We start from the raw sequence: 72,089 nt of genomic DNA, 5'->3' as shown, positions 1-72,089 counted from the left end.
TACAATGGTTTCTACCACAAGTAGAGATGCACGTCTCCCCAGAATACAGGCATGTGAGCTTTGCCAAGACTTTGAGATTTGTGGACAGCAGGAATTTTGAGGGTGTTATCTTAATATGTTTGTATGTGATAGGGGAGGAGATAGCATGAAAACACCTGATGTAGCACTAGTAGCATGTCCTTGAAGAAAACCAAAATCTTTCTCTCTCTCAGCTTTAGTGTTAGAAGAAACTTGGAACTGTGGGCAAAGAATCTGTTTCCTGTTGTCTAATTCCATTTGTGTCAAAGAAAACAAGATTTTGTATAGTCTTTGTAAATAAATAAAATTTTATCAAGGAATAACAAACATAAAAAGTTTTTCTTCTAAAAAGAACAACACTGAGGACCCGAAATTTTAGTGATAAACTCTGTCTAAAACAGTGAACAGGTGAATATCTAGACGAAAGAGTCCTCCTCCTCCTTTTTGGTCTCTGGTTTAATGACTAGTTTAAATATTTCTTGCAAAGCAGAACAGCTCCAATGGGATGGACTGTGGGAGACTCATGTCAGCATATACTGTAGCCTGGCAGTTAGATGTTCTCCTGAGGTGTGAAAAACCTATGTTCAAATCCATTGTGACTTAGAGTAGGAATTTGGACCAAGGATACACAATACATTTGGAAGCACCCCATAGGCCATGGATAAACATTATATTTTTCTAAGTTTAATCTGGACTACAGCCATTGCTATATGCATGTGGATATCTGTAGTCCGAATTAAAATTGGCTCCAGTCTGAATTAACTAACCCTTACTGAATAAGGTCCAAACTAGGCAATTTAAGCTGTATTAATTAACATGTATATATGACAGGTATCAAGGGCTTGCTGTTGCTTGTGCCCACCACCAGGTGTCCAGTGCCCCTCTGGCATCTCTACCGCAGACAAACAGAAATGCACGAAAACTTGCCTGATGGTCTATTACCATCTATTATCCCTTAATTTGAATTAAAATTTGATTATTTGATTCAAGCTCTGTAATGTGAATCAGTTAACACAGTTTAGAAAATAGTGAGCACATCTACAAACCATGGTACTTAGAGCACTCATTCTTGAAAGGCAGGAAATTCAGGTTCCATATCCTTAGGCAAAAACTAATGGATAAAAGTGGGCATTGTTGCCATCATTTCCTCTTTAAATGGTTTTGTGAATTTAGCCCTTAAAAATATTTGTGAAATTCTTCCTGGGTTGCATTATTTAGCAAATACATTATGCATATTTATAGATACCTGTATAGATATCTATATCTATATCTGTCTCTCTACATGTAAAGATATATAGACACACACACAAAGACATAATCACTCACCCCTAAGTCTGATATTATTTCCATGTGTGTACATGTGTGTGGGAGAGAGAGAAGAAATTGTTATCCATCTTCTGTTGCACCTAGTCTCATTAAAATATGTCTACTGTATTGATAACTTTGATTCCTGTGTTTCATAAGAGCTATCATAGGAAGAAATGGTGCACAAAGAATACCCTCCACTCCTTGACATACTGGTAACAGGCTTCTGCAGACATGTTGAGATATATATTTTGAGGTGGGGGGAGGGGGTAGAAAATCACACAACTGCTGTCCAGTGTTTTTTAATCCCAGTCGTGCCACAAAGTCTATAGGCATGACTGGATGCACAGGTAATTAAAAGAACAACACAAAAATCACTTTGTCAGTGCTTGAAAACATTGCAACTAGCTTCACCTGTGAAGTCAATGGATTTGAAAGGAATTTGACATAATTGTGAGAGAGTCCTTTCCCCAGGCACGGGGCCCTCCCGAAGTATGTATTGCCAGCAGTTTGCTGTGGCTGGTTCCTGTGATCAGAGAGCTGACGAAATCTTGTCTAACTTTATCCAAACCACAGAGTTCGTCCAATAAAAGACACCGCCTTAAGAAATACTTTCCTTCCTGCAAGGAATACTTGAATGCTTACCTTTGCTAGCTCAGCGTAAAGCAATATTGCATGGGAAAAGTTGGTCTCTCAGATAGGAAGGTCTCAGACCATTTAGAAAAGATAATGGTACTTTTGAGGGGTGAGGATTTTATAGGTTTGAAAAAGATAGGCATTTTTCAGTGCAAAGAGGGCTTAGATTGGCATGCTATTATATACCTTTATTCCTAGCCGCTTGTATTTTAGAAATGATTAAAACAATGGATTTTTTATTGTTTTCTATAAAATTCATCATACATTGTTAAAAAAAAGTAGGAAAAAACATTGAGGATATATCTGCTTGTGCATTTAATTATTTGACAACTTTTCTTTATTACTTTTTATGTACCGATGTCTATGTTGTACATATATATATAATATTCTATATAATATTATATGTTGTTGTTTGACCTTTGAATTCGAAAGGATAACCATGACATCACTGGTTGGTTTCCCTTCTGTGAGCATGTGAATGGCTTATCAGGCCAATTTTTGTTTTGAATTGTCTGCACGCTGAGTAAGAGATGCTGATTTGGGTTGCTTGATCAACATTGGCTGTGCTGCTGTTGTGAGATTTGTGCAGTAGTTCTCCTCTGCTCATAGATTGTAGCTCCACTATGGATAAGGTTTTGCCAGGTAGAACGATCATGAGCGAGATCTTCCCAAGACTTTTGGGTCAATGTTAAAGCATTTGAAGGATGACTTGATGGAGTCCTTGAAACATTTCTTTTGGCCTCCCTGAGAGTGCTTTCCCTTCTTTAGCTCACCAAAGATCTTCTTTGGCAGTTGCTCATCTGACACCCTGGTGATATGACCTATTCATCTCATCTGTGATTTTATCAGCAGAGTGTGGATGCTTGTGTGAGAACTTCAGTGCCTGGGACCTGGTCATGCCATTTTATCCTCATCGGTTTCCTCAGACAGCCCATGTGAAAGTGGTTCAGCTTCCTAGCATGGCGTCTGTACATTGTCTAGGTGTTGCATGCAGATATCAGGATTGGCAATACAATGTCTTTGTAGACCTTCAGTTTTGTTTGTTGGCTGACATTGCTGCACTCCTATGCATTGTGTGTAGTCTGCCGAAGGCCACACTTGCTTTGGCAAGTCTGGCATTGGTTTCATCATCATTGTGAACTGCACATGGCAGTGTACTGCCAAGATAGGTGAACTTGTCCACTGCCCGGAGGGTTTGGCCATACACTGAAATGGTAGGCTTTATGTAAGGCTTTCCTGGTGCAGTCTGGTGCACCACTTCTGTCATCTTAATGTTTATTGTAAGACCAAAGTTGTCACAAGTTGAAGAGAAATGGTCTGTACTCAGCTGCATGTCAGACTCAGATTTGGCATTCAGGGAACAATCATCAGCAAAGAGAAGATCATGAACAGTCATTATCTATAACTTCATCTTTGCCTGTAGTCTCCTCCAATTGAAGAGCTTGCTATCCAGCCAATATCTGATGTCAATCCCAGTGTCACGGTCATGAAAGGCATCTGTAAGCATGGCAGAGAACATCACATTAAAGTGGGTTGGGGCCAACACACAGCCCTGCTTGACTCCACTGGTGACTGGGAATGGTTCAGATGACTATCATCCACAACGTGAGCGAGCATACCATCATAGAATTTTTGAACCATTGAGATTAATTTCTTCGGGCAGCCAAATTTTTCAAAGATCTTCCAAAGGCACTTGTGACTGACTGTATCAAATGCTTTGGTCAGGTCAATGACAGTCACGCACATGTTGGAGTTCTGTTCCTGGCATTTGTTCTGAAGTTGATGAGCTGCAAACACCATGTCTATAATCTTGTGTTCTTTCCTGAAGCCACCCTGACTCTCAGGCAAGAGCTCTTGTTCAATGTGTTGCACAAGGTGATTCAGCAAATTTCTGGTGAGGATTTTGCTGGGTATTGACAGCAAGGAGATAAGCCAATTGTTGTTGCAAAATTGTCTTTTTCCTTTCCATTTGTACTCCAAGTGGATGAAAAATGCATCCTTGTACTCCTGGTATATAGTTTCTTGAGTATACATTGACTGAAAGAGGTCATTCAGTTTCAGAGCCATGTATGAACCTCCAGCCTTTTAGATGCTATACCAGCAGAGGTCTCCTCCAGGTGCTTTACCATTTGACAGCAGTTTACCATTTGCTTTCACAGTTTCAGTTAACATTGGGGGATCAGCAAGCAATGTGTTAATGTCTACCTGAGGCAGCTGATCACTTGCTTCCTCACTACTAGATGATTGTTTATTGAGGATGCTGATAAAATGTTCTGCCCCATCTTTGCAGTATCTTTCCTTTGTCAGTGAGCAGTATGGTGCCATCAGCACGCAGTATTGGAGATGTTCCTGATGACTGTAGCCTGTAGTTTGTCTTCAGAGAATGATAGAAGTTCTTCATATCATTTCTGTCTGTGTAGAACTGAATCTCATCTGCCTTGTTGCTCAGCCATGAGTTTTGCATCTCTTGGTTTGTGTTGGACGATCCTCTTCAGGCTGTTGAAGACTGTCATCTTAGACGGTGAAGTGCTGTCTTCTAAGCAGGACTTATGGGCCGCTGTTTCTCATTCAGTAGTCTCCATATGTCAGTGTCATTTTCATTAAACCAATCTGGATGTTTGTGTGGTGGGACTGAGGGTACTGGATGCAGCCAAATACACAGTCTCTGAGGGTGCCCAATTTTCCTTGATGTTATTGGAATTTACATAAATTGTTACTAGTTGGCTGTGCAGTGTTTCAACAAATGCCTGTTTCTTATTTTCCTGTTTCAATTTGGAGACATTGAGCTTTTTGGGTGGTGTTGGGTGTTTTTGCCTTGTCATCAACTAAGATCTATCCAAATATTCACCTTGGTGACTATAAGCCTGTAGTCAGTCCAGCCTTCTGCACTTCCCATGGCCTTTGTCACTTCGGCATCCTGTCTCTTCTCCTGATGAGAATGTAATCAATGAAATGCCAGCACTTGGAGTGTGGGTGCATGCAAAACATCTTGTGATTTGGCAGGCAAAAGACTGTTGGTGATAAGGAGGTCATGTCTGGTGCATTTTATTGGAGGAGGAGGAGCGCATTGTTGCTGCATTTCAATTGGCTATTTTTTCTGATGATGCCTGGCCATGCCTGGTGATCTGCACCAGTTCCTAGCATTAAAGTCACCAAGGGTAATGAGCTTGTCTGCGTTCTGCACTTTTGTGATAAGAGACTCCAGATCTTCATAAAATGTGTCCTTAATCATATCTGGGTTGGTCATGGTGCGTGGATAGGCACTGATGATAGTTGCACGTCTTTGCCCAGAGAGTGGGAGTCTCATTAGCATGAGTCTCATTCACTCCCTTTGGGAGATTTATAAGCTCACTGACTAGCTGTTTTTTGATGGCAAACCCAACACTTGCTTCACTTCACTCTTCTTTACAGTGGCCACTCCAGAAGGTATAGTCAGCTCCTTTTTCAGTATTTTGTACTTCTTCAGCTAGGTGAGTTTCACTCGGGACCACTATCTGAATGTTGAATTTGGCCAGTTCTCTACCAACTAGAGCTGTTCTCTCTGATCTACTTGCTATTGTACGGTCCATTAGCGTGCACACATTCAAGCGCCGATGGTAAGTGGTGTCGCCTTTGTCTTTTCATGTTTTTTTTGACCACTATAGTGGGATCCCTGTCAGCTGTGGTTTGCTGATTGGGATTAAGGTGAAGCAGACAATGTTTAGGACACGTTTTCTAGCCCCTTCCTCATGCCATGGACATGTGCAGTGTGATCCTAAATAGAGCTGTTCAGTCACCCAGCCAGCTGCTGAATTCCACTTATACTTTGGTCCAGTGAAAAGTGACCCTGTGTCTTGAACTGCCTGTGTGCAGGTCTGAAGCTACAGCTCCCAGTGTATCCTCACCTGGTGCTTTGCTGCTTAACCATCACCACAGGACCTGAATGTGTCTATGATATGATATAGTGATGCCATGACTTGCACATGAATTGGATTTAAGTGAGGGAAAATTGTGGAGTCACCCTCCCTCTCTCATCCAGGCCTGTATGAATCCAGTGGCTTGACAGAGTCGAGACATCTGGAGAAAAATCTGAATGCCGTAGATGGCCATCAGCTCCTGCAGCACCTGAACTTATGCCCTGACCTCTCCACACAGCTCTTGCAATTTGCCTTTGCAGTCAGGGAAATGAGCATATTTGCTCAGCTGCTTAATCCACCAGAGAGGACTTTTGAGAGAGAGCCAGGTGTAGCTGCCCACCCTGGTCAGCAGTCTGGCTCTGCCCTTACTTTTATTTGGGGTCATCACCTGTAGCTTTTCTCTGTCAAGGATTAACCCACAAGGCAGTGGGGGCTGGAGTTTTGGGGCACCCCGGACTCACCCTTTCCTGGGGTTTGGCCCTGGTGGCACTTTCTAGGGGCTATACTGGCATCAGCAGTCCCACCACAGTGACCTCAAGCTCCAGTAGGGTGGAGTTTTCACTCATACCCATATATAGATGACTTTGTATTATACTTATACATAGGCATTGCACTCTTTGTCTCTCTCTCTGTGTTATATATATGGAATTGTTATCACATAAGTATAGATAGATATGTGCGTGTGCATATACTATGCCAATTCCATCCATATATAGCCATCAATACATAAAATAAACTACAGTATATTGCAAGAAAGCATTCTAAAAACATTTGTGTCTGGAGTAGAAATTGAAGATCCATCATTACCAGCATAGGCACATCTGGAGCCAGTTCATTTCTACAACATCTTTTCACTGGGAGGAAGAAAGGCCTGCGTGTCACATTATCTGAAAGCATGCTAAAAGTAATAAATCAATTTTTGATGGCAAAGCTACAGGATTTCTTATATGCAGGATATTGGCCTGGGAATCTGAAAAATTGAGTCTGATTCCCACCTATGACTTCTCTTGATGTAATTTAGGAGTTGGCCTGTTTCCATGTATCAGGAAGTTTATATTATTTTCCAGTTTAGTACATATATCATTCTAGTGTAATCTGAATGCATTACTAGCCTCTCCACATACCAGCCTTTACTTAGAACTTTAAAGTTAAAAATCCTTCATAATTAATGCTCACAGAATCTGGTGTTTTTGATAAGTGATTTTGTTTTCCACACTTAGCTGTAAAGATAATAGCTTTTCAAGGTTTCCACACATCAAGGACTCCTCAGAACGTCATAACTTTTGGTGCAAAATGGCACCTGCTTCAAAAATAAAGAAAACAAAAGAAGGGAGGGAGAGGGAGACTATAGTAAAATAAGGGGTACCTGAGGGAATACTTTAAATGGCAAAGGGCTCTTTCCTTATTACACCTGAGTAAACAGATTTACAAGTTCAGTTGGAATTAGCACCAAGCTTGAACCACAGGAGAATGTTTTGGCAAGAAATGAGGCTTGTCGTCTGATTTCCAGTAAAGATTTGAGATGAAACAGTGTGTGATCACTTAATCTTGTTAAATGTAGCACAAAACAGTAAGTGTATTAGAGCGTGTATTTAAATGATAACAAACCCTGCTGTTAGAGCTAATAGAAAACAGCTCTTTTCCCATTCAGCTGCCACTTCCAGAAAGGATTCCTTTCTATATCAGAGCTATTTGCTCAGACTTCACATGGTTGACCGTGGTGTGTTTTTGATGTTGTCTTTTCATTGTTTGTTTGTTTTTTTCTTCATTGCTAGGTACCTGGCTCCATATATGGTAACATAAATATGACATGAGGAACATACTGTATTACAGTAACATTCAGATGCTATGATGCTATATGTATGCTTAAATGATAACATCAAGAATGAAGTGTTTAAAAGAGCACATTTCTATTATAATATGAATTTACTTCCCATGGTGCTTATTTTCTCTTTATTGCTTTTAAGTGGCAATTTTCTTACAATTTTTAAAGGCAATAAAATGTATTGGTGTTTGCTGATGAAGAGTGAAAGCCAGCACTACTGCATAGGCAATAAGGCAATTTAGAAATCCTATAAGATTCTTTTTTTTTTTTTTTTTTTTTTACTTATAGTTAATATCCATCCTGGGGATTCTATTAATCCTCGTTCTGAAAGTTTTAGTCTTAAAAACATAACTATACAGCACATCTACATGTCACTATACAGTGACATCACTACAATGCCATGCTTTAGTACTTTGTTTTGGAAGTACTAATGCACAATGCAATACGGGTGGTTACTGTGCCGTGCATGCAGTACACAGTTAGATTTCATTGGTATGTCACAGTAGTGGCACGCTATAACCAGGGAACGTGTTGCTACAGTAATGTAGGTGGTGATCATGTGTAGACTTGCGCGATCACTATGTTGCCATAGTACACCGTACAGTGACGTAGCACACAGCTACATCATCACAGGGTGACGTGTAGATCCGTCCACAGTTGCCAAAACGTATAAACTGTGGCTTTTCCACAAACTGTGTACAGAAGACAGAGGTTATAGCAGCCCATTTTGTCCCTTGGTTTCTCTTGGAGATAGAATTTGGGGCATTGTATCTATACATGACATTGGAGCTATGTGAGAGGTGGAAGAGTGGCCCAGTAGACTCTAGAGGCTATATATGCTCTTGCTTGTTTTCACTACTACTTGTGACATAGGCAGATACAATCCAGTTTATATTTGTTAGTGGCCACAGGTTTCCACAAAACTCCACTAACATCTTTGATAGATATTAGGGCTGAGCAAGGCTTTGGTTGCTGATTCAGTTTGGAGAAGATTCAATGACTGACTCTCTGAATCGAGTTGGGAGACGAGTAAAAAGGTCTGAATTTATTCAAAGCTCCCTGAATGTATCTGGAAAAGATTCAGAGAGCTTCGGAGATTTGGGCAGTCCCCCTCGCTGCCACAGGGAGCTGGATCCAGAATCCGTGCTGGTAAGTAGGGGCCAGGGGGTGGCAGAGGGGACTATGAGGGAACCCCTGCCAGGACCCATCCCCTGCCCACTCTTCCAGCCATGTCACTGCCCTTCACTGCCCTGTGCTGCATGGGGATATCTGTCATGAGCCCCCATCCCCCGCCTGCTCTCCAAGCCCTGTCAATAGCTGCCACAGCTCCTGATTTATTTATTTTTATTTTTTTTAAAGAAAGGCCCCCACTCTCCAGCTACTCATCGGGGCTTCTGGGGGCTCATGGCAGAGACCCCCATGCAGCATGGGGCAGTGGGGGGAAGCAGGGATCACCCTGCTGCCTGGCAGGAGCCGATGATTGCAAGGGCCTTTTTTTTTAAAGAGCCGGGATGCTGGGGCTGGGTGAGGCAGCCATTGACAGGGCTGGGAGAGTGGGTTGGGAATGGGGCCTGTTTGATTTGGAGATTCGGCTGATTCAGCAGCGGCCAGATCTCTGAATAGGATTCAGCCGAATCGGTTTAGGACAGTGATTCAAGTCACCAGGTCTAATCACTGTCCCCTGAATCAGCTGAATCCAAAGCGAATAGTAGCCACTTTGCACAGGCCTAATAGTTATACATATGCATTTCTGGAATATGCTCAACAACCTTGTTTCCTGTGAATTGAATATGAGTTGGGACTATTAAGCATGTAATAGATGCCAACCACTGCATAGGACTGGACTTAAAGTTCCTTCATCATACAGGAATTACTTCTCAGCTTAGAGCAGCATCAGTGGTAATGCAGTACATTTCTCTGCTTCATTCTCGCAGTTTCTGTGGCTAAGACCTGGACTTGGGTTTTCCTTGATTTTTCTCAGATATTCAAAATTTAACATTTCCTACAACTGACTTATTCATTAAAAATATTCTGTCGCTGTAGCTATTCTTATTATTAAGTCAGTGGGCTGGACTAGATGATTCATGAAGTCCCTACTTACCTATGATTCTATGAATTAAGACTAACAGTTTCAAACTTGGTGAATTAAACTAAGTCTATACACAAGAACCTGAAATAACTTCTTGATAATCATGCCACTTCTGTTATACTGTCTAAGTTTGACTTCTGGAGGTCAGTTTTAGGTATTAGTTTATTTTTGTAATAAATGTTTTTCATCTTGGGATGTTTTGCTTATAATGGTCCCATGTATTCTAGTGGAAACTGGAATATTTTTTATGGTGATTCACCAGATTATGGCCTTGTAGCTATATTTACTGCAGTTTCTTGATTATAGGGTTATCCTTATTCTATATCAAATATCCCTCCATGTCAGAAACTTTACTATAATATGTCATAGTACATATTATGATGCTTTTATTGTTTAGAAGAGTAGTTTTTCAGAAGCCGCATATCTGTGGCATGTTAAGACTGGCTGCTTGTTCACATGGGAAAGCAGCACGTGGTAAACTTGGGTGTGAATTTATAGTGTGGTAGATGCCCTGTATTAACTGCTTGTATAGGGATGTTGTGATTATATGTGAAAGTTACCGCACACTTGGTGCAAATTCAAGGCATGTCTACACCATTAAATAATAATGCAAGGAGCACTGCACTGAATCATGTCATCCTGCTCAATGTCCACTACACCTTGATATAATGTGGCTGTTTTAGTGTAGTACTTGTTGCATACCAATAAGCTTTTGGTCTCAGGAAATGTTAAGATACTTGTTCACAAAGAATAATCCAAATATAGATATATGAACACAGATTACTTGCCCTGTATTGAGGGCAGATGGGGGAAATAAAAGAAAATAAATAGGTTGCATGTTTTTGCAATTAGTTACCAAAGCTGCTTTAAATTAGATTGCTATCAGGAATTCTCATAAGAGGAAATCTCTCATCTCAAAGAGTGAGGTTTTCTATACCAGCTTTGCAAACTGTCATAGAAAGACATGTGCATTTCAAGTATCCTTTGTTTCTCCCATTAGACTCATGGCGTGTAATGGCAGGAGAGATTCAGATTGCAGTGTTTCTTTCCCTAGAATACAATGCATTTTCCACTTAGAGCTCAAAGGTAATTTTGTTGCCTCTTGATAGAAAGAGGCTCCATAAAACAAGGGAGAAATTCAGATTTTAATCAAGGAACTGTTCTCTATTTATTTCTATCCTGAAACAAACAGTCTTCTAAGGTTCTGACCTGGTAAAACAGCAATGTTCTTTAAAAACGATCAGTATGTTTGTTCTGCCTTCAAAAAAGTAAATAATGTGGAACCAAAGGAAGTATAGATACTCTGCAACTTAATTTTATGTTTGTTTTTTATTAAGCTTAATTTGGCTTTAACAGAGCAGTGCTGAAAATATTTTGTGGGAAAGAGATGGGTTTTTTCTTCTTTTCTTTTTCTGTTTGCAACCTCATTTCTAGGCTAAGTACAGAGAGTGAAAAAGCCTGAGGCTGAATCAGTACAATCTTCGCAGGTTAGTCTAATCTGCATAAATTGAACCAATAAGAAATGAATGGATATTGACTTTTGATTCTGGAAATGCAGCCACATGACTGTACCTGGGGGGTGCTAGGGCACACCTCCCTGGTCAGTTGGAGTAGATAGCTTGGGCCAAGGCTAGCCCACCCACCCTGCACAAGGGACTTTCTGGGGGAAGTGCAAAGCATCCTGGGATGCTGGGGAAGTGTGAGAGAACTTCAATCTAGAAAGCATCTAGGACAGAAGTTCAATAAATCAATTTAGCATAAATCAGTTAACTCTGAAGCTATCTCCATCCAGGTTTATATTAAATTGTTTTTGGCCATTTTGAAAGCAGTTTATGTGCCGTGAACTTCTGTTGTGTTACAGATTTGAAATGATTTCTGATCACTTATAATAGTTTATGTGTAATTTTTGACCCTAGCCCTATGTCTCATGAGTGATTTGTTTGTTCTGCAAAATGAAATAATTTCATGAATATTGTAAAACCTCATAACTTTTAGTAGATCCCATAAACAGTAATAACTTGTTGAGTCTGACTCTTTTAGGCCCCCAGCAGATGTTACAATAATTACATAATTCGGAGCAGAGGAATTTTATGCCTCATCTCAAGCACTGTGCATCCTACCATGCTAGATGTGCATGGCAGGATGTGTGAAGTTTGGGATAGGACATAAATTCTCCAATCCCAATAGAACTGTCCACAATCTGATCCTTATAATTGGGCAGGAGGTGGCTCTGTCCTGGACTTTGGGGCTGCTTCATGCTATCCCAATCCCAATGCTCAACTGACCTCGAGTTGCCAGCTGATTCAGATGATGGGGCATGCCACATGTTCAATGTATGGTGCCATACAAACCAGCCACAGAGATGTTCCATATATATTTGTGGAACATCTTTTTAGCTGATAGGGCTGTGCGAAGCTTTGGTTGCTAATTCGATTCGAAGAAGATTTGGCCTGATTCAGCGGTCAAATCTCTGAGTCCAAATTGAATCAGAAGACCCATTAATCTCTCTGAATCAAATCGGAAGCCTTTGAGATTGGGGGGCGGATGGAGCATCCCCGTCAGACAAGTTTGTCTCCCTTTTTAATGTTATCATAGTCATTAGGGATAACGAAATACAGATGTGAATTGAAGATCCACACATACATACATTCCAGTGAAGAAAGCATTACAAACGCTATAAATTATTATCCAGTGTTAATGTTGCCAAGCTGTAAGGAAGGGATATAAAGAAGTGAAAAAGGCAAAGCAGCCTACTAAACACAGCAGCAATGTTATTATATTGGGGTAAATCATGTGAGTTAGCTACACGCATGGCATGACTGTCATTGAAGAAATGGAAATCCCTTTGGCAAAATGAATGTCCATACTTGACAATAGATTTTGAAGCTAAAATGAAGTAATAAAATAAGAAATATAATTGGGCATGAAGAGAAATCAATCATCTTCTGATCACTCATTTGTATCTAAACAGAAATACAACACATAGTGACAGTTGTTGCCGTTTAGTGGTACAAGCCCTGAAGAAAACTCTGTAGAAAAACAATGTTACATTTGGTTATAACAATAAGAAGATAAGAAATCAGGAAGCTCTCATATTTTGAGTCTTGATTTCACTCACCCTCCCATCCTGACTTGATTTACATGCTCCCAAAAGCTATTGCCCCTTGAGTAGTGTGGTTTCCCAAGCTTTTTAATGAAAGTAGAAGTTATTTAGTTCCATACTCCTATTCTGACTTTATAGATTCAAGCATTTGTTGAATGAGTCCAGAGTAGTGCTTGCACCACTTCTGGAGGGAGTCTGTTCCAGGTGTTGGGGGCTCAGACAGTAAAGAAACGTTTTCTCATGTCCAGCCTAAAATGGTAGTGTAGGAGTTTATGACCACTGGTCCTTGTTTTAACTTGTGGTGCTCTGGTGAACAGACGTTCTCCAAGATCCTGATGAACACGCCTTGTGTACTTATAGGTAGCCACCAAGTTCCCCCCTGAGCCTGTGCTTTTTCCAGACTGGAGTCCTATGGTTCTCAGCTTCTCTTCATAGGGCCTATTCTCTTGCCCTCTGATCATGCATGTGGCTCTCCTCTGGACTCTCTCAAACTTCTTGACATCCTTCTTGAATTGTGGAGCCCAGAATTGGATGCAACACTCCTGAAATGTGTCACTCTTTTTCCTAGCCCTGGATGGAATCTAGTATTTAAGTGGAGATATTAGACTAGTAGGGGGCTTGGTAGTAATATATGTTTTGTTTTTCTTGGGTTTTTTCCTGCAATAAGGCAGCTGTTGCTGCTTTTTTTGTTCAATCCAAATTGGTCAAGAACATACAGAAATAACTGCCATTTGATGCCTTTTGTTTGGCCTCATCTTTATTCTTGGTAGTTAAAAATAAAAATGAAAAAATGTACTTGAAGAACATGATTCATATTGGTTATTGTAGTAAATCAGCTCATGTTCCACCATCACAAATCACTACTATCACCACTGTAAGCAACAAGTGGCTCCCTTGTTGATGGCCCAAATAGAGAAGTAAAAAACCAGCTGAGCTTGCAGGCTGAGCTTTTTCTTATCCTAAGACAAGATTTTAGGGAAAGATGCAATACTCACCATATTCTGTAGCATGATAGGCTTCAGGTTCTAGGACTAACCAGCCAGCACCTATCAAGAACAGTATAAATACTTAGAAAAAAAACACTTCAAAATTGTCTCAGTGTTCAATAGTAAATAAAAAGATTCCACACATGTTAAGTGTTTTCACTTTTAAATCAACATATCATAATATAAAATACATTTTTAATGTGCCTGAAACACTATAATGGGTTATGTGTTAGATTCTTAGGCTAATGCAACAGGGTAGCCCTACAGTGAAACATTCTGAACATTTCACATTCTGTAGGTAATTAGCTATTGCACTTTAGCTCATTACTTTATATGTGATAAATTACGGTAGAGAAAATGCTTTTAAATAGTTTGACAAGTTTAATTCATCTATTAAAACTTTGACTTTTGGGTGAATTTGAAGGAAACACTCTCTTCTTTCAAGGGCAGCTCAGGAACTGGAATCCCCAAAAAGTCACTGAATAAGTTGTATAAACAAGAGCAGTGATTTAAATAAAATATATAACTTTTTTTTTTAACTTAAAAATAAAATATCTGGGCAACAAACTACAGTGCAAAAGAGCTACTCTGTATTCATCCAGTATCCCAGGAACGCCAAAGCAAGTTAAAAAATGCTGAATCAAATTCCCAGGCTTTTCTATCTGGCAGTGTTTTATTCAATTATTAAAAGCTATGTTAAGAGACATTGTTAATGTTGCAAATCTGAAGCACTTAACAGATAGGAAAGGCCAACATTAATGTCAGCACGTAATATTTTTAAATTACACCATGATATGCTATTTTTTCCACAGGTCCCTGCCTCGTTCAGTGTAGAAATCTCAGTTGTTCAATATTGTTTTCTCAGTTCAGTGGGTAGCCCCATGACTTACATTGTGCTCGATACAAGCCCTGATCTGTAGACAGGATTGTTCATTTCTTTTTTTTCCTTAAGGTTTTTTTTTTTATAGTGCTTATAACTATAGTAGTTGGCTGCTTTAGAAACATTAACTTATTTTCAAAATAACCTTCTTATGCCAAAAACAGGTGAAAGGATGGTAGCATCTCTCCATTGTATTACTAAGAAACTTAGGTTCAGAGAGAATGAGGACAGAACTTTTTAATTATTGTTAGTATCTAATATGAGATATTTGACTTCTCAAAGTGCTTGGCATTACATAGCAACTTATATTTTGAAAGCTTATCTCCCACTGTTAGTACTGTAACAGGAGGCTTTCTTGGGGCCCGCCCACCTGTTTCTGAGCCAACTGCTCGCCTCCTTACCTGCCATGCCTTGTTGATATATAATTATGATCTTAATTAGTCAGGAGGCTGCCCATTTTTGCTGCAATGACAGGGGGCGCTATCTGCGGCTCCATTTCTTCCCTATACCACAGCCCAAGCCTTGCAGATGGCATCCACAGTTCTTAACATCACCAGTCCCACACTGGGCCCCAGAATCCTTCGAATCAGACCCCAACTGGATCCCTCCAGTCAGGCAGCCTACTCCACCCTCATTCCAGGCTGCCTAGCTCCCTAAACTGTTCCCCCTCTCGGGTGTGGTCCCCCCCGGGACTTTGGCTACACAGGCCCTGGCCTCACCTCCAAGGCCAGTCAGAAACTCCAGGCCCTCAGCTCTGGGCATCCCTTGCGGTGGGCCCCTGGCCCTTTTGACTGTTCTAGTCCTGGCCCCAGCATTGACCAGGGTGTTTCAAGTTGGGCTTCTGAGTCTATAGCCCACTATCTAACCTGAGTCCACTTTCTTGGCCTACCATTGGGTAACCCACCCAGTTGTGAGGGCTGGGGTTATTAAGGTGGCCTGACCTGCCTTTCACCGTGGTGGTAACTGGCCTGGTATTTTTTGGGCACTCCTGCACCACTGGGAGCCCCACCATGCTACCCACTCCCAGCAGAGTGCAGTTTTAGGTCATGGCCAGGACCAGGAGCCTCCAAACCATCTCCTTAAGCTCCTGCCCCTACCTCCAGGGTGCTGCATTCAGTCTTGCAGCCAGGCAGTGCTTCTCAATTTATATTTATTTATATAGGCGGCCAAAGATCTAAAATGGCTGGTACAATCAAGCACCTGCTGACTGCTTGGCTCAGCCCTTAAAGTGGCAGGCACCAGCAGTGCCTGCCACAATACTTAAAAGGCATGTCTACATGTGCCGATTTAAGGTGCATTGGCCATTTTTAAGGCACATTAAGGGCATGGGTCTACACGTGTGTGCCCTCACTGCACCTTAAAAATGGTGATTGTTAGGCTGTTGACACCCAAATTTGATACCTGCAAATATGACTTAATGCACATGTAAGTGCACTAAGGCACATTAATGCAGTGTATGTTGACTAAGATGGGACTAGCTTTAGTCCCAAGTCAGTCTGCACACCACATTAAAATGCCTTAGCATGTGCATGTGCAAACGCATGCTGAAATAGCCTTAATGCGCATTAGGCAAATGTGCATTAATTTTAGGTGCATGGAAAAGCATGTGTAGACATGCCCAGAGAGTCAGAACCTAAGTACCAAGATAGGTACTGAAATATGTGGAACTTGGTATTAGGGAACATCTCTACCCCTAGGTGGCTCACTTAGCAAAACACTAGAAATCTGTGGCAAAGTGAATCCAGCCTTCCAAGGCAGCATTTTCTTTATCATCTTTAATTCCTACTTTCATTCAGTATAGGAATATTACCTTCTTGCAGTAAGAGAGGTACAGAATTGACGCACACTAGTCTTATTCACTAGGGGCATGTCTATATGAGATGCTTAATGACTAGTAGAGTAATTCTACTGCACATTAGTGCGTCGTGGTAAAAACTGTGGTAATGCACAGTATAATTAGTCTACTGCACACTAAGTGTCACAAAAAGACCATGTGCTGGTAGTGCTCTGCGGTAGTACTGGTTACTGTGCATTTAGTTAGTACCTCATATTAGAGGAACTAAACTTCATGCACTGTCACAATGACACATTAATATACATGTAGACGCACCCTATGCAACCCTAATTTATTCCCAAAACATATTCATCCTGTGAAGTAAAAAAAGCAGGAGTTCTCCGGATATAATCATCAGGTGATTATGTTGCAAATTCAGGCTTGATTCTGGCACTTCCTACGGATTTAAAATATATTTTATATGGTTGTATATTGACACCCACACGGTCATCAGTAGCGGTGGAACATGAGCTGATTTACTAGAATAACCAGTATGAATCATGTCCTTCAAGTACATTTCTTCATTTTTAGTGATCTGAGGCACATTTAAAGTACTCCAGTGCCAAAAAGTTCTATGTACTCAGTTGTAACTGTAATTATTCAAAATATGTATCAAGACAATTATGCATTTCCATTATGCTGAGATTCTGAATAAACTATATACACAAGGAAAGTGTAACCCAGGCAACCCACCACCAGTCTGGCCCTAGGGGCATCCTGGAGGCAGTCAGCTTTCAAAATAACTGTAAAAAAAATGTCAGCCACAAAACAAATGGTAAATTTAATGGAGCTTTCAAAAGGGGATGTTGCAGATGTGAACACACTTTTCTTTTAGAAAAAAAGCAAAAAGAAGAAAACTAGTGTGCCTCAGTTATTCACAGTACATCTCATATGAGGCTTTTAAGTTTAGAAGAGGGGAGAAATAATTTTACAAAACCTCTAACAATGCCACGATGAAATGAAAGGGGCAGAGACACAAATGTGAAAAAATAAAGTATATTGCATATGTCTCACATAAACTCCATATTAAACTCTGCGCCTTTGGTAAAATTCTGTTTTACTGTTTGGAAATCAAGTAAACACCAGAACTGTGGAATTGCAAGTAGTTATACACTTTCCAAATAGCTAACAGATATTTCCACTTTAAGAGTCCATTATTGTTAGGGATATAAATACCTTTATTCATTGCACCTAGTATTCTACACTAAAGCCCTAGAGGTTTCAGATGGTATGTGGGGGTTACCTGCTTTGAAATTTAGTGCAAAGTGTATTAAAGTTTACATCCTACCAAAACAAAAGAAAGAGTTGTATCTTCATTTATATAATATATCCCCTTCATATCTTGGATGAGAGAAATGACCCTGTGGAAATGCTCAGCCCATGCTGAGCGACTGCCAGGATCAGGGTTTGGTGAAGTTTATATGTACTTGAACAGGTCCTCAAGAACTTTTAATGCAGGGGTGGGCAAAATACGGCCTGTGGGCCAGATCCGGCCCACCCGGCCATTTTATCTAGCCTGCAGGGCACCTAAAAAGTTTAGAAAATTAATACTGGTGCACTCCTGGCTGCCTTTCAAAGATGACAGGAGCCAGGGGCAGTAGGATCCAGGGGCAGCTGAAGGACTCGGGAGAAAAGCTGGCTTAGCCCCGCCCCCACAACCCCATCCTGACCCCGCCCCACCAGAAGCCTCTGCTTTCCCCCACTTTCACTGCTTTCCTGCATGCCTCCTCCAGCACAATGTGGACCCGGGCTGCATCATCGGACTGTGGGAACATGGGACTGTGCCAGTATCCCGGGACCAGGAGTGGTGCTATGTATGTACATGTTCATGTGTGTGTATAGTGAGCGAGGCATAGTGTGCATGTGTGTATAGTGAGGGGGGCACAGTATATGTGTGTGTGTGTGCATAGGGCGAGTATCATAAGCACACCACACCATACATGTGCATCCATACCCCCCCTTGCACTGCCATACAGACAGCCCCCCACCCCTTCACACACCTCAGCTACTCTTCCCCCTACACAGCCCCTCATAAAACCCATACCCACCCACTTAATCACATGCACACCCACATGCTCCCTCACCCCACACCCACAACCCCCACACCTATCCACCCCCTCACAAACCCCCACGTACACCCACACCCCCTACACCCCACATATCCATATACCTGCAGCACCCCACAAACCTATACCCACCCCTTTATGCCCACCAGTCCCCCACAGTATACAAGAGTAATATTTCATTTAAAGTTATTGTGTGATCATCATTGTATACACTACACAAATGCATGTAAATCAGGATGAAATTTGTTTTTAAAATCAAGTTAATGAATGTTGTAGATGTTTGATTTTTAGAGTATAATTTGGTATTTTTCTGGTTCTGAGACAGCAAAACCTCTTGCTTCTGGGAGCAAAGGTCGCAGTTAGGAGGTGGGACTTCTGATCCCAAGATGGTGAGGTGGGGGTAGGGCACCTGTCAAGAGGCGGGGCTACCCATGTGGCTCTCAACAGCTTGCCAAAACTCAATAAGGGACCCTCTGCCTGAAATAATTGCCTGCCCCTGTCTTAATATCATAGTTTAAATGGAGTAGGAAGACAATAAAGAGATCCTATAGGCATTTTAAAAATATATTCTCTTAATAAATATTTTACATTTCAATTTACTATTTTTGACAATTTCCTTTGTTGAGTTAAAGAGGGGAGTCCTTGTTGGGAGATCAGTATAGTCCCTTGTGCAGTTTAGACAACTAAATGAGAAAAAGTGAAATACAGTGGCTACAATTATAGGGTTTGATTCTCCTATCCTTTACAATAGTCCCCTACTCCTGTATCAGTAGTAATTTGATAGCAAATAAGGTGACAAACCAGACTCATAGTATTTTTACAGTACATTTCCCCTGTAGCGCAGTCCTCATCAGGTATACATCTGCCTAGACCTGATGGAGGTGAGCTCATCTACATCAGATGACTATCTGTCCTTATAATTTTACTAGATACTTATTTGTATGCAGCTCTCCTGAATAGCTGAAATATGCTTTGAAATGACAGGGTTTTTTTTCTTTGGCATTCATTATAATGTATGTGCTTTCTTTTTTTCTTTTAAAGCTGATGTTTTGAAGTAACTTCACATTCATGAGTCAAAGAAAAGACCAAATAAAGCAGTAAAACAACTATTAAAACAGGGACAAAAAAGTTGATTGATGTGGATTTAACTTCCTCCCTATGTAATTGATCCATTAATCACAATCTGAACAAACCTAAAGTATTACAAATATATATGTGTATATGTATAAAAATGTTGCAAGTTATGGCACATCATAAAAATAACAAATCTGCATAAGAACAGATATTGCCACTATTCATTTTTTTCCCCATCTGAGAAGTGACTTGGTAAAAGTAGGCTTTTTAAATGGTTATTTTAATATAGTGTGATATACAGCTCTATTTAGGCCACAGACAAAGGGCATATTGATTTTACTAGTAAAGCTGAACTAGGGTATTTTGTTTCTACCAGAAGTTTGGGCCCTTAAATTTCATACCTGTCAGTCTTACTGGGCAGTAGATCACATGGGTTTTTTTTCTTTTTTCCTAGCTAAATAAGTCCTTTAGGATTACTTTTTCTAAAGGTGAACGTAATAGAACAAAATTAAATATTGTAATAAGTGAAGTTCTACTACTACCATATAGCAAAAGGGTACCCAAGTCCATGTAATAGAAACATATAAACTTGGGTAATAGCATTCAGAGTACTTACTATAAAATGAAAATCGTAAGACACTGTAACAGGATTGTGAAATGTGGTAGTCAATCAAGGATTTTGTGGAGTTTTAAATGATATGAAGCAAAGGGTTTATAATGCCATTTATTTAAAGAGTGTTCTATCCCAGTGGCAGACAAGACAGTTTAATACTAATCCTTAATAAAAATACTTTGGACAGTTTTGCCTGGTCTGTTAGTTAAACTGGTGTTCCAGGCCAAGAACCAGAAAGAAAAGAACTATAATAGCAGTCACCGTAGGAAAAGTAGTAATATATCATGTGAGTTCTTCATCTACTCCACTAAATTGTTAAAGTGACTATATATTTATTCTTAAGTTATCACTTCTGATAAATCAGTGTGTCTGAAGCAGAGGGTAATCAGTAACCAGAGATCATGGGTCACAGCCAAAAGAAGCTGTTACGCCTTTAATATATGACTTGGGTCAATTTTAGGTGTATAAATCTAAGGCTTCAGGCTAGAATCCCCCTACTCTGTGGCTGTCTAAATCCAAGTGCACCTAAAAATCTATTGACAGTTGTCTGATTGACTTTATGTCCTGCTCCTGAGTGTGCCCAGAACAGCTTGCCTTCAGCCTCTAGGCAACTAACTCCTTCTGAAACCTGACTGGAATTCAGAAACAAAGCAGAAAGCACAAAGTCTTGTGAGAGATTGTGCAAATGTAAGACATGCTGGCTGCCTATAGACAGGCTTGTTTGTATCTGAGATTAGGAGAAAGTTCTGACTGTGAGGGTGGTCAAGCATTGAAACAGGCTACCCAGAACAGTTGTGAAATTTCCATACCTGGAAATTTTCAAGAGCAAGTTAGACAGGTACTGTACTTGGCTTGGGTGGTTTAATTAGGGATGTTCCTTCCTTGTGTGGTCCCTAATAGACTTACTTTTCTATGATCCTATGTTTTTTTTCCCTATTTCTTTGCTTAATTTAATGTAGAATTAAACCACTGGTATCAAGCCATATGCAAAATGGGGTGTGGGGTGTGAGTGCATTGCTGTCAATGTTTCTAGAACTTATGCTGTTAAGAAAATCCAAACTAGGAGGAAAGTGGTATTGTGTTGGGCAATTGATAATCATTTTCAAAGGTCATACCACCCACAGGCATAACTGCCAATCCAAAATTGTCTTTTTATCTTTTTATTGATTAGGCATAGGTAGAAGATTCTGCCACATTGTTTCTTTTGTATATAGCATTGATTTTATATTTGCCAAGAATTTATCTACAAGTGATAGAAAATAAACCTTTTAAAAATTTTTTGGCTGTGGCAGTGAAGGCAATCACATGCAGAACTGGGCATACCTCTTCCATGTAGTCTTTTATGGGTATAAAATACGGAGAGAGAAAGAATAGCAATGTATTTCTGTAAATGAAAGTGTGTTCCAGTCCATTTCTTGTGTTTACTTGACTGCCACTGGATAGGTTGCTAAGTATCCTCATGTATCCCGCACCCCAGATTACCTTACTGAGAATTCTGGGTGGTGGAGAACAATAGTCTTTTGAATATGGTGAGAAAGAAACAAACTGCAATGTAATTAAATAAAGTCTTGAAATATAGTTTGTGTGCAGTGAGAGCAAGAGCTGAAGAAATGATCTAGTATATATTTCCAGTTTCATTAAATTTTAATAAACCAAGTTTGAATGATGAGTTCAGGTCCCACAAGCAGACATGCTGTCATGGATGTCCTTGAGAAAACAAGCCAGTTAAATCCCCAAGCCCTGAAAATCCCAAGAAAGAAATGAAAAAAAATTGTCATAGGGGAGGAAAGCAAGAAAAATGTTTCTTCCATTGAAGTCAATGGCATTGCTCTTGACCTAACAATATAAGAAAATATGAACGTGATGAACTCGAACCCAACTTCTCTCTGCATTTACAGATTCTGTAGATCTATGTTTCCTCTTTGTTGAGATTAACATTAGAACACAGATATGAACATGGACATGTCCATGGTGCTGTCTGCCAATCTAATAATAATGACATATTCCCTGATTAATATCATTCCAGTAAAGTAACAGGCATGGCAGTGGCTGTACAGTGCATACTGCAAGGGTTTGTCTTTCATATCCTGTGGTATCGGGTGTGAAATCCTTCTACTGTCTCAGATCACCAATCAGATTTGAATTCTGGTTTGACTGGATCAAGATTTCCTCTCACTATTCTTAATTTCTTTGGACTTTGCTTATGTTTTTAAGTTAGGTAGGTTGATTTTATTGGTACATGTAGGTCTTTCAGATAAGAATTTAAAATGTATTACTTTTTACATGTAGCTATTTAACATCCAACAACATTTTTCACAAAAGTATGGACTTCATAGGTGTTTTATATAAACTTTGTGAAACACTTCAAAACCCTTCATCTTGATAACCTTTATCTACCTAATGCAAAATCTAAAATATATACTTAGCATTACAATGAACAGCTACATAATTTTCTAGTATGATTCTTCTGTTGTAAATGTGCAAGTGCACAGACATTTATAGAGTTGCATAGCTTTCTACTGTAGATGATATCATCTGCTTTCCATATTCTCATTTTTTGAGAGAAACAGAGGTTATATCTCTTATGCTTGGGGCAAGTTTTGTTCTTCAAAGTCAGAATGTCACTGAGGTTAAAAGCTAGCCAGAATGAGAAGAACACTAATAAAAAATGAAAAATCAGTCTTTAACCTTTTCTAAATACATCAGTCTGATCTTAAATAACTTTCTGAACGAACTCATTGAAATTCAGGTTATCTGAGAGATGGAAAGTGTCTGTACCATAATTAACAAAAAACATAAATCTAATATGCCAAAAAAGTCAATTGTTGTAAATATATTTAAATATTGCTCTTTAAAAAGGCGTTCACATTTGAAGATTATGAAAGTAATATGAAATACTCAAATAAACATCAGTCTTGACATGCACACGTGATGGTGCTACAATAATCTCCAAACTTTTCCTTTACAATGCTGCCTTCCACGAACTTGACATCTCTCAGGACTGTGCTGAGATTACCACCAGTCCTGTTGCCCAGTATTGATCACCAATTGTTCACCAACTGTTTCTTGTCTTACGTTTTTGGATTTTATAAAAATTAATTTTATACAGCACCTAATATAGCAGGATTGTGGCGTGCAACAAGGTGTCTAAGCACTACAGCAGGGGCGGGCAATTATTTCAGATGGGAGGCTGCTTACTGAGTTTTTTGGCAAGCCATTGAGGGCTACATGACAGGCAGTCGGGGCAGATAAATATTAATTTTCTAAATTTTTTAGGGGCCCTGTGGGCTCGATAGACTGGCCTGGTGGGCGGCCCACAGGCCACATTTTGCCCACCTCTGCTCTACAGTAATACAAACAATAATAATAATAGTCTATCCAGATAATTATATGACTTTTCCATAATGAAAAACTGCAAAGCTTTCTTATTAAACATTTGTAGTCTGCTCCTATCAGAATTTGAATTTAATTCTATTTGCACAAGAGAATAACAAGTTTTAATGTCACCATTCAGTTCCATTGCACAGGCTACCATACCTTGGATGAAGGCTTAGAGAATCATAGAAAAGTATGGCTGGAAGGGATCTCAGGCAATCCCTTCTAGAGCCTTAACTCCAGAGAGGACTGTCCTTGACAAAATCATCCAGGGCAAGTGTTCATATAAGCTGTCTTAAAAAAAAAAAAAAAAAAAAATTCTAAGGATATAGTTTCTACAACCTTTCTGGGTAGCTTGGTCCAATGTTTCCAGTCTCATAGTGGAAAAAAATATTCCTAATATTTAACTTAAATTTCTTTCTTCAGTTTGAGACAATTTGTCTTAGTCCTGTCTCCTATGACCACAGAAAATAGTATCTCTATCCTCCATGTAATCCCCACTTCAGTTATGTGAAGACTGCTGTCAAATCTCCCTCAGTCTTCTCTTCTTCAGACTAAATAATCCTAGTTCTTTCAGCCTTTTCCATGTCATGTTTCCCGGACCTAATCATTTTCACTAGATTCCTTCTAATTTATCCACAAGTGTGTTGAAGTGTGGGTACCAAACCTGGACACAGGTATTTGAGGTGAGGTGCCATGAGTGCCAAATAGAATGGAAGGATGCAGGGGCAAGATCTGGAGGGGTTGTAGTGGTGGGAGCACAGCTGGGGACTTTTCAAAGTCTGCAAAGAAGGTAAGAAGTCCCCCATGCCCTCTGTGCTCAAAGGCACATTCTCTCTTCTCCCCTCCCATTCCACCTTCTCCCATTTGTTGCTGCCAGTGTTTCAGTGATGTGGGGAGCTCCGGTTCCACTCCAGCTGAGCTGAGCAGAGGTCCAGCCTGGGCAGTGGCAGGTAAGTAGATTCTTTCTCCCTAAGCCTGCTCCTGAGAAGGAGGATCTGGGGAACTACACTAATTTGTAAGATTGAAGACTGAGCTGCCCCTACTTATGAAGGCTGAAAGAAAACAACATTAAATACTTCAGCTTTCTGTGCACCATCCTTTATGAGATTGCCTTCCACATTCAGACAGGGACCGGTGCTTTTCCTGGTCATCAACTTTTTTCTGGCATACTTGTAGAATCCTTTTTTATTGGTTTTTATATCCTTTGTTGGTTGCATGTCAAATTGTGCCCATCATATCGTAATACTTTGGCTTTCCAGATTTTTATCTGTCCGTACCCATGAGATACTCTTATGCTTTTCCCTAGTAATATTATCTAGCTTCCAATTTTTGTAGGATTCCATTTTTAGTTTCATAGTGGCAAGTTAAAGTTAATTGTTTGCTTGCATCCTCAGTGAAGAGGGGGAAGGATGGAATAGTGGGTAGAGTCTGACTTTTCATCTTTATCCACTCACCAATGCAGCTGGGAGGCAGCACAGGAGAAGAGAAGTTGGTGAAATGGAATAATTTATTGCGGGTATGGTTGTTATTACTCTGAATTCTTTCAGAGAAAAAGACTGTTAAATTTTAAGGCATATTTAGATGGAGGTTTTTAGAAAATATTCTGATTCTCTATAGAAAATTCAAAAAATCATATTTGCCCCCAAACCAGATTTACTATAAAGAAAATCAAATTCTAGTACTTTGGCTTGTTAAACTTGTTTCATTTCAGGACATTTTGACAATAAATTTTGTTGGCCTAAGCTGTTATGGTCATAGTGACTTTAAACTGGGAGATTTCATGTTCCTAGTTTTCCTGACATAATAGGCTGCCTAGACAAATTATTTTCCATCAGAACATAGTCTCCCCACCTTCTGTACACCTCTCCCCATTGCAGTACATTGTAAGAGTCACACAGCAGGACATAGTTTGGCAGGGGAGCCTAGCCCACAAAAGGGAATAGAGGAAAAATGTTGTTCTGTTATGAACACCATTTTCTGTTGAAAAACAGTTTTAATGGAAATTTTTGATCATAGAACCATAGGGCTGGAAGGGACCCTGAAGGATCACCAGGTCCAACCCCCTGCATGAGCAGGAAAGGTATCTGAGGTCAGGTGACCACCCAGTCTTCTCTTGAAGACCTCTAGGGTAGATGATTGCACCACCTCTGCAGGGAGCCTGTTTCATAGTCTGGACACCCTAGATGTGAAGACGTTTTTCCTAATGTTCAGCCTGAAACTACCTTCCAGGTGTTTGTGGCCATTGTTTCTAGTATCCCCCCAGGGCACCCTGGTGAACCCATGAGCCCCTGATGTATGCCTCTAATATAGCGGTAAGCTGCAAACAGGTCCCCTCTCAGCCTTCTTTTCTTTAGGCTGAAGAGTCTGAGATCCCACAGCCTCTCCTCGTATGGCTTGCCATGCAAGTCCCTGATCATATGCATGACTTCTCTGGACCCTTTCAAGCTTTAGCACACCCTTTACCCAATATTGAGTAAAGTGGGAGAATCACTTCTTTGGTTTTACTGGAGATGCATCGATTGATGCATGCCAGAGTTTTATTGGCTCTAGTGGCTACTGTGTTGCATTGCCAGTTCATATTCATGCTGGGGTCTATTGTTACCCCTAGATCCCTTTCATTTGTAGTGCTGGTCAGGTTAGCGATGCCCAGCCTGTAGGTGTACTGGGGGTTCTTCCTTCCCAGATGCAGCACTTTCCATTTCTCTACATTGAACATCATTTGGTTCCATTCTGCCCAACATGCCAACCTGTCTAGGCCTGCTTGTATCTGCAGCCTATCTGCAGGTGTGTCCGCAAAACCCCGTATCTTTGTGTCATCCATGACCTTGGCCAATGGGGTTTTCACCCCCTTATCCAGGTCATTGATGAAGATATTGAACAGTACTGGGCCAAGTACTGACCCCTGGGGTACGCCACCGCCCACATCACACCAGGACAACACCACTTCATTCATTTGGACTCTCTGTGTCCTACTCCACAACCAGTTTTTCACCCACTTGACAGTCCCACATTTAAGCCCGATATCTTCCAGCTTTCTGATCAGTACCTCATGGGATACCAGGTCAAAAGCTTTCTGGAAGTCAAGGTATATGATGTCAACCACTTTCCTCTTGCCCACGTGAGCCAGACCTTTAAACTATTTCATTTTTGGCATATGTAAGTTGGTCATCATCATTGGAAATCCCTTGCATTTAAGGACAATTGTCTTCCATGATTACTTTATCGGTGGGTCCAAAAATGGCTGATGAGGCTGATCCAGGATCAACAGAATGTGTTGCAATTTGGCCATATGTTTCTCTGTGGGGTAGGTGGCTTTGGATTTTTGATTCAGTCTACAACATGTTGTTTCTGCCTTTCTCACTTTTCCATCTCCTCTTTGTGTTGTGAGGTTTCAAAGCACTGGGATCCTTGCAACAGACTCTTGCTCCATTTGAGGCAGTCCTGGGCAATAGTCTCCCATGAGTTGATGTCAATATTGAGTTTTTTCAAGCTGGCCTTCAGGGTGTCCTTGAAGTAATTTCTCTGCCCTCCTCCTGAGCATACATCTTGACTGAGCCAGGAGCATAACATTTACTTTGGAAGTTTGGAGTTAGACATCTGGATGATTTGGCCAGCCCAGGAAAGTTGATCTTGGATGATTGTCGCCTCAGTGCTTGTGGCATTTGCCTACGAGAGGACACAAATGCTGGTACGTCTATCTTCCCCCTGGATTTGAAGGATTTTCTGCAGGCAGTGTTGATGGTACTTTTCCAGTGACTTGAGGTATCTCCTGCATGTTTTCCACATCTCAGTTCCATACAGTAAGGTGGAGATCATGACTGCTTGACAAACCATGAGCTTGGTTTCAGATCTGATATCACAATCTTCAAGCACCCATTTTCTAAGGTATCCGAAAGCTGAAATTGCAGTTTTAGGTGATGCTGCATTTCTTCATTAATGCAAGAGGTGGCTTCTGAGGTATGGGATAATACTCGGTGTTCTCCAGGGTCTCACTGTAAATCTGAATAACTGGAGCTGAGGACTGATCATTAAGTGCTTGTTGATGGAGGACCTGTATCTTCTGAATGTTAACCATTTTCTTGTATGCCTTGGTAAAGATGTTAGTGATTGCCTGAAGGTCTGCTTCCAAGTGAGTACATGGTTACAGCATCATCAGCATACTGGAGTTTGATGATTGAGGTTGGGGTGGTTTCATAGTTTCTAGGGTAGGAAGGGACCTGAACAGATCAAGTCTGACCCCCTCCCCTGGGCAGGAATGAGTGCTGGGATCATAATACCCCAGCCAGATATCTATCCAACCTCTTCTTGAAGACCCCCAAGGTAGGGGAGAGCACTACCTCCCTTGGGAGCCAATTACAGAGCCTGGCAGCCTTAAGCATAAAGTAATGCCTCCTGATATCTAGCCTGAACCTACTCTCAATCAATCTGTGGCCATTATTCCTTGTTATCCCAAGTGGTGCCCAGGGGAATAACCTGGTCTTAGTTTTGGTTCAGACTTGGCTGAGGTTAAACAGCTTACTATCCATTCAATAGTTTAGCTCCACTCTGACTGGAAGCTTGGTGGTGGTCAGATGTAATATCACAGTAAGAAATATCAAGAAGAGTTTTGGAGCAATGATGCAGCCTTGCTTAACTACCATCTTAAGCTCAAAGTAATCTGTAATAGATCCATTACTGAGAATCATTGCTCACTTACCATCCTGGAGCAGGCAAAGAATACTGATGAATTTCAGTGGAAATCCATACTTCAGAAGGATCCTCCACAGCTCTTTTTGGTTGGCAGAGTTGAAGGCTTTCATGACGTCAAAGAAGGCCATGCAGAGAGTTTTATGTAGTTCCCAGCACTTTTCATGCAGCTGATGAGCAGTAAAGATCATGTCAGTTGTGCCTCTTGATGCCCTAAACCCATACTGAGATTCCAGGAAGAGCTCTTCAGCAAATGGAAGGAAACAGTTCAGGAGGATTATTGCAATGATCTTTCCTGTGGTGAACAGCAAGGTTCTCCCTTTTTAATTTCCACAGTTGGACCTGTCTCCCTTCTTGACAGTCATCATGATTATGGCATCTTTCATTTCCTCGTAATTACAGATCCTTAAGATGAGAGCATGGAGCTGTGATGTGAGCTCCTTTCCCCCCCTGCTTGAAGATTTCAGCAGGGATTCCATCAGCTCCAGGTGACTTATCATTCTTCATGTGCTTGATGGCTTTCCTCACCTTATATTTTCATAGTTGTTAGGGTTAGAAGGGACCTCAATAGATCACTGAGTCCAACCCCCTGGCCTGGGCAAGAAAGAGCACTGGAGTCATATGACCCCATCCAGGTGCTTGTTCAGTCTCCTCTTAAAGACCCCCAATGTAGGGGAGAGCACCACCTCCCTTGGAAACCCATTCCAGATTCTGGCAACCCTTACTGTAAAGAAGTTCTTCCTGATAACCCACCTAAATCTGCTCTCTGTCAGTTTGTGGCTGTTGTTCCTGGTTATTCCAAGGGGTGCCCTGGCAAACAAAGCATCTCCTATTTCTTGCTGCCCCCCACCCCTCCTCAATGCATTTGTAAATGGCCCCAAGATCCCCTCTCAGCCTTCTCTTGTGGAGGCTGGAGATCCAGGTCCCTCATTCTCTCCTTGTAGGGCTTTACCTGCAGGCCCCTATCCATACAAATGGCCCACCTCTGGACGCTCTCAAGGTTATCTATATCCCTCTTGAAGTGCAGCGCCCAGAACTGGATGTAATATTTCAACTGCAGCCTGCAGTGCCACATAGATGGGAAGTATCACTTCCCTCAACCTGTTTGTGATGCACCTGTTAGTACACAATAGAGTGCGGTTAGCTTTACTGATTACTTCTACACATTGATGACTCATATTCATCTTAGAGCTATGACTCTAAGATCCCTTTCTGCCTCTGCTGATGAGAAGGTTATCCCCTAGCCTATAGGTGTGTCGGTGATTCCTTCTTCCTAGATGCAGCACTTTGCACTTGTCTTTGTTGAACTGCATCCTGTTCTTTTCTGCTCACTTCTCCAACCTGTCCAAGTCCGCTGGATTCAATCCCTTCCCACTAGTGTGTTTACTGTACCTCAGAATTTTGTGTCATCTGCATATTTGGGTAGAGTCCTCTCCATGCCCTGATCCAAGTTGCTGATGAAGACATTGGATAGCACAGGTCCGAGGATTGAGTCTTGGGTGACCCCCTTGCCCACATCTTTCCAGGTCAATACTGAACTGTCCACTACCACTCTCTGTGACCCATAAGCCAATCTGCCACCCACCTGACTGTGTAATCATCTATGTCACAGCCACTCAGTTTGTTTATGAGAATAGGATGAGATACTATATTGAAGGCCTTCTCAAAATCCAAGTAGATGACATCTGCCTCAACTCCTGCATCTAAGCATTTTATGACCTGGTTATAAAAACAAACAAGGTCAATGAGGCAGGATCTACCTTCTATGAACCCATGCTGGTTGCCCTTCAGCATTATTTTTCCTGCTGGGCTCCCACAAATGTGATCCTTGATCATTTTTTCAAAGGCTTTCCCAAGGACAGAGGTGAGACTAACCAGCCTACAATTACCTGGATCCTCCTTCTTCCCCTTCTTGAAAATAAGGACCACATTGTTCCCTTTCTCCAGTTCTCTGGGACCTGATGTGAGCACCAAGAGTGCTCAAACGGTTGTGCCAGTGGCTCTGCTATGACACTGATGAATTCCTTCAGTGCCCTTGGATGAAGATCATCTGGGCCTGCTGACTTAAACACATCCAGCTCCTCCAAGTGTCCCTTTACAAGGTCAGTGCTGACGGTTGGTGGGATGGTATTCCTCCTGTGCCTATCTATAATGGAATTGGGAGATTTGTCTTGATCTGTGTTCAAGAATATAGAGGCAAAGAACTCATTGAAGAGTTCACCCTTGTCCCTCCTATCTGTCACCAATTGCCCTAGCCTGTCCTGTAGGGGTCCTATGTTACCCTGCACCTTCTTTTTGCTCCCTATACACCTGAAGAAGGACTTTTTGTTGTCTTCAATTTTTGTTGCCAACCTGAATTCCATTGCTGCTTTGTCCTTCCTATCTGACTCCCTGTGAGTGCAAGCCAAGGAGGTATACTCCTAGGTAGCTACCCCCTGCTTCCTCAGCCTGTATGCCTCTTTCTTTGCCCCTAGGCTTTCCTGCATTTCCCTGTTCACCCCAGAGGGTTTCTTGGCCCCTTTCCCCCCTGTTTTATGTGCAATGGGATTGTCTCCTTCTGTGCCTGAAGGATTGTTCCCTTGAGAAACAACCACCCTTCCTGGATTCCCATCTCACCAATGCTCTTGATCTGCAATGCCTGACTAACTAATTTTCTGAGCACATGGAAGTTATCCTTTCTGAAGTCTAGCACTTCTGCCCTGCTGGTTACTTTTCCCACCCTATGCCAGATAGTGAATTCAATCAGTTGATGGTCACTATCCTCTAGGTTACCTTGTACCAGCAGATCCCCCACCAGGTCATCCCCTGTAGCTAGCACCAGTAGCCAGGTCATCCCCTGTAGCAATAAGGCATTTCCCCTAGTGGGACTGTATACCTTCTGTGTTAGGTGGAGGTCCTCTATGCAGATTAAGAACCTACGCAAGCAGTTAGATCTGGCTGACTGCTCCTCCCAGCAGATGTCAGGGTAGTTTACATCACCCATGACAACCACGTCCCTTGACTGTATGGCCTCTGAGAGCCATACAGTCTTGAGAATTCCAGGTCTAGCTCATCCTTCTGGTGTGGCAGTCTGTAGTAGACCCTCAATACCAAGTCCCTTTCCCCCTGAGACCCTTGTATTCTAACCCACATTATCTCAATTTGTCCCTCCTCTGATCCCATCTTGATTATAGAAGATGTGTATTGCTCCTTAACATAGAGAGCAACACCCTCCCCCCCCACACACACACACTCTTTTTTCCCCACTCTGTCATATCTGCCCAGTCATGAGTAGGGTCCCACCAGGTTTCAGTTAGCCCAACCAGGTCAAAGATATTGCTTGCAAGGAGGAGTGTGAGTTCCTCCTGCTTGTTCCCCATCCTCCTAGCACTAGTGTAGAGACATTAAAGGCTCCCCAATGAGTGCCTTTGGTACCCCCTGTCCTGATGCCTGTTGGGCCCATTAGTACTTACCTGGGCTAATTCAGTGCATGGCTCATGGCTTACTGATCCTAGCTTCTCTTTTTCCTCTGCAACCCCGTCCCCCAACAAACCTAGTTTAAAGCCCTATGTAGGAGATCAGCCAACCTGTAAGAGAACAGACTCTTATCTTTCAAAGAGAGATGAAGACATCCCAGGATGCCTCTTTCATGGAAGTGTGGATTGTCAAGGATTGGAGGGATTCTGAGGTTGTCTCTGACTGGATGTTGTGGGATAGAGTTGATAGTACTTTCATCAGCAACAGAGTCTTGATTGAAAAGGCCTTCAAAACGCTCCTTCCAACAGGTATAGATGGATCCTTTCCTTGATCAGGTCTTTTCCATCTTTAGGTCTCAAGCAGGTTGGTCCCTGAATGCTTAGACCATAAATGGCTTTGGTAGCACTGAAAAAAACGCACTTACTAAGGATGTTGGTGAGATGTTGAATCTCCTTTGCCTTGTCTTCCCACCATCTGTTCTTCATATCATGGATCCTCCTTTGGACCATTGCCTTGACTTGTTGGTGATTTAGTTTCTTTTGCTTGGAGTCAATATATTATTCTGCCAAGCACTAAAGGCCTTGCACTTGCAGTTGATCATCTCTTGGATTTCTTGGTCATTCTTATCAAACCAATCTTGATCTTTCCTGATAGAGAATCCAAGTGTCTCTTCATAGGCACTGATGATGATGGGCTGGATGGCATCAACATTCTCCCATTGCTGTTGGGAACTCCCAACTGCTGCTGACGTTCTCCTATTGCTGTTGGTTGGAGTTCACGAGTTTTTCATGGAGGCACTGGTGAAAGAGGTTGCGCTTGACTGGGTCCTTTAGTACTTCAACACTGATCTTTCCTCAGCATTGCTTCTGATGCAGCTGTTGTTTTGTAGCCAGTCTGATGACATAACTGAGCAGATTAGTTGGTGATTGGTCCAGCAGTCATCTGCTCCTAGCATAGCTCAGGTGATGTGGACATCTTTGCAATCTCAGGCATGAACAATCTGTAGTCAATCAAGTGCCAATGCTTAGTTTGTGGGCATTGCCATTATGTCCTGTACCTGTTTTTCTGTTGGAACAGGGTGTTTGTGATGGTGAGTCCATGTTCTGTGCATTTGGTCAAGAGGAAGAGGCTATTAGAGTTGACCTTCCAACTCCTTCCTCACATATAGTTCCATTCCAGCGTTTCAAGTCCCTTCTGACTCTGATTTTGAAATCACTGAGCAGAATAAGTCTGTCTCCCTCCAGAACATCATAAAGGACTTGGTCAAGATTGGCTTAGAATTCCTTCTTGTTTTCATCAGTGGCATCAAGGGTCAGGGCATACACTCTGATGACAACAGCATATTGGTTCCCTGCCAATTTAAAATGGAGAGTCATGAGGGACTCATTAATTCTGATAAGAAACTCATTGATTTCATTTATGATTTCATTCTTGCGTCCCTTTCCAGAAGAAGGCATAGCCACCTCCTTGTTTTTGAGCTAGTCATCTGCTGCTTGCTGGGTTTTATTCAGTGCAGTGACATCAATATTGTGTCACCTGAGTTCTCAAGCCACAACTGTGAAGCAGAACTCTGGGTATTCACTGTTAGGACTATCCATGAAGGTACTGATGGTGTGTTTTTGTTGATTTCAACTGCAGCAAAGGTGATCCCACTAGACATGATTATCCAGTCAGCGAAAAGATTAGGCAGACTATTTTAGGGCACCTTTCTATCTCCCTCCCTATGTGGGGTGAGCAAAACAGATTCTGAAGAGAGCTGCTCAGTTGCAGTTACCATTGCTGAATCACATGCCTGCCTTGTCCAAATGCATAGGTAAGCTGGAAGGAAAAATAAACTGCTTGTGAAGAAATACATTTAAAATTAATTTCTTCTCATGACATTTACTTAGAAAGAACGATTTTGACATATGCACACATAATTCCAAGCACAAAGTGTGTCTGGTATATGTAAGTGCTTCTGTACTGGATATATGGTCACAGACTTTATTCTTAACAGTGAAAGGTACAACTATATAATTTTGTCAAGCTCATTTGCCTGCATTAATGCAGAGGCTCTAGTCTGGTTTTAGAGATTCATAGTGTTCTGTTGAGATTGTTACCAATCTGTTTGTTCATTGTTACATTATAAGAGTTTCTTATACATCCCTCTACCACAGGGGTGGGCAGTTATTTTGAACAGAGGGCCACTTACTGAGTTTTGGCAAGCCATTGAGGGCCGTATGACAGGCAGCCAGGGGCAGATAAATATTAATTTCTACATTTTTTAGGGACCCTGAGGGCTGGATAGAATGGGCTGGAAGGCCGGATCCAGCCTGCGGGCCTCATTTTGCCCACCCCTGCTCTAATAATTCTATTTGTTCAGTGTATTGATGTCTAACTTTCTGTTACTTCTCATCAGGGATCCTGGTTTTCTCTGTTAAAAAAATCCAAAATTCTCTGATTTAAAACCCTCCAAATCTATGTTTTTGCATGATAAAAAGAAACACCTCTCTCTCTTTCTCTGTGTGTGTGTGTGTGTGTGTGTGTGTTTTTGTGCACGTGCGTCAGTTGAACACAATGTTTTATTGATATATTTACAATTTTACAGCAATTTGGAAGCCTACCAGTGCCTCAATCATTATAATAAAATAAACTCTAAATACCTATATATTCTGGCATTTGATTTTGGGTTTTTTTATCATGGAAAATTAGTTTCTCCTGCCCCCATCACTCACCAGAATGTGGGTCCAGCTGCAGCTTCCCCCCGCTGTTTTGTGGTGATGAGCACTTCTAATATGCCAGTGTTGCCCATGTCCATGCTTTTGCCCCTCACTCGCAAGCTTCCCCCCAGCCAGCCCTGCCAGTGTCCTTCACTCCTGACCTGCATCCCTCTGGCCCTGCCAGTACCCCTCACTCCCAACCCACAGCCCCCTGTCCCCACTGGTGCCCCTCACTCCTGACATGCAGCTCCCTGCTCCCCCCAGTGAGTGGGGCAGGGTATGGGTTTGTTGGGAAGAGTGGGAGGCATGGGGTCATGTGCTCCTCCAAATTTCTGCACCAACAGGGGGCATAGGGCTGCAGCCTGGCTGGATCAGCACTGGGCAGGAACCCAGTGGGTGGGACCTGGCATTGGAGGGTGGAGCAGGGCAAAGAGACTTGGTGCTGCCATTGCTGGGAGTCCTGCACCTGCCATGGCCACCAAGGTGAGGCACCGCTGCCTGCCAAGCAGCAGCAGCTGTGATGGCTCAGGCTCATGGAGGCAGCGGAGGAATAAATCCAGTCACCTCATGGGCTGGAGAAAGGAGGAGGGAACGCTTGTGCTACTACCTTGCCCTGGGCTGGGGCTTCTGTGCTGCACCACGCGACCTGGCCACAGCTCTCCCTCTCCTCCTCAGGCAGTGTCTCCTGGACATCCCACCCCCGCCCCTCAGAATACAGGCACTGCCCCCTGGCACAGCCGCACAGATTCCTGCCACCCCGATGGACCCCCTCCCTCTTTTCCCACTGTAGGGCAGGAACATCTGGGTGGGCTTCGCTGGTAACAATGTGGAACTGGGCTTGCCAGTGGCACCGAGCATTGCCTCAGACCTCCCTGGCCTGCTGCAGCTCTGGTGCCTGGACACCTTCCCCCAGCACTAGCAGGCACCTGTGCTGTGTCACAGGCACAAATTTAAAGACACCCACACACATCTCACATCCCTGACAGACACCCACACACATATACCCCACACACAACTCCCTAGACATTTCTCAGTTCCTGGCCCTCCAACCCCACCTCCAGTCCCATAGGCTGACTTGGATCCAGCTGCCTGAGCTGCCCCCACCACCCTGCCTGGCTGTAATGCTGGCCGCTTGTGTGTGCACATGCACATACACATGGTGCCCCCTGTCTCCAATTGCCCTCCCCCTAGCTTCAATCAGCTTCTTGCAGGCTTGAAACTCTGCTAGCCTACAAAGGGAAACCTGTGAATTCCCACTTCAAAAGGAAAATCCATGTTTTTCTCCTTTAAAGGGGAAAATCAGTCTCTGCTTCTCACACATTCACATATACAAAATATTGTGTGGAAGTACTGATAACTGTTGCAGGGGTACAGTTTAAGTAATAAATGTTAGGCATGAATTTTTCAATAACTCTTATTATCAGTCAAACTGGAAGAGTCTTAAAGGAGCAAGCTAAATCTGAATGCTCTACAAATAAAATAAATCTTTACAGTCTATTCCCTTTAGCCAAATAGTAGAGGAATTCATAAACAAAGGTTAAAAGAAGTAAAAGGAAAAATGTAGCTTAATGTATTATCTGGATGTTCATGTAGGAGACTAACAAACCAATCACATTAGTTCCAGAATAAACTATTTCCCCCTGAGACAAAGGGAAGTAGTTCAGACATCCATGTTCATTGGGATAAATCCTAAAAAGATTCATGGGAATAGAATCACTAACAGTTTATCCCAGGACATCCAAAGTGCATGTGAATGTTTATTCTAGGATTACATCATTGAATTAATGGCAGAAAAAGTGGAAGTGCATTAAGCCACTTAATAAACCTTGGTTAAAAGGGCAATGTGTGTACGTGTCAATCCCAGGATATTTCTGTTCCAGGACAAACACAAACACAACTTGTCCAGGGACAAATACAGTGTCTGTACATAGTCCAAGACTGGCTTCCAATGTTTAGTAAGTATTTGGAGTATGACAGAAGTATTAATCACATGCATTATAGTGAGTCTGGGAAACCTAATTATCTTTCGGTTGTGCGTGTGGGTTAAGCAGAGCATTGAATGCTTTCTGTTTGGGAATAGATGAAAAATGTTAGTGTTTCAGACAAAACTGGATTTTCCACCTGTCATATTGAGTCTGAAGAGAGAGAGATTTTCAGGTGAAATTGGAGTTGTCAAAAAGAATGTTTCTGAAGAGGCGTGATGATTTCTAGCTCTCTGATTCGATGTCTGTCCCCAGTTCTGGCTAAGCAGTTTGTTAAGGGTACCCAAGTGGGTAACTTAGAATTTTTAAGTTTATGCCAAAAACATGGTCACATCTGGGTTGAGGAGAAATGACTCCCCAACTCCCCAGAAGAGACCTCTCTGAAAGCAGTGCTTGAGTATTGCCAACCCTAAACATTCCAAAATCATAAGCTAGACCTCTAAAATAATAAACATAGATAAACAATAATCAATTGTTAAAATATTGAGGTTTCCTCTTTTAATGCTAATTTTGAGACCCACTTCAGCTCCATTTGTGTGTTGGTTTCTGAGACTTCAGGATGTCTTTGGGTTATATCTTTCAAGGTTTTATTAGTGTAACCACAAAGGCTAGAAATTTATTTTTAAAATCTGTGAAAGCTGAGATTCTTATCAGATCATATGAGTCCAAGACTTATGGGGTTTGAGAGAAAACATCAGCTATCACAAGACTTGCAATAGAATTGCTAGAGCCAGCAAAACTTAGTAAAAAGAATTTATCTCAGTACATGTAGGGAAGGATTTTTTTTTTTTTTGATCCTTTAAAAGGGATCAGTCACAGATTTATACCATTTTCATTTTTGCTGTTGCCTCACAAACTTCTCTGAGCAAAAAAGCCATGTCATGTTTGTATTGAGAATTATCAGTCTGTCTAACCTAAGATAACTCCACATCAGCTAGTTTTACTGGATTCTACAGATCATGAGCAGCAGTGTCCTTGCTGTGATTTGAAAGGTGTGACCTTTTATGCTTCCAGGGAAGAAAGGCAACATATTTATAAGGAGGCTGACTTTTACATGCTCTTGGCATTTCACATTTTGTTTTAAAATAATCTGACCACATGCTTGGTCAGTATGCGAGATGAGCGTTAGGTTTACAAAATCAATTTACCCACATCTCTTTCAAAATCCATTGTTTGGCAGAAAAATTATTGTTAGGGACCTCTCTCGTATTTAATAATAGACAATATTTGCTTTTTTCTCCCTTTGTTTTCATCTCTTTAAATGCATCTAAAATTACATAATTTTCCTTTTCCCTGGAATAATTCTTCTATGAGAGAGCGAGCGAGCGTTCAATTTTATTTTAAAATCACTTTCAAAAGTTTTGCTAGTGTTTGGACAGATCTCGCACAACAGGGAACGATGAAAACTCAAAGTCATTCCATGAGAAATAGCACAACAAAGTAGAAATGTGCCAAATTACCCAGAAACAATTTGGACGGCTGGCAAACAGGGCTGCCTGCTGGTTTGTGAACAGTGTAGGTAATTTGCCACTCAACTCTCTCCTATTTGCTTCAATAAATTGTAGGGTACTTAGTACCCTACTATCTGTTATCCATCTGTCTATATTTCTCTGCACTGTCAGTGTCTGACACTAGCTTTGCTTCATTCTGTCAGTGTCCATCTTTCACAGCCTTTTGGGAAACCTTTAAAGAGAGGTGTGCACTGTTGTGCGGACTGGGATTTTCAATTTATATACAAAACAATGGGTTTACATGGCCTAAGCAAAAAGCTGTGGGTGATAATGAAGAAAATATAGGGAATCTAATACATATAAAATATAGTTCAGCAACACTGTGTGGAAATAAATCAACGATAAGGTCTTATAATGGGACTAGGAAGAGGACTCCAGTCATGTAATTTTCAATCAACAGCCTCATAAACAGGGTGTTAAAAATGCCATCCAAGTCTGTGCAGTTCAAATACTGGTGGTGCAATGCTACTCCATCTCTCTCCTTAGAATGGAATTATAACTCTATTCAGACAGGAGTGCAGTCATGGAATTTGTGAGGTGGCGAAGACCTTCATGAGAAATACCCATGTGGGCAAATGTTAAAGCAGGACATCATCAGCCACGCTGTGCTTTCATATCAGAGATATGACTTGGGACCTCAAGGAAAGGAAAACAAAAAAACCCTCATGCTTGTCCTTTAACACTGTTTTGGATTGTGGGATTATATTTTGGTCACCCAGTCCTACACTGGTATTAAAGCCCCAGATAAAAAATAACAGTATGATTCTGTGATTCTGTGAAGTGAACTTACCAGAAGTGTTTTTGATTAAATATTTAAAAAGTACGAATGCAATCATGGAAGGGAGCAGGTGTTTCTTTCTTTTTAAAAACTTTTTGAGCATTTTTCTTTTATTTTTAATGTTAGATGCTAGTGTACATTCTCAGTTGTGGACGAGTAAAAGTATTCAAGGACCTACTTACGCCAGCACTTTGGAGATGCTGGCTTTTGAACGCCTGCTTTACTTTTACCAGTTAGGCATACACGGCTTACAATTTCTGTGATGTACAAGTGCTACAATTTGTACAAGAAAATGACAGAACTGATATAGTTTGTGGACGAACATTTTAGCTCTTGATCTGCAGGGGTAGTGGCATTTTTTGGCATTGGTGCTCATGTTTACATCTGCAAAGAACTATACAGTCATTCGCATTAGCCACACTGTGTGCGCACAGATGTAATGGTTACCTAAAATCCTCCCTGGTTAGGTATTTCATTTAATCAAGGAAGAGTTCATTCATAAATAAGAGCATAACTGTTTTAAGTTATATATTTTACAATCTGTCTTTTCTTTTGCTAAAATGTAGAACAGATGGACTAAATGAATTTACAATGCCAAAAGCAAATCATACTCATTATGTCCTATCCTTCAATTTTAAAAAGAGTGTCCTTGCCTTCTCTAGTTCATTCCCATATATATTTGTTTCACAAAGGCATTTGGGCTCAAGGGTCATTTACGCACATACTTTTTTCCGGTGGTGTGCCACAGTCTACTCTGTACGCAAGCTGAGGTGAGCTGCGTTGCACCACGTGCAGTTGGATAAGCAGCGAAATGTGTGTCAGTGTGCAGAAAATGACGGCGGTCCGCTTTTGAACTGAAGGACCTCTGAGGTGTTTTAGTTTAAAAGCGTACTACTGCCATTTTCTCAGATGGCTGCAGGTTTATTAGAGACTGCGTTTCTGTTCAAGTGATGCTTCTCCTTCCCTCCTGCATCTCTAGGAGCAGGAAGTCATTATTCCATGGCGACATTCAATTTAATCAATGTCCTCCTCCAGTTGGAGCTTCTACAGGAGCCCACAGAAAGATTGACAAAAGGTTCACTAAAAAATAAGATCTGCAACTTCTTTGTTTCTGGTTCCTTCTTCAAGGAGTCTCTTGACAACTGTAAGCCTCTTTTAAATAAATACTGACATGACAATTTGAAGAGTAATAAAGCATCCTGACTTTCTACCGTATGTAGTAATAAAAATGAAGTGTGTATTTTTCACTATTACTTTAATGGCTAGAATTGAAGCTAAAAACAGAAGTAGTTAGATTTTACAAGCATTTTAAATTATATTACTCAGCAATTATTGGCAACTTGGAGTCTAGGCTTGCAATTATCTAGTGCTTTAAATTATCTAAAATCAATGTATAGATACTTTAAGCCTTAAAATAGTATGCATTTATATAGACCTACAGATTTCATTCTGATGACACATTATTATTTGTCTGGTAAATGCAGCTATTTGGGAGATATTTACAGATGATCACATAATCTTGATAGCATATCAAAAGCTATAGGTGACAGTATCCCAGTACTCTTTAATGTTTCTTAAATATTCTACACATGTATTTTGCTGTGACTGAATTTACAGCCTTAAGTACCACCTAAAAGCTATTTGCAAGCTATTGTAGAAAATTGGAGAAATCCTAGTATTGGCTCTTGTTGGAAATGTTGACACCTAAGGTGGCTGTTGATAGAGAAAAATCATATAGACAGAAATATAAGGAGTCTGTCTTTTCCTTGTGAACAGCCAAATGGATTTCCCTGACCCACTCCCAGGGAATCTGTGCCCCTTACATGATGTAACCAACAGTTTTTATTACTACAGGTGATTAAAATTCTTTTGTTTTCTTTAAATAAGTATATTTTTAGAAGTAAAAATCTTTTAAAAAAAGTTTTCAGGAAAAATGTTTTGGTTTTGACCAAAAAGTTTTGAAAACTTTAAAGTTCTTCTTGGAAAGCTTTTAGCCAAACAAAAATATCTTAATTTAGTTGAAAACTCAATTTCCCATTGAACAATAGAAATGGTGCTAAATGTCTTAACTAACCCTAGCTTTTTTATTCTTGCAAAAATATTTAGGATTGTAATGCAATAATGATATTGGCCCAGCAGGAACAGTCATTAAGATCACCTCGAACATTTAGGGAAAAAAAACTAGTAAGGTGAAACAGATTGAAGAGATTATTTCTGAGTATTTTTTAATTTAAAAATTGATACAACTCACCCTACTGATATTCAGCTTGTTAGTTTCATACCTTTTAGATCTTCTGTCCCAGTATAGTAACCCATACACCCATAAGACTAGGATACTGCAAAAGCAGTACTGAAAAAGCAATTTTAGGATTTCTGATCTTGTATATATTCCTTGATCTGTTTTAAGTAGAAGAACCAAGTAAAGATTTCTTCATTGCCATAATCTGACAGCACTGTGCCAAAGTCTGACAGCGAGTTCCACTGTTAAATGCTTTTATGGGATTTTTCTTTCTTTCTTTCTTTCTTTCTTTCTATTGGATGGAGTTTTTGTAATCTGTTTGGGTTTTCTTAGGATATATGGAAATGACGAGTAGTATCAATTACTTAAAAAACCCAACCCCATCATATTCCCTTCTCGTTTTCATCTCCCTTTTTAAAACAAATAAACAAACAAACCCCTAGTTACTAAATGTTGTTTATTATTATTTTTTATTTATTTAAAATGTCAGAAAATATAGACCTGGGGATACTCAACAGTAAAGTCATAATTATTTAAGCAATGAACATCATTTTCAAGAAAGCTGGTGAATTATATTCTATGAGGGTCTTTGGTACTCCCACTGATATTTAGGAATTCATCTTTGATTCCAGTGGGAGCAGGATCTCATCCTTAATGATTTATTTCTCAACTTAGTCTGGAACATAGAAGCATAGCATGGGCATAGTTAGTGAGGTGGCGACAAACTTTATTAACTGTGCTTGTTTCTCATTTTTTTTTAAAGTGACTGGAAAAAAGGGGGAATTAAAAAGTAATAAATAAGAAGTAAATAAAATAAAAAGTAACAATTTTTACTTGTTTATTTTTGTCATTTCATATATTCTCTTAAGATATGGAAAACTATGAGAGGGATACTAAGAAAAAGCACTCTTTTTATCTTTAGTGTATTCATTTTTATGCATTAAAATTGTCTTGAGGTAAGTGTATTGTTATGATATTAGCAGGTGAATTGAAATCTCAATATTCTAGTACCTTTTGTCCATAGGAGCCCCTCCTAAAAAAATAAAATAAAATCTCTGCAAAACGTTGCATTCTATCTTCTGTTCTTTCTAGTCTTCAGCTAAATCCCAGTGTTATCTGTGGATCCCCAGGTAGTATATTTGTGGCCTTGATCTACTAGCTGCCAGGCCACTCCTTTAATGACAGGCAGGGCACAAAAGGCTTTATATGTGCCTTCCAGCATGTTGGCATTCTCCTTCCTTCTCTCTTTCCCTTTTCTTTGGTTCCTGAACCAGATTTAGTAATGGGTATTTGAGGGCTCTTCTAATCCTATGATTTCATGTTCACTATGTATATTTTATATTTTTCTCTCTAGGATTTGAAGTAGTGGCTCAAAACATGGTGTTCTATCCGGTCAGTTAATCCATCCCTGCAGAACCAATCATTTAAGGATAAATGTTTGTAATAAGCACACTGGCGGTGTCTGGAGAAAGAGAGCAAAATCCAAACTGGAGCTGTTAATGCCTGGAGGGGTAGTAGACAACTGAACTTTTAGGCACTCTCATTGGCCTTCCCCCCCCCCCACGTATTGTTGCTCTTCTAGTACTGATACTTCTGACCCAATACCACTCTTTGTAGGTAGAAAGAGGAAGTGCAGTGTGAGCTATACTTCTGCTCACCTGGGAACATGAAGGGTATGAAAGAGCTTAGGCCTGTCACAGAGGGAAAGAGGACTGGCAGAGATCTCACAGGTGGAATGGTTATTCCCCAAACATTAGCTAAAGGTCAGAGTGCTGGAGTGGTTAGGTTTGAGAAGATTGGGAGCAGCTTTCTAATCAGAGAAAAATCACTTGTCTGTTCAGTCTTGTAGTCTGCTATTGTAGGCCAGCAAGTAGACAGAACTGTCACACGTGAGCAGCTTTGTAAGCATAGCACTGCCCTCTATAGATACAGAAGCAATAGATTTCAGTACAATTAAGGAAGAATAATGCAAGTCTTTTCCCAGCTTCCTTACCTATGTGTACAGGTCTTAAAATAAAATAGGTGAATTTTAAAAGTATACCAATACTTCTAAATTCAACTCTACATTTATTTTAAGTTCTTTCTGAAGTGTTTAATACTACAGATACATTTGAAAGATGACAGCTCCATGCTTGGTTTATTTGGAATATGATAATATAATGAGAGGCTGTACTGCTTAGAGATAATATGGTACCTGAGATGCAGAAGGTTAATTTTAGTTTTGGCCTAAAATTGAACTCTTGTCTCCTCAATAGTTATCCTAAAGCTGTCCTGCAATTCTAAAATGCTGCAAAATTAGGATGCAACAATATTCAGTTCATAACATACTGGTGTATATAGCTTCTTCACTGAACTGAATTTTCCTGCTAAAAGACAGCACAGTCCATTTCACTTTAGCTTCCCTCCAAGTAGAACATACAATACATAGCATGATATAGGTTTATGACCAGCAGCTTGAGAGCAGTTAACATTGGATTTGAAGTTACATGCAGATAACAGGCGATTGTAGAATTTAATAACTGTTAAGTGGTGTTAATGGGCACAAATAGGCCATAAGCGTAATACATTAGGCACCTACCAGTAGAATTCACTATGCATACAAATTGAACAAAATGAAATGGATAATTTAGAAATTACTTGACACTGAATATCTGTGTTGGCTTCTAATATGCAAGATGCATTCTTAGGGTGATATTTTTTATTGAACCAACCAAACAGAAGGGATAGGGTTAGAAAAGCTTTTGTATACAAGGTATTCTTTGTTGAGCGGTTTAGAATAGGCATATACAACATTAAAAGAACACCTAGTGCTAAATATACCATAGAATACTGATTATTTACGTTTTATTTACCTGAAAACATTAGTGTCTGAGGGAGGAACATGTGCACTGGACATGTGAACAAGCATACTTGTGACGTAGCTTAAGTTTAGGTGGCCTAGTCTAAGTCATCTAAACCTGAGTTGGGATCCATGCATACAACCAATTGCTATTGGCTGGGAAGATGTCCAGGCAGCCAGAGGCAAGTAAGTTGTGGGAGAGAGTGGGGACAGAAAGCCTGGTAGGTCCATCAGGGGATGGGGATCAGCAGATCTAGCAGAGGACTGACAGCAAGTTCCACTGTTCAGGGAAAAAGGACGACTGCCTGTTTGGGGAAAGAGGAGGGGTAAAAACAGAATAGCACAGGGTTAGGCTAGGTTATAACTCACTCCATGCTGATATTAAGTTAGTTCATGTTGGATGACAACTAGCTTTTTAGGGTGATCTAAGTCCTGCAAACACTTTCATAAATGGACATTTAGATCACCCCAACCCTGGTTAGGGCAATCTAAATGTAACACTTGTACATACCCTGGAAATATTTTGTAAAATATACCTGACTAATCAGCCAGATGGATCCCTCATTGCTACCTGATTGAGGAGCTTCAGTCCTGCTCCTCAGTCGTCCTCCTGCTTCTACTAAATTAGACATGTAATGATGGCCAAGTTCAGATCAGAATTTCTGTCCCTCTGCAGATTTGAGTGGTTAGACTTTTTATTTCTTCTACAAGGTTGGGATAGAAACGAAAAAAAAAGATTAAAAAAGAAGACATTTTGTTCAGAATATCAAAGCTTCATAGCCTCCCCTGCCCTGCTTCAGCTGGCAGGGAACACCCAGGGGGACTGAGCAGGGCGGAGGGACCTTCATGCCTCTGCTGCTGTCCCTGGCTGGCTAAGCCCATCTTGCCCTGGAACCCTGCTGAGGTAAGACAGGAGTGGTTGTGGAGCCTCCTCATCCCTGGGTCAGCAGGGAAACTGGCAGTAATGTGCAAGAGAGGGGGAATGGGAGGGGAAAGGACATGCGATGGCAGGGATTGTAAGCAGAGGGGAATTCTTACTCCCTTCAGACACTTAAAAAAAACATCCTGCACTACTACTTCTGTGCCATTGACTCAAAGCATGGGGTGCATCTGTGCCACTGGGTCCCCTCTGGAACTTCCCCTGTTTGAGACAGGACTCAAAAAGAACATCTACACTCTTCAGCAGCTCCTTGTCTCGCACTGAATTTAATTAACATGTAAGGAGAAACAAAGTTAAGTATTCTTGTTATCCTGTTAGTTCTTGGTCATAAATGCAAAGGCAGGGTAGAGATGCACCTTATGAACTGAATTGGAGATGCATAAGGATGGATTACAAGGATCAATCAATAATTTATACATCTCTGATTCAGTTATTCTGTAAGGAGCACCCTGACTCTGCCTTCTGCCTGACTTCAGAATCACATGGCTAGCTACCTCTTTCTGCTCATAAATGCAGAGCAACATTTTCTTCTCTAATATACTACAGTGAGAATGCACAGGGTGTAAGTGCAGAATTTGACTCAGAAGAATAAACTTAATCTCCTATATTCTTAGAGGTACTGTAAATGATTGTGCAGTCCCTCTTGTAAATGTTTCCAGGACAATTAACTAGCAAAAAGTAGTGTGTCCATAATGAGAGCTGTAATTGTACTGTCTGCAAACCAATTCATAAACGGCTGTAAAGAGTCTGCAATCTCTAAAGCTGCTCTAATCATCTTCACCAACATCCAGGGAAGACCAGTCATCCCTGTCTTAAAGCTGCTTTTGCTCCCCTTGTCTCTGTGGTGCATCACAGAACCTAGCTTTAATATCACAAAATCTCTCATTAAACTGCAGGAGTAGATGAGCCTGTTCCCAATCTATCAGCTGACACCCTATGCACTGAATGACGTCTCAGATGAAGCAAGTGAACCTGATAATTAACAAGCACTCTGCAAGTAGTCTGCACCTCAAACAAGGTTTAATACTGCCACATCTTTCCTTGCCTAACCCCAACCAAAGGTTTGTTGTGTGCCTGAAACAAAGGCAAGTCCTTCCAACTATATTATTCCTTCCTGCTCATCCAACCTATAGAATTTAATAGCCTTACTTTGTTCAACTTACATGCTCAAGCATATCATGGAATGATTGATGAATATGGAGGAAGACAGACAAGTATTTTATAGCATGGATTTCCTGTGAACTTCTTCTCAAGATGCTGTCAGATTTTATGATAAGTCACTTGGAAGTAGTGTCAAAAGCTGCTGGGACTTTTTTGTTGGACTGCTTAATGTTCTTTTTCTCATTGTTCGTACTCTTTGGATGACTTTTTATATTTAATGAATAATGAATTTTAGGAGCTCTTAACATAAAATTTAAGAGATAACGGGTTTGTCTTTAATTTAATTCAGAGATAATGTTTCTTCTCACAATACCTCACTGTTATGGTAAAAAGAGATGGGCAAATTATATATATGCAGTTATAGTTATATATTTTCCTGCTGTAGTAATCTCAGTTGAATAGTTAGCTAGCTATGCAGCATGAGCAATGCCCTAAGAGATTCTCATATGCCTTTATTTAGTGGTGATTCTCAGAGAAGGAAAGCCAATGCCGATGGGAGAGCAGTCTGGATAGGTGGTTTAGAACAATAGAGAATGTGAATGATCCAGTAAAATTTCATTTTTATAGTAACTCTAAGGATACAATAACCCTGTTCAGAGTTCAGGTCACAGTGCTTTCCATCTGTTATTTCCATGTTATTAAGGTTTGGATTTCTTAAGAAAACAGATGGCTACCAACCTACCAGGTGTTCACAGTGTGCTTTCTTAACTTTAATGGTGAACAGGTACAACTTGAAGTTTGGTGTGGTGGAAAAAGAATTATTACTTTAAAGGCTGTGTGATGGAGAATAGTTTTAAGTTTTGAGCAATTCATAGAAAGTTCAGTTACATGCAGTTGTCTGTGCCTTTGACATTGTGCAGTGAGAGATAGTTTCATAGTAGCTAGAGTCGGAAGGGACCTAGGTAGATCATCTAGTCCGACCCCCTGCCTTGGCAGGAAAGAGCACCGGGGTCAGATGACCCCGGCAAGGTGCTCATCTAACTTCCTTTTAAAAATCCCCAGGCTAGGAGCCTGCACCACTTCCCCTGGAAGCTGGTTCCAGGCCCTAGCCACCCTGACTGTGAAGTAGCGCCTCCTAATATCTAATCTAAACTTACCCTCCGCCAGCTTGTGACCGTTATTCCTGGTCACTCCTGGCAGCGCACGGGGGAACAGGGACTCCCCCAATACCTGCTGATCCCCCCTGACCAGTTTGTAGCAGGCCACAAGGTCCCCCCTTAACCTTCTCTTGTGGAGGCTAAACAGGTTCAGGTCCCGTAGCCTCTTCTCATAAGGCCTGCCCTGCTGACCCCTGATCATACGAGTGGCCCTCCTCTGGACTCTTTCCATATCGTCCACGTCCCTCTTGAAGTGTGGCGCCCAGAACTGGATGCAGTATTCCAGCTGCGGCCTGACCAGCGCCGCATAGAGGGGGAGGATCACCTCCCTGGACCTGCTCGAGATGCATCTGTGGATGCATGACAGGGTACGGTTGGCCTTCTTGACTGCCTCCCCACACTGCCGGCCCATGTTCATCGTGGAGTCAATGACGACTCCAAGATCCTTTTCCATCTCCGTGCTGGCAAGAGGGGAGTTCCCCAACCTGTAAGTGTGGTGCCGGTTCTTCCTCCCCATGTGCAACACCTTGCACTTACCAGTGTTAAACCCCATCCTATTCTCATCCGCCCACCGTTGCAACCTGTCAAGGTCAGCTTGTAGCCTATTGCACCCTTCTAGTGCACCCACATCCCCCCACATCTTAGTGTCATCAGCAAACTTGAACAGGGTGCTTTCTACCCCGTCATCCAAGTCACTGATGAAGATGTTGAACAGTGCGGGCCCGAGGACCGAGCCCTGCGGAACCCCACTGCCCACGTCCTTCCAGGTCGAGAAGAACCCATCTACTACCACCCTCTGGGTGCGGCCCTCCAACCAGTTGGCGACCCATTTGACTGTGTGGGCATCGACACCACAGTCTCCCAGCTTTTTGATGAGGACAGGGTGAGAGACAGTGTCGAAAGCCTTCCGGAAGTCCAGAAAGACTACATCCACAGCAACCCCTGTGTCTAATGATTTGGTGACCTGATCGTAAAAGGCCACCAGGTTGGTCTGACAAGACCTGCCACTGATGAACCCATGTTGGTTGCCCCTGAGCATGCATTCCCCCGCAAGGCCCTCCTGGATGTGTGCCAGGATAATTTTTTCAAAGAGCTTACCCGGGGATACAAGAACAATTTAAAAAAACAGTTTCTTTTCAAATACTGCACTGGATAGCTTGTTGATTAATATGCACAAGAACCTGGTCTGACTGGGTAGCAAATGGGGATATATAAATGGTTTGGTGACTCTGAATTGTTTCTGCATAGGTCAGCACATTGATGTTCCTTTAGGGCAAAAAGCAGGAAAATCTGCATTTCTTCTCTGTGCAACTTAAGCTGTTCTTTGTAAATATATTGCCAGTGTGAAAAGTAGTAGTAGTTATTAGTAGTAACTAATAATATAAAAAGCAATTGTGATGGCTAAGTGATGGTTAATACAATTTGATTATAAAATAACTCAGGTCTACTATGTCCTTGTAGATGTGAATTTTTTTTTTTTTTTAATTACCATTGGCCTGATTCAATCATTGAAAAGTTTGGGTATAAAAATGCTAGTTAATGAGGCCATAGAATCGAGCTAATTCCCACATAATACAAAGAGTAATATCTTTGATTCTCGTTAGAGTTTCTGGAAAATTGTGCTTTAATAAGATCTCGTTGCTCAGAGGCCATATACATACATTCAGTTTCTTGCTGGTCTCCAGGGAGAAACCACAAGTGTACAGATGTTCAAGATTTTTCTCCCAGAGCAAAAATGGCCATTCCAGGAAAACAACCAGGGTCATTCCTGTGAGAATTTATCCTAAGAGAGTGAATGTCTGTACATATTATTCTCTAAAAGAAGTTACAGCACAGTTTCCCATGGTGCTTTGCTCCTACTCTCTCTCCCCTCCTCCCCAGGGAGACAGTGTGTCTTATTTGCTGGACACTGCCAGAATATGCCCCTCCATAATGCCACATTGTGCTGCATGGATACAGAGGCTGACTCTAAGGGCCTTGTTACACCTTACACTGTGATTCGCACAAACATTGATGGGTGTTAGTGCTAGCTTGAATTTGGAGCAGTCACATTTCAGGCTAGCAGGGGCCTGGAGGATTGAAAGTACGAGTCTCCCACCCCCCTAATCCCATTTGGGGCTTCCTCCTGCCTCTGGAGCTTCTTTGGTCCCCTGTTCCACCCCAGGCTCTCCCACTGCCCCTTGGGTTCTGCCCTGCCTCCCCCCACCCCATGGCCATTACTTACTTGGTTCTGCCCGTGCTTTCTGTTCATAGGGAGAAGGCAGGGAAGGGTTGACTGTTTGCCTGGTAGTTTACCCTTCCCTGCTGGCACCCCTGGGACAGGCAGTATAGGCACCCATAAGTAAGTGGAGGAGGGGATGAGGGAAGGGGGGCAGTGAGCAAGGATCTGGGGTAGTGAGGAGGAGGGGATGGGGGTGGGGTGGGGAGGAATGGGCCTGATCCAGGCCAGCTGGGGAGAGTGGGGTGGGTAGGGGGTGTAGCCTAGAGTGCCTATGTGAAGAAAGACACAAAAACTGGTAGCAGTATATTTTAACCTCTTTCAGACCTCAGGGTAACTGTTCTAAAACAACAACATTTTCAAGCGCTCTTGAACACAGTTGCAGAACAAGAAATCATCTGCAGACTGGATTGTATTAAATATGGTTGCATCAGGGATTCTTTTCTGAAGACCTGGACTAGCTTTTATAGCCCTATGTCCCTCGGTGGGTTAACTGTTTTATCCCTTTTGATTTCTTCAACCCACCTTTGCCTCTCTCAGCACTGCACCCCACTTCTATGCTTTCCACCCCCTTGACTTATCCATTGTATTTAAGTTACTCTATTGCCTTCTATTTAGTGCCCTTGCCTTCTGCAAGTCCATTCATAGCATCTGTTGAACTAGGCTGTAGCCTATGAAAGGTTCTGCCTCTCTGAACAAGTTAGTTTCTAATGACCTACCCTGTCCTGCCTTCAGTATGAGACAATAGTGTTGGAGTGATGCTGTCGCTGTGAATGTCCAGGAAATGTGTGAGAAGCAAGGATTCTCTGGATATTATCTTCTATCAGTTGGAAGAGATTTTAGACAATCTCTCCCAGCCAAGCACAAAGGAAGAAGTAGACACCACGGGCACATCCGGACAAGTGTGGTCGTGCAGTACATGGCAACACAGACATGCTCCCAGCCCCAGCTAGATTCCCTTCTCCCCTGGAACCAACAGTGAACTTCTATTTGTTCTGTGGTAAAGTTATAACTCAGAACACTTTGTAAAAAAACACTCTGAATTAGAACTGCTAGCTGCATTTCTGTCTGCACCCTAAGCAATTGTTCTGTGAAAAGCATGTTCTTACCCATGTTTGAGTTTAGTCATTTATCTTTTTCCTGTTTTCATTCATTCTGGACTGTAATTTTTGTCACATTTTTGCCACATAATTTCTATGGGGGTACTAGGTTGGGTAGCCAGGTATAGGATCCATGGGTTCAGATGGTTTCCTTGTATGTGGGGTGGCAGGTATGTGTTAATAGTGGTGGAAGAGGGGATGACTTGACAGGTTTTGCATTTTTTTTAAGGCAGGGTTGTATACCATTTGATGTCTCTGATGATGAGTTGGGCAAGGTTATGAGGTTGTTTGATAGCCAGAAGTGGAAAAATTGCTCTCAAAGTGTGATCCTTTTCAAGTATAGGTTGTAGTTGTTTTATAATTCTTTTTATCAATTCAGGTGTGAGATGGTAGACCTGAAGAAGGGTAATTTGTATATGAAAGCTTGCCTAAATCTTTCTCTATTATTCAGTCAGTACAATAAAAGATAGCACCCAGAAAAATCCTTGCCTAAAACATATTGTCATGTCTGAATTCTACCTGTCAGTTAGAGTGCCTATGCCAGCAAAGCAAAAGACCATTATAACTTAGTAAGGACGCAGGCCATAAAAACCCCTCAGCACTAGTGGCCTTTATTTTTCCACTGAGAGATGCATTGCAGTTGGAGTTTGTGATTTTGGCCCTGACCCAGTGCTGAGGTCTGAGCTGCAGGTGCTGCCTGCTCCCCTCACTGCCTCTGCCTCCCGTCTGTGTCTACCACCATTTCTACCACCCCTGCTCCTCTGCTCCCTGGCCATCCTCCCTGTGCTGCTTGTCTTCTAGCTTCAGCTCTGGCTTGGCTCAGGTCTAACTCCATGCTGAGGCACAGAGCGAGTAGTTGCTCTAGGTCCAGCCCAGCCTGGTAGCAGCAGCTGTGGTGGCAGCAGCTCCAGCTCTGGAGCCTGACTGGAGCTGGCACTGCTGCAACAGCTGCTGCATGACTTGGCTTGGGCTGAAGCAACCACATGCTTTGGGCCCTGAACTTGAAGGGTAAACAGAGGGCAGAGGTGGCAGAAAAGTAGGCAGTGGAGAAGCTCAGGCAGAGGGACAGGCATTGAGAGGGTAAAGGTCCTGGGGTTCAGGCATGGTCAGATAAATAGCAGGGAGGCGGGTGCTGGAGTGTACAGGCACTGAGAGAAACAGATAGCAGGGGGTCAACTAGTGAGGAGGGCGCATGGGCCAGGGGTCAGGGTACTCAACTCCCCCACTGTCTACCTCACCACTTGCCCCACTGCCTCCCCTCTCTACCACCTCCCCTCTCTTACATTTCCCACCACCATGGAAGGATGAATTTAAGATAACCCTCCAGTAATTAGATTGTATAAATACAAAATTATAACCTTGATTAATTTTCCATGTATAGAATCTAATAATGAGGGGGCAGGTTGTCTTAAACTGAGGTGTCTGAATATCAGTATTTAAGGGGAAATATCAACCAAAGTGTATAAAAAGTAAGATAAAAATCTTAAAAAATATTAAAGTCAATTTCCCATCTTTATATGTAAACCAGATAAGCAATTAACAACAGCTGGTGTGGCATAAAGGTTTTATGGAATTAGCTGCATTACTCACAAGAAGCAAAGCCATGGTGAGTTTTGTAGGTCATCCCAAACAAGAACCAATAAAACATTAATACCATTTAAAACTAGTAGGTACGCTGTATATGCAGCACGTATTAAAAATATATGTATTTTGAGAGGTTTTGGCTTTTTTTTTTTTATTATTCTTCCCCAAAGTTATAAATACAATTCAAGTTCAAATTAAGTTCAAAAGTATATGGATGAGAGGGAAAAAAATTGTAAGCAAGTGTTACCCATCTCATTGAAAAGGCAGCAGTATGTAGCATCCCAGTGGTATAATTCTCCCATTCCTGGCTCTTTGCATCATGCAATAACTGGCCTTAAATCTGTCAGTACTCCGAGACTGAATACTGCTCATTGTAAGCCTTGTGTCTCTGTATTTTGCTTCATATTTCTCAGTAAGAAGGAAACATTTCTGTGACAAGTTGATTTTTGAAAAATGCCCATTGCTTGAGGCTATTGAAAAGGATTGTTGAGTTAAAAATATTTGCAACCATTGGATTAGATTCATGAGAAGAGGGCAAGTGAGGTGGTCTAAGATACAGTTGCTCTCAAGACGCAACAGTTTATCCCCTGGAATTTATAATCTATCCTGTTGATTTCAGTACAGTGAATATACCTGCTTCTGTATGATTATTTCCCCTTTAACAGAATGCATTTAGGGAAAAAAAAATCCTTTTTTGCAAGAATATTATATACCTTGTTCTAATGAAAACTGTAACACTTAAAGAAGACAAGGAATTTCCCTGAAAGTCTACTCTATTTATTTTCCAAAAGAATTGTTTTCTTGCTGGGCTACCTGAACAGTAAGATAACAGGGGACCAACACAAAAGAAATCTCTGTTTCCCTCTTGTCATCTGAACAATAGGATTATGTACATGAGAACAAATATCTTTAAACTGATGAGCCTTGCAGGCAACGCCAACTATTAGGAACAAGAGAGAGCCAGCCTATGGAACTGATGTCAATTATAGGTCAAAAAATACTTTGTACAGTAGAACTAAAGCCAAATCTATTTTAAAGGACTTGCAGAGTCGTACCAAGGTAAATTTTCATTGCAATGAACCAAGAATTACAGTCTCTGCTGACCAACAATAGAAGTAATATACCTTATTCAACACATGCTGTGCCAGGTCCTGTGTTGGTATAAATCAACATGGCTCTACTGACATACACAGCATTATACTGATTTACACATGCTGAGGATCTGTCCCACTGTGCTGAAAAGGACACTTTCTGCGTGCCATCATTGTAATTCTACTGTACTAATAGAGTCATTTTAAACAAATGTCATACGAGCTCTTAATCTGCTGTGGCAGCAGCAGATGAGGGAAAGAGAGAGAGAATTGATCTTTTTTTTTTCCACCCTGCAATTTTTCAGTTGTGGAGTCAAACGCATATTTATACAGATCACTCAGCGTTTTGATAGCATATTATTTTACCAATGCACTAATGAGCTCCACAGGGTATGCATTAGTAGGGTACTCGTATAGCATCTATTTCAGGTGCATCCACCAGTGTACAGCCTGTAGAGGCAAATTGTTCCAAGGATATAGGAATCAGATTCTCATCTCTGGCTTTTTACACCATATAAAAGAGGCCCTAAGAGCTTTGTAGGAGCAGTTGGGAGGTAAAGGGGTTTGGGGGGATTTTTCCAAAATCTGGAACTGTAGAAAACTGAAGTAAAGCAGCTTTACAGGGTGCTGTGCTGTGTGTATGTGTGCACCGGTGTATATGTGTGTGCCCGTACCTTTATATGACATCTTATGAGCTACCTGACCAGCCTAGAATTAGGAGGACACGAGTGTGATCTAAAGCAGCCTGAACCTTGTTTCCTCTCACACTGTGAGACTCTAATCCATGTTTTTTACTTTTACATTTCATTCTTTAAAGAAAAATAGAAGGAAAGGTTTATGCCTAAAATATTATTCTGGGGAGTAATTCCTATTGAAATAATAAGAGAAAAAAGTAGGGAAAACAATGTGATTTATTTTACCTTTAAACTGTGGAATACTCATCAATGTAGAAGAAATCCAAAGCCTCGTGAGATAACACTGGTAGCAGGTAGAGGTAGTTGGGATTTGGAAGGAGAAATCCATTCATTTCCTGTGTTACCTTTTATACTTTTATTGTTCTTTTACCCCCGGTTGTACTTGTGGATCCAATTAGTTAATTATTGTTAACTAGAAGTCATTATTAGCTAGTTGGATTTCAGGAGATACAACAGTTCTGAACAGTGTTCCTCAAGTAATTCTTTAAATTGTCTCTGACTCAAATTTACTGAATTTTGTTCTCCTCCCTCCCCCCCTCACCCCCCCCCCTTTTTTTTTTGACCAACTACTGTGAAAGGAAAAATGATCAGGGCTATCTGGGGAATGGTTTACTTTCTTCTTTTCTTTTTTTCCATTTTTCTTTGCTATTATTCCATAACTTCTGAAAAACTGAAAAATAGCAAAAAAAGGGAAAAGAAACACAAGGAATAAAAGAACCTAATCCTGTTGGGAAAAAAATGCGAGAGGAAGAAATCTTGAAATTTAAATAACAAAAAAAAATGTTTTAGAACTGGCCTTAGTCACATTTGATACTGTTTTATTTTATAACTTTATATTTTGCCTGTCTTTACAATATATTACTGATTCTCTCCTTTCCTCTTCTCTATACCCAACTCTACTCAGAATAAATTAACCAAAATAGAGGTTATTCCTTTATATTAGTAAGCTCCAGATTTTCTGTTTATTAGCATAAAATTATTTCAAATTTGGATCAAACATTCAGAAGGGGTAGCTTATATCCTTGCCTTTCCTGCTTCCCCAGTAGAATAAAAAATGTATTTTCAAACCTGGAGACAACTGCCTATAAGAATTTGGAATGGAACTACTGTAAAGGCATGTCTCCTTCACTTAATTTATGCAAGCAGTCTAATGGATGATCATGGGAATTGGAACTTGCCAACACATTTTCAGGATCGGGGCCTAAATGAGTTAGTGTAACGTACTGTACATTATGAAATGCATTGTTCCTAAGATGGTATGCTCTTATGAAGTCCTTGATTCTTGTTTGTCCAATAAATAAATAAATAAAACAAAACAGGGATTTAGTTTAGGTGGTAAAAGATAATGAGCTGCTTTAAATAAATTACTTCTTGCTAGGGGAAAAAGTGGATTGGGGCTCTTGCTATAAAAATATAATATAGGTCAATTAATATGAGATTTTTTTTTCCCCTGCTGGACTTGTTTCATTTTTAAAGTAGACTTTTAGGAAGGAAATAGTACAATTTTAATTTTAATTGGGCTTATTCCAGTTACCATTACAAGCAACTATATGTTTCCTTTCTTTCTTAGAACCTAGTTTATTACCATTTCCTCCTCCTTATTTTCCTCTTTCCTTGAAACAGCACAGTATGATAATTATGGAACAAGTGAGGAGAATTTTTTTGTCACTTTGAGTTTTAGAACCTCCCTTCTGGTTATGGAAATGAGACAATGACTGGAAAAGGTGACTCATATGTATGTAATGAATAGAAACTAGAGGATAATAGAAAAGCACTGGGAAATCTCTTTGCCATCAGAGATGCAATGTTTTCATTAGAGACTTTAATTTGGAGATTATAATTACCATTTTTAGCCAACCGTATTTTCCTAATGATATCCAAACGATTAATCTCCATTGTCTACAAAATGCATTTATTTTAATCCCTCTAGTTGATTATGTGGTCATTCAAGAATGCAAGTTATTTAAAAAAATGTATTTCATCACAGGATCACAATGCCTAAGGGACTGTCTACTCCCATATGTCCCACTGTGATCCATAAAGTCAACCAAGAGCTATAGGTACCATCGGTACACCAAGTTTGCTTGGTAAAAACATATGGGAGCTCCTTCCTGGTCAGTTCTGGAACTCCCTCTGTCTTGAGGCCTTCCAGAGCCCAAGCCCAAACATCTTTCAGAAGCACCTTAAGACCTTCCTATTTGGGCAGGCATTTAACAAGCAAAGCTAGGTAAGATATGGTGACAGTCTCTGTTTTATGTTGATATTGTAGTTCTCCTTTAAGTTTTTCTGTTTTCTTGTGCTTCCGTTTTACAAGTATTCTGTCCTCTATTGAAAGCTGCACTGACTTTGTGTATTTCTGGTTGAATAATACAGTAAGTAACTTGCAAATAATGTCACTAAGTTCAATTAACTGATAATTGTGTTTTCATATTATTTATTGTTTGAAGAGTAGGATAACATGAGTATGTCCATAAAGCTTGAAAGCTTAACAATTTTAATGCAAATGACAATACTTGCCTGAAAAATCCCATTACTGTGTAATGGAGTAATTTCACTTGTAATTTATTACTTTTCACTTGTTTCATGCTAGTTGTTCCTTTCTTAGGTTATTTTTAAATGCAAGAATGCAGATGCATTAGGGGACCAAACTTCTTAAATATCTAACAGCAGAAGTAGCCATGTTCAAGCTCTTGTGGGTAACAAATATATCTACAGAAATAGGAATTTCATTGGCAAGGGATCAGAGGATCATGGGAGGGCACTTGCCCCCTCCCCCCAGATTTAACGTTAATTGATTTTATCAGTAAACATTGATGAACATTGACATTTAAAGAAAGGGAGGAAGGGAGGTAAAGGTAAAAACCGATTTGGGGCTTCAGGACAGAGGGTCACACACACACACACACACACACACACACACACACACACACACACACACACACACACACACGTGTACAGGCAGAGTGGTGAGAGCAGCTCTGAAAACTGCACCTTCCATTCCACTTCAGGTAGGACTCAGGAGCTTCTTCTACAGATAAATCTATGGGATGGGGGTGGTGGTTGCAGGTCAGGGCCTGGGGACCGTCCCTGCACCATTGAGGCTGGGGGCCAAACTCTGGTGAGTCTGAACCAGCCCTGCGCCATTGGGGGACCTCTATGACACTAGGATAGTCTGGGCTCAGGGCCACTCTGGGCACTCCAGAAATTGGTACATGGCCCTGATGGTGCAGGGCTGATCCTGGCACTCTAGAGTACCTGTTCTGAGCCCTGCTGCATACCACCAGAACCTTTAAATTATGCTCCTCCACTATCAACAGTCACCAGTTGCCTATGAGGAATTTGCTTGCCAATTAACAAAAAAGGAAGCTGATTTTGGTGGCCTGAAAAATGTTTCAAGCTCTCTTTCTGGAAGTAGAAATTTTGCAAACTGATCATTAAAGCTGGAATGGAATATAGGAGACTAATTCTCTCTATAATGCACTGGTTACTGTAGCAGATGGAAAGGCAATGTTTATGATATGTCAGGATACATGCCCTTCTTCACAGGTGGGATAAGGCCATTGATGGAGAAAGAGATGGAAAACATAGATATATAATTGATTATGTGTGTGTTTAATAGTAAGTTTTTTCTTTGGTAGCAAAGCTAGTTTAAGAAAGGAGCTAAAGAGGACTCATGCATGGAAGTTTTAGGCCTTGACACTTAGCTGAGCACTAGTGCTTTACTTGGCAGGATCACATAGCTACATTTAACAGTCTCATATATTAAACATAGGAATCCAATTGGAAATCTTTCAATAACATTAATGTTATACATTAGAATGTCTTATCTAAGCTGAATAGCAGGATGGTTCCAAAAATACTGGGTTGAAATTATGGCATGTTAAAGTGTGTTGCAGGCAGGGTGTGGGGAGGGGAGGGGGAATGAATATCAGAGAACAGGAAAAGGGTTATACAAATTTATTAGCACATGGTGGTGAAGGATATAACAAGCCAGTTGCATAACAAGTAGAGTTTGCACTTGGGGCACCACAATGGGGGTGCGGGGGCAAAAGGCATACTTGGTCTGGGAGTGGGATAGAGTGAGCAGAGCCAGCCTTAGGGGTGGGCAGCATGAACAACCACCCAGGGCGCTGTATTCATGGGGCTGCCGCATACACATACACTTGCACCCTGCCCTGCTGCTTGTGCTGGGTGGGAGCCATCTGGAAACTTTGGTGGCAAGTAATCCTGAGGGTTGGGCAATGGGATCTGGCCTTCCCCCCCATCCCCCAGCTGTGCTCAGGGCTGATTGGAGCCAGCTGGCTGGGACAGTGGGGTAAAAAGCCCCCACCCCACCAGTGGCTGTAGTGGGTGCTGTCAGGCAGCATGATGGGCTGGGAGGAGAGTGCAAAGAGCTGAACCAAGAGCAAGGTGGCAGTGCCCATGAGAAGGTAGTGTGCAGCTTGCACATCAAGGCTTTCACCGTCACTGGCTTGCTGGGGCTGGAGGCTAAGCTGCAGCCTCCCTGGCCACCACCACCACTGCCAAGGCGGGGGTGCAAAAGTAGCCACGTGGCACTGGGCAATGGTGATTTACTGCTGGGGCTGGGCTTTCTGTGTAGGCCATGCTGTCTGCTGCCCACCCACCTGCCTGCCCTTCCTGTCACTCCATGCTGAGTCCCTGCCACCCACTGACCTTGCTGCTCAGCACCAGGCTAGCATCTTGGTGCTGCCCCATGATAGCCCACAGGGTCCCTTGCCATCCACAGCTGCTAAGGCACATGTGCCCCTCATGCACCGACCACTCCCACATGCACCCTCAGATACACCTCCTCCCTCCCCCCACACCCATACTGTCCAAACTCCTTCAGACACCCACCATGCACACCTCCCACACACAGCATCAGTGACTTGGGGGAGGGTACCAGGAGTGGTGCTGGAGGGAGTGGGGGTGCCAAAATACAAAGTTGCCCAGGGCACCATTTTCCCTAAGGCTAGGGACAGAAGGAATGTGGGTTTTGATAGTGGCAGGACATAGAGTTCTAAGAGTAGGTGGGACATGAGGTTCTGAGAGTGGGGCTGGAGGGGGTGGCATCAGTCTTACCTATGCCAGGAATTTCTAAACGGTCCTCAGCTGAGGTGCCACTCCCACCATATGCTTTTTCTACCCTGGCTGTTGCTTTTAAAGCAGCAGCAACTGAGGTCGGTTTTGGAATTCCTGGCATGGGTATGCTGCTGGGGCCTGTACTCTGCATCAGTGGAGGGTGACTTTGGTGCCTGCCTTAACTTGGAGTTGTGCTCCTCTCATCCACCCCTAATTAACTACTGCAGCAAGCAAAGAGATTTTTGGTAATGCAGGAAGATTCTGGAGATACTCATTAATTCACTGTTATGTGAAGAGGTAGTTCGTATTGCTGTTTATGGAGAAGGGCAACCTTGATTACTGAAATTCGGCAATAAAATGGTATGTGCATTTTTTGCATTTATGTCACAGATCGCTGTTCAGATCCTGATACCATTCAGCTGAAGTCATTGGGTTAACTCAGGACACAATACACAATACAAAATGAATAAGATGATCAGAATCTGCCTCTAACTTGATTTCTAATTTAAAAATAGGCAGAAAAGTACTTGGTGTTTATAAAAAGTAAACCATTTTTTCAGGTCTTACTTCAGAGCTAGGCAAATTTTTTGCAATGCAAATTTGAAAATAAGATGATAAAACACCTACAGGAACATGATATAATAAGGCAAAGGATATTTTATCATTTTCAGGGGGGTTTATATTAAAATATTTTTCTGCAACTAATAGGGTGACCCAGGGTCCCTTCCTAGCTATTTCTTTGTAAGATTGGATATTAAAGGTATCAGTGTTCCCTAGCTACTTCTGAAACCCCACAAAACATGGAAATTAGCATTTCATTAAATATTCTTATTCAATAATAAGCATTTAGCTTTAATATGTGACTCCACTTCTAAGCTTTTCAGTATGACATACATCTCTTACGTTATTTGCTTAGGATCAAAACATGAAACCAAGTGCAAATGTTGAAGGAGTTGCTTCTTTAAGAGTGAAATCACTGAACTGATTGTGGAAAAGGTCTAAACTGTACATACTGTGAAATGTAATCCTGATACAAATAGGGATATACCTCTTTCAGGTTTTACCCTTGTGCGCATACACCCCCTGTTGAAAACATACACACACTTTTTATTTTTACAAATGCATACTTGTGTTTAAATTGAACACAAGCAAATAATTCGTATTGTTCTTATTGTAATCCATCTAGTTTTTGTCCACTTGGTTATATTAATACACAGGATAGAAACCAATATGAATTAATCTGAGTAACATTTCATAAAATAATATGTAATAGTATAAACCAAGTTAGAACATTCCCATGTATGTATAACAAACCAAGTTAAAACATTCCCATGCATACATTGCTTATGTTTTTTATGATAAAAACTCCAGGAGATCTTTAATGATTTCAACTCGGGCATTTTTTATTCTCGTTTTAATTTTTAAGACACACTCATCTTTTCAGCAGCATTCTGTTGTCTGGTCTTTTTTCAGTACGGTATTTTAGAAGGGAATCTGGTGCATGCATTATGATCTACAGATATGTACTTAACAAAAAGATTTCAGTGAGCAGGCAGCTCTTTAAAAGAAGAAAGTGTAACAAGATTCAGGGGCTGGAAGCTCAGGCTATGTAAATTTAGATTTAAAGTCAAGCTGAAGGGTAAAGAATATTGAAGGGTGATAGTAATTAACCATTAAAACAGCTTACCTATAGGCATTGGGGATTGTCCAATACCTGCAGTTTTTAAATGAAAAGTAATTGTCTTTCTAAAAAAATATGCAATAGTTTAAATAGAAGACTCGCAGCAAAATCTTGAGGTTCTATGTTTTGTTACACAAGAGGTCAAATTAGTTGTTGGTACTGTTTCCTCCTTGTCTTAAAATATATTAGTGTAAATAAAGGAGCTTTATTCTCCATAATATAGAAGACCTCTGTTCAAGAGTAATGACTATTAAGGAGACTGCTTTGACAAGGGAGTGAAAATAAATATGTCTTTTTTTCTGAGTTGGCAATATGTTAAACAGGAAATCCTAGGTAGAGAGAGGTGTGACATTTCTTCCTTGAAACTTACTTCCTCATCTCTTGGTTTTGTCTGTATGAAGAATTCTAAGAGAGAGGAACAAGCTGAGAATTCTTCCTCACAGGAAATAAGCTTGATATATTCTTTTTGTTTAATCAGACCTTGTTTAATGGGCATCTCATAGATACTGGCGCAGTAAATATACAAAAACAGGAAACCAAATCCTCGCCTTTTCTAAAGAAAATGAGCATTAGTTGTTGTTACAAGTTCTAGCAGAATTCATTCAGGAGGGTAAATGTTTTCCCTCATCACTGTTTGCAGTAGAATTGCTTTGTGATTCTCTACTAGCATAATGCAGCCCTAAAGGCTAGGACGAGAGGACGCTTATACATGTGCTCTGGGAGTAGGGGAGGGGAGGGGGGAACTTTAATTAGAGCCTCTCCAAGAGCCACTCTAACTAAAGCACCTGGAGCATCATGTGTATCACCATCCCTGCACTGAAAAATGGCTTACACCAGTTTGTGTAACTTTTGGGTGCTTATACGTGTGCAGTGAGGCTGCTCTGACACACTAATTCCAGTGTGTCGGAGCAAACAATTAATTGAGTCTGCTGGAGTGTGATAATTACTAGGCTCCACCAGACTCTAGTGACATGTATCAGTGTCCCCACACTGAAAAATAGCAGCAGAGGCACTTTAAGCAAAGTTTGTTTGATGAGTTTAAGTTAAAGCACCCCTGCTGCCATTTTCCAGCATGGGAACGCTGATGTATGAAATGCTGGAGTGTGGTAATTACCATTACTTCTCCAGCAGACTTGATTAACTGAGTCTATTCCAACGTGCTCTAATTATAGTGCATCAGAGCAGCTTTGCTGCACATGTATAGGTACCCAAAAGTTGCACATAAACCACTATAAGTGATGGGAAACTGATTAAAGCCTTTAACATAACAGAAATTCAGAGTACATAAACCACTTTTAAAATGACTGAATCAGGTTTAAGATAAAGTGGAAGTTTAAGATAAACCTGGTTCAGGTTTAAGATAAACTTTGTTGGATGTAGTACTATACTTAACTGATTTAGGTTAAATCAGTTTGTTGAGCTTGTGTCCCTGATCTCCCTCCCAACTCAATTTCCCTCGCAGTCCCCCAGTATTTCAGGATGCTTTGCAGCCCTGGGCTGTGCTATTTGATCTGGTGGAGCAGGGCTGGACTCACCCCTAGCTGTCACAGACCTGAGCCTGCATCCTGGCTGTATCTGCTTCCTTCTCCCTCCCCATCCCACCCTCCCAGTGCTGTTCAGACGCATGCTGGGGTGGGCCAGTGCTTGGCTGGGGGGGGGTGTCCCTCCTCCCCCCACCTCTTAGAAAGGCAGGTAGCTGGCAAGGGGGCAGGGCTGGGGAGAGATTGTCTTCTGGCTCTCCCCTTCTTTGCAGCTGACAGCATGGTGCGGGGGGCATTTATCCTGCAGCCAATAGGTGTGGGCTGCTGATTGGGTGAGTTCAGCAACCTTTGGCAGTGTCTGGCATGATTAGAAGTGCATGTGAGCACCTCAAGGCTCCTGGCCTGGACCAATGCAGGCTTTTGTTTGCTTTGATCACTGGAACACTAAACGTCAGTTCAATTCATTATCTGTCCAATCTGTGCAGCTTAGAAGAACCTGCAAAGATGAATCAATTCTGCATCAGGATTTTTGAACCTTTGTACTTAGCCGAAAAAGCTAAGATGGCCAACTGTACTAGGTTGCCATGCTAGCAGGGGGTCAAGGCCCTTTGTTTAGGGCTCCTAATGCCATCCCCTTCCCAGTCACTAGTTATAGGGCTTTACTCAAGTTCTTCATGATGATCCATAATGTATTTGGGAGTGATAGCAGGTGATACAATTTGGAGTTTCCAGTGTACATTGGGAAAGTTGGTACTGCATAAATGACTTGGAGCAATGTTTGTACACACACACTTGAATCATAAGAAAAGGCAAGGAAAAATGTGTTTTTTATCTTCTCCCATCCAGAGGAAGTAGAAAGGGCATATAGAAAGGTTTGAAAAAGCAAAGTTAAGAAGGTATGTTTTATAAGGAGAATGACCATACATTTATAAGAGAATCACACACTGACAAAACATGCATGCTAATTTGCACTTTGAGTAATATCAAAATCAAAGTTTTTTAAAAAGAATGTACATTTTTTCAAAATACATGAAACAGCACTATGACAATAAAATCTCCTTCTTTAAGAGCCAGTCCCATAATTGCTATTGTTACCGGTTAGTTTAAATATTTTGCTGCTTAATTCTGTTCTCAGATGAACTATACTCAGACTTAACACTTCTATAACCTCATTAATATAGGGAATGAATTGATTTTACTGTTAAGATGCTCAATATAGCATACAACTAAGATCATAAATATTTAATCAAACATTGATCTCAATCACTTGCTTCAAATATCCGTCAATCAAATTTGATCAATACTGGTAATGCTTTGCATACTGTCAGTTATTCGAGTTTAATTAAAGGCATTTTATCATTTTATTTAAGGAAACCTAGAAGCAGAATTTCAGTGGAATCTGCTCATCTTCTTAGTGCAAAGAGCTCTGAGCTCCAGTCTCTCATGCCACCTATACCAACATGCTACCAACCCTTCTGTTGGTAATTAGTTAGTTGGCTCTTTTCCCCAGGTACAGGAAAAGGCTCTGATTTCTTGTAATGGATACCTTCACAGAGCTAGTAGGTTATTAGACAAACTTATTCAAAACAATCTTCATGGGCCTATTCATGATGAGCAGCCTGAAGATTTCTTAAAAGAAATACGTACTGGTGTTAGGTGCTTGAAGGAAATAATGGTTAAAAGAAATAATAGTGCTGAACTTTTCACAATCATGGTTCTTAATGGTTCTGGATTTAAAATTAATGGTGTGGGGATGGGATAGGGTTGGAAAGAGAAGGATAGAGAGATGCTGTAGTCTGTTGGTTATGTCAAGCAGCAGGAGGGTAGGAGATCTGGATTTTAGTCCTTTATCCAATGATTATACACAGTAGCAAATTCTCAACTGGAGAAATTGAGAATGTCTCATGCCAAAATACTCTGTAGCTTTGTGGTTAGGGTATTTTCCCCTAACCATTGAGACATGGTTCAAGTGTCTGCTCCAGATCAGCAGAGTGTGAAGGTGAACTTAGACCCCTGCTTCCCAGATGAGTATCTAGACCACTAGGTATGGTGGTGACACCAGGAGACTCCCTTTTATGCCTGTTATTCAAATGCTCTAGTGAGTCTAGGGAAGTATTTACTTTTGTTATGTAACAAGCAAAATAGTTTTAAATATTCTGATTTTTGCTTCCAATTTTTAGTCAGTCAACTCTTCACCAAATTCAAAACGAATCTGAAAATACAAATGGGTTAGTCAAAGCTGCATTTTTTGGTGAATAAGTTATTTGCCAATGGTGGTTTGAGGGGAATTATTCTGTTTCATCACTACAAAAATAGTGCTCAGCTTCACTTTCAGAGACTACTGTTAAGTCCAAATTTTAACTCTGACCTTTAAATGAAGTTTGTTTACCATCCTGTTCATCATGCATTCAAACACTTTGATTTGAAAATGTCAGACATCATGAATATTAAAAAGAAACGGGCGAAAAAAATGATGAAAATACTTTTAATGAACTTTGAGCATTGTGCACGACTAGTTTGCAAATAGAACCTAATGGATTGGCTGTTTTAATTTTTAAGAGGCTTTTTAGCCTTTGTGTCAGCTTTTAGATTGTAATTTAATGTGACTTGAAGATTTCATTTTCTTGGTATTTACAAATTTAAGCTTGGTATGGGAAAGTGTTCTAAAGAGCTAATAGCCAAGGTTCATCTTGCCCCACTAGGCATATAGCTGGATCTGAAATGGAAGTTGGACAGCTAAGCCCAGAAGAATGATTCAAGTAGTTCTAGAACCAGCACCCTAATACTTCATTACCAGTTTGTATCCACTAAGTGGATACAAAGGGCAATGGTCTCAAGTTACAGCAAGGGAAGCTTAGGTTAGATATTAGGAAGAATTTTCTCACTAGCAGCGCAGTAAAACACTGGAACAGGTTACCCAAAGAGATGGTGGAAGCCTCCATCCTTGCGGGTTTTCAAAACCTGGCTAGACAAAGCTTAGTTGGAGCTGGTCCTGCTTTGAGCTGGGTGTTGAACTAGATGATCTCCTGAGGTCCCTTCCAACCCTAGTTTTCTATGGTTAGAAGTGCCTACCTGTCCTATAAGGCTTTTCTCAGCCTTATAGAACAAGTAGTTTTCTTTTAGCTTGTGCTTATTCTGGCCTCATGACACCTGGTTGTCCAATGACCCAGCTTCAACAAGGGGAGTAACCTAGCCCATTCTAAAGTCTGAGGGTTACTGTCTTGCAATCCTTGCAGCCTCACCTGGTCTCTGAGAGTGCTCCCTGAGGCCAGCCCACATGTGGCTTCTAGATCAGGGGACAGCCCTGACTCCTTCACACTCCGACACTCTGCCCTGTGGATCCTGAGGGCACTTTGACATGTGTTGCAGGGTGTGGAGGCTCCCTTGGCTTAGTCCCTGCAGCTTGGTTTTGCTGCATGGACTGAGCCAAGCAGAGGGAGATGCTTACAAGGAGGTTTTGATGCCAGAGCAAGATAAATCCAGTCTGTCCCAACACTTTCTAATTGGAATGTATGGGAACACATGTAAAAGTGTCCTCAATCCCTAGCCCCGCCCCCGTTGTCTGTGGCCCTGACTCAAGGAACTAGTTTAGAATTCAGGTCTTGAAAGAGGGACTCGATATCTTCTTGGGGAGAGCAGATACAGCCTGAACTTCCAAGCAGCAAAACAGACAGCTCTTCTTGAATTAAATTCCCTACTGGGGCAAAGTCTACACAGCCAGAGGTTTTCTGCCCCCATCCAAAGGACTAAGTAGTTCTCCTGTCTGCAAGCCAGCTGACACAAGACTCTTTTCTTCAATTAGGTCAACACTCCGTTTCTTTGCTGCTCCATCTGTTCTCAGGCTTATCTCAGTCTCTTTGCTGCCCTGGTGTCTCCTCCAAAGGACAAGTACCAATCCCATCTTGAAGCAACAGCATGGCTGTTCAAGGCCTGATGATGCTGAAGTTCTCTTTAGTCTTGTCCTGCCTGTAGCTCTGAGACTTACCCCTTCATTAGTTTTATAGATAAATTCAGGTATACATCATTCTAACAACATGAGCATGTTTAAAACAGAATTATTACAGGAACCCATATAAAACCCACTCTCCTGAAAAAGGAGAGATAAGAATTTAAATCTCTTCAGGATAAGAAAGGCCTAGCACTACGGGCCCCCACATCCTGAGTAAATGCTGTATCCTATTAAGCAAAAAGTGGATGGCAGAACTACACGCTGTGTTGTATATTGTCTGTCTTCAGAAGCCTGGCTACTACAAAAGAGTGATTAGGCTTTGCATGAATTGGAAGTGAATGGAAATACATAGTATATAGCTGGGGAGGATCAGGAGTTCAGAGACACCCCTGTGTTGTAATGTTTCCCACTGGCTATTTCTAATTATCTCCAGGCTTCCTGAGGCCCCTACAATTCCCTATTCTCTAAATATAGCACCTACATACGCAAATCAGAATTCTTTTTAAGTGTCTTTAACATCTCTCCCTTTAGACCACTGGGAAGTCAGACATTAATCAGGTCATTTTGAACCTCCCTCCTGAGGCAGATGCTCAGAAGTTAGGCACCACCTCACCTAACTTAGGGAACATATTAGAATAATTTGAATTTTGGCCTTAGTCTGAAAGTTTCAATTGTCTACTTATAAAACTTCCTCTTTGATTGTTTCTATACCTTTATTTTCACGGATACTTTGAGATGAAACTGCATGCTCCAGAATGACATTTTTTTTTTTAATTTTATTTTCCTCTCAAAGGACCTTTTGAAAGAAAGATTTGCCAGTTTCACTGAGCATCATAGGAGCCATGTGCACCTAAAAGCATATCCTCAGGGAAAAAGAATGACAACATCCTTCTTGGTGTATCTTGTTACAATGGGGGCACATCTTCACAAGAAGTTTACTGCAGAGTAGACTAATTAGCTCCACAGTAAACACTGCACATCTATACTTGTGCCCCTATTAGGCTGGACTAAACTTATTTACTCTGTAGTGGGAGAGTCCAGACCAGTATTATCCTGCTGTGGAGTTCTTTTACTCCTCAGCATTGTATGTGTAAACACTGCCCCAGCCTCTGCACTGAAGCACCCTTGTGCCCCAGCCTGCTGGGGCAGTGTTTACACATACGATGCTGAGGAGTAAAAGAACAAATTCTGTAGTAGGTTTACCAGCTTCATGTAAAATGTCTGTGTGCTGTTGTTACAATCTATCCATGCACTGGATTATTCTCTACTTGCAATGAATTTTTTAAAAAAGGAAGTTGAAAGTGGGATAATTTTTCCTATGAAATAAAGTTAAGGTTACAAATATAGATCATTAATTTAAAGTGGCTGTGTGTAGGGTGGAAGGGGTGTTATAGAAGTGATATAACCCAGCATTATCTCAGGACTAAGCATTACTATCCTAGAGAATTTAAAGTTTAAACTTTACTTCAGATTAAATCGCGTTATATAGTGTTGACTATATAAACCTAACCAAAGACATTTTTTTGGAAATTGCTGTTTTATTGTAATTGACATGATGTGAAATGTTTCAACTTCTACAACATTTCATTTTGGAGAAAAAAAGAAAAAATTATAGCAGCGACTGAACATCCCATTTCCATATCTCTAGGACAAAATCTTTTGATTTCTTCTTGAAACAACTTGCTTTAAAACTCTTTAGTAGTAATAGTAGTAGTACTAATAGCATCATTCATTATATACAATTAAGGCAGGTAAAATCAGTGCAAAGCATTTTAATTAGTATTATACGTCATTTTAGAAATTTTCTGTCCTGGAGAATGTTGAGATATTGAGGTTAGTTTACAATTTCAAAGTGAAGCGAAATCTCAAAACCTTTTGAAAGATGCATGCAGCTTTAACGTTATAGTAGAAAAATACACTGGTGTGCACCTACATCATTCCCTCTCTAGTTGTTTCTACTTACCCCTCCCAAGAAGAGTAGGTGGCCCAGTCCTTTCATACTAATATCATTAACAATTCAGTAAAAATCTAATTTTTGTAGTAGTACCATGCAATGACCCTATTGTTAAGCCATTTTAGGTTTAGCAGTTTCCTCAGGTTTCAGTAAGCTGATTTTTCTCCCAGAGAAATTGAAGGAAAAGTGAAGCCCAAGGGATGGATTGAAGTGGGAAAGGATTTTGTTTATCCCTCTGGTGACTGTGGCCATCTCAAAATCTTGACCTTCGGTTGATCAAAGGATGTTTAAATCCTAACACTGCTCTGTAGCGTGTTTCCCTGCTGACTTCTGCTGTGACCATGGTGACCCTCTCAACATGACAGTCACAAAATGCATATATAAAACATAATAGATTTAAAGTTGTATGTGCACTTCTCAACTTTTGAGGTTTTATTTGTTCAAACTTTGATATAGGGTTTTTTCCCCTTTTTACCAGGCCATAAGTATTGCTGAATAGGCAGAATGAATATGTAACTATTTAAGAAAAATGCATTTTTTCCTTGCACTATTGCAATATCAACACAAGAGAAATATTTTCTGTTTTTTTGCCAATCCTGAGGACCCCATTAAATTATAAAAAGTATATTTACATATGAACCTTATGTATTTGGTCAGGAAAAGCTTATACTTTTCCTTTGCATGGTACCTTGCTCTGCAATTTGTCTGACCTTTTTGTTTTCCATCTGCATACATTAAATGAATGACTCAGTTTTGCAGCTGAGGAAACCACAACTTTGAATGAAAAATGTTGCCATTAAAAAAGAGGGAACAAATTGCATAAATTATAAATGACCTGCAGAAGAAGCAGTGTACTAGTAAGTTGCCCTGATTATACATGCGTGTTTTCTTTGTCATTAATCCAGAAAAACAGCATGACAGCCTATGGGATTTGTTCACATACAGGTCTTGCTTTTAAAGAAACATGCTTTCTAAATGGGTTGTGATTAAATGGATATCACAAAATGTTTTCAAGGGAATTATGTGACTTAATTCCTGAAGTTATCATGGTCATCTAATTTGTGTAATCATACACAAATTTGGCTCTATCTTTCTGCTTTTGTAAAATGTATCGAACCCTTTAAACCAATAGAATGTCATTCAGGTCCTGCCAAAACTGGCACTGAAGTCATAGTAGGTTGACCAGTTGGAGGACTGCAGGGTCAAGCTTCATTTAAAATGTATGTACATTTTGGCTGCAGTGCACTGAAGTGTGTACTTTACTTAAAGCATTTTAGTAGTCTGTGACTTGACATTCTTGGAGTTAAGCACTTGCTTAGTGCTTACCTGTTTTGCTATCTTAGAATCCAGTGCAGCTCTGTCTCATAAGGACAAATTCACCTAAGGTTATTAAATAGCTTTCATCCATGAGTAGTGTTAATTCTGTTATCTGGTATTTTAGTGCAGTGATTGCTCATACAGTCTCATTCAGGGAGTATAATTTAAGTGTTGTCAAACAAAATGGCTATTTTTTAAACTTTTAAGATTTTTTTTTTAAAATATGCTAGGCATCTCAAATCCCTTGAATGAGAGAAATTCATTATTATTCCAGCTCTTTTAGTTTATATCAAATTATTCTACTAGGCTGCATGCAACTCTAATATTTTTTTTTCCTACACCGCTTTGAATTAGTTTCTTTTAGGATGTTGCTGGCCAGTTAAATTCAACAAAATCCTCTTCACATTCGTAAGTAGCTTCACCAACACAGTTAACGTGGATACAACACATTTCCTTGAAATAATGAGTAAGTATGCTATGGCCAAGTTACCCCTTGGAAAGCGGGGAACAACTATACCCTGATGTAAGTTATACTTATGTACCAGTCACCTCTCACTTTGCCCTGGAGTAGCTGTTTTCTCTGTGCAGCCCCATTCCCCTGCTACCTAATGTCCAGGAGATGGATTAATGCTCACTGCAGGCAGTTAGCTTGCTGGTATAATGTCGTCTTTACTACAGAGTGAATTTACTAGAGTAACATCCAAAACAAATTACTCTAGAAATTGCATTGTATATCCAACCTTAAACTAAGCTTTTCCTTATTCTGGTCTTCTTGATCTTTATCCATGCTGGGGATCATGAAAGGGTTAGGAATGAAGTTTGGTGTGACTTTGTTATAAGGCATGACATGCTTTAACTTGTGTTAGAAAGGGTTTGCACTTTAAGAGAGAGGCAAGCTTCATATTCTCTCTCCCCCTTACCCCAGTTTCTAAACTTATGGACAAAGGGACTTTTCACAGTGCGTTCAAGAGGCATTGGCTTTGTAGCTGAAACATCGCAGGAAGAGGCTATAAGAAAATACGGGCTTGTAGGTCATGTATGCAGAGCCATTTAAGTTCTTGGCTTGGATAGCTCTAGGGGTCTGAAGGAGGAACTGTAGTACTCAATTAAGGTGCTGTGAGAGTCTTTCAAGGATGCTGTGGGGTGCCATGCAATGTTAGTACTGCTAGGTGTGCAAACACAATTCACAGGATAAACTCAGGGATTTGAAATTGGAATCCACAGTGTTAAAAACATTCTGAGCCATTGTGGTCATTCTGAGTTCTTGGCAACAGAAGAATTGCTCTATTATTCTTCTGTAATCAGAAATTAAATGGAAAGTAAGAGCTGACATTTTCTGAGGGGTGCCTGAATCTAATAAGGTTGAGAACCATTGTCATAGAAATTAAGGGCTATGGCAACCTTTGTAAAGAGATGAAACAGATTTTTCTTGTCTCCGCTTATATATTTATATTTGACAGTTTGGGTATTGACTCTTGTGGAATGGGTCAGAAGACAGTTTCAGGACCCTGATGATTTAGGTGAATAACCTAGTCTTCATGGTCACAGAGGGATCTGAGTATGCTTGAAAAACAAATTTTGTCTATATGAGCCATTTTAAATGCTCACATTAGAGCCTGATGACAGTTAAGAGAAAGTTATAGTTACATTTGGGTACATTTATGACACTTTGAAAGATTTGGCATGTTCACTGCAGACTTTTGAACCATGGATCTACTGTACTGATAGCACCTCAGTTTTTGCTGTTCTTATCTCATGCTCAGATATGCTCCATTTGCGTTCTCAGACTCAACTAGCTATATTTGTATGCATCTATGTCTGCTTATATATTTGTGCTCCTATTACTCTTGCACAGCCAGCACTGCTACAGAGGAGTGATCTCAGTTCTGCTCCTTTATTTTTTCACTATGAAAAGGTTCATAAGTTTATACTTACTTAAATCAACTGAAGTCAGTGGGGCTAAAGGTACAAGGATCTAAAGAAGAGCTAAAGGTACCATATAAAAACGGTATAATGTGCCTTTCAGAATCATCAGGATTCTGATGATAATAGTCTATGTTAAGTTCTTAGAGTTGAGAATAGGAAAGGCATCTTGTTACTTTTATAATAAGCACAGCTGATAAGGACTTGCAGAGAGTCAATGGTCACGTAACTCCATGATGTTTTTTACTCAATAAGACTAAAGTTTAATTAAGGTAATTTAAAATATTTGGAGAAGGGCTAAAGGACACAGCCACAGAAGCTCCAGGAAACTTATGTAATGGGTCTGAACACGGTAACTTCTTCAAGTTACCCAAGCTGTAATAATTACTTACTTTTCATCCATTTTTTTCCATGCTCAGAACAATAATACAAACTATGCTTAGTCTGAGTCCACTCATCTTTTTTTTCCAATAAGGAAATAGTGGTCTTATGAACATTACATTTCTCCTTGCTAGTCAAAAGCAGAAAAGAGGGTCAGTACTCAACTGGGAATTCCAGTGTGTATAGGACATTTTCACTTGGCCCTTCAAGTGTCTTCGTGGCACTGGAATATTCTATAGGTAACCTTGCTATAGGGCAGGAACTGTACCACAACATGTATAAGCTACTAATACTACTATAGTTTCTTTAAATGAAAGGTTAGAGTTGTGATTCTGCTCACTTTTAATATCTACATCTAAACTTTCCTAACTGGGACTTTGTGTATTGGTTGATAGCTGAAGTATCTTTCACTTGTTTGGTATCCTGATTTGTACAAGCATGCTCACAAAAAAAATCTAATAATTTGTATATTGTATGATTTCTATTAAAAAAAAAACAAAAACAAAGCATCCTAATCTTAAATATATTGAATCAAGATGTCC

This window comes from Crocodylus siamensis, chromosome 1, assembly GCF_052110815.1.
Source record: "Crocodylus siamensis isolate JL-2025a chromosome 1, ASM5211081v1, whole genome shotgun sequence".
NCBI classification, from domain to species: domain Eukaryota; kingdom Metazoa; phylum Chordata; order Crocodylia; family Crocodylidae; genus Crocodylus; species Crocodylus siamensis.
Note: the sequence above shows the minus strand (reverse complement) of the source record.